Source organism: Saccopteryx bilineata, chromosome 12 (assembly GCF_036850765.1).
Source record: "Saccopteryx bilineata isolate mSacBil1 chromosome 12, mSacBil1_pri_phased_curated, whole genome shotgun sequence".
In the NCBI taxonomy this organism is placed as follows: domain Eukaryota; kingdom Metazoa; phylum Chordata; class Mammalia; order Chiroptera; family Emballonuridae; genus Saccopteryx; species Saccopteryx bilineata.
The window spans coordinates 35246155-35318243 of NC_089501.1; the positions used below are offsets into that span (position 1 = coordinate 35246155).

Below are 72089 nucleotides of genomic sequence, written 5' to 3' on the forward strand. Positions count from 1 at the left end.
CTTTGGATGATATTCATTATGCAAAATTCATTTCGTGCCTACTGTGTGCCAGGCACTATTTTAATTCTTGAGGTACATGAGTGAACAAAACAAAGTGTTCTGCCTTTCTGGGGTTACTTTCTGGTAGTGGTAGTTGGTAGGGAGAGGAAGACAAAAACAATAAGTGTTATCTAAATTATATGATATATTAAAAAACTAATAGCATTTATGGGAAGCAAAAATATAGAACAGGGTAGGCAGGGATAGATGTTGATGTCAGAGTTGGGAAACAGTGGCTGACATGCAGCTCTGCTGGGGGTAAATTTATATATCTATATATATCTATATATATAGATATATTCTTTAATTTTTTAAAATTGAAGAACAAACTCTTTATTCAGAATGAAATATTCTTGTCTTATACAGTGAGTCATAAAAAGGAATAATGTATACACATTATTATATAAATTCTTTAAGAGAGAGTTTGTGAATTTTTTTTCATCCATGTCTTTCTATTGCAGTGCCCAACATGTGGAGGTGGCTAAAAACTGTTAAGTTTTCTGATGCAATTTAGATTACAAAAAGTGATTTGTCAGGTCTTATACATACATAAGTCACATCACCTCAGCACTTTTCTAACTCAAGGACATTCTTCTGCTTCTGGGGAAAAAAACACAAAAAACTTGGCCCATATTCATTTTAAAGAAACCTCATTAAGAAATAATGTTCTATGCCATCACCTTCAATTTAGTTAATGTCTCCATTGATGACTGGGTCACTGGGCTGTTTCTAGCATCTGGCAAAATACAGCATATCTTCTAAGAACAGTTCAACACTCAGAAGTGGAGAATACAACAAACCATCAGGTCTGTATTGCTGTGGATATATTTCTTGTGGACAGAAAAGAGAACAACACAAATTCTATGAAGTATTAGAATGCTTCTTTATGTGCTGGGATAGAAGACTGAATTGTTTGAATTCTGACAATGAAGAGATATTACTGCTGTTGCTAACCTTCACCTTTATGTAACCTGGTACCCTTTTTCTTTATGAATATGTTAACAGACAGCTGATGAGATTTCAGTCAGCTTCTGTGTTAATTAAGGTGCAGGTAGGCTACAGTACCAGAATGACCCAAAATTCAGTGGTTTAAAAATGATAAAAGTCTATTTTGCTTTCTAGTAAAATGTGACAACTTTAAACTGGAGGGGCAGATCTGCCATGTCGGGCATTATCCATGGCTGCAAGGCCAAATCCAAGGTTCTGCCACGTCCTGAGTTCCAGCAAGAGACAGGAGAAAAAGAGTATTAAAAGTCACACCCAGTGCTTTAAAATTCAGAACTGGAAATGGCAGACGTCTCTTTTCTTAAGAATGTATTTGTGAGAAAAATATCTTCTGCCCACTTCAAGCTGTAAGGGAGGCTGGGAAATAAGTTTCAAAGTGCAGTCATGTGCTAATTTATGGAAAATGTAGAGAGTATATTTTGGTGGGCAATTTGCAGTTTCCTCCATAATCTCTGAATCAGTACAATATAAGAATGAGTGCTGTTTGTAATACATTCATGCATGTGGGAAGGCCAGTACAGAGTTATGGCAAGATAAAGCTACATGTTTCATCCCCATCCCCAGTGTGCCCTGGAAGCTCTTATAAAGCAGATGAATACTTTTAATGCTCCAGTACTAATAATATAAGTCAGCTTGTTAAGCGATGCTGATTTTCAGATGCTACCACATGAAGATCACAGGGAGCTCCTGCCTGTGAACCCTTCTAATGGGACTACATTCATTTCATTTTGCAAGGACACCAAACTCTCTCAAAGTCCTTGATGCCATGCTTATCAGTGTTCAGGAAAACGAACATTGTTTTTACCTCTGCAAAGAAACAGGTAGAAATTACTGTCAACTTGATCTGTGTATATTGTTATTTATGTTGGTATTTATAAGATGTTTAGGGATTGAAAGAAAATCTTGAAAAAATATAGCTGGAAATCATTTGGCTCTGAATTGCATTTATGGCAGACAAATTATTTCTTGGCTATAAAAGTAGTCTCTCTTTTTGCTCCCTTAAAGCTGATCTTGAGAAGGAAACATGACTTTCATTGATCTCTAGTGTGGAATACTACAGATAACCAGGTTGAACAGCAAAAATCAAAACCAGTGAAGATTGATTCGGCAGCATAGAGATGGAACACCTTGAAATGGATGGGTCAAGAATTGGACCAGAAAATAATCCCCCAACTCCTTTCAATTTTTTTTTCCATTATAGACTTTATAAGATTTTAACCTGGAACCACCAAATGGAGGTATTTATTCTGAATAATTATACACAGAGAAAAGAAACATCAACTGAAAAGCAAATATATATAATATTAAAAATAGAGATGACACCTAGGTTTATTTACTAATATCTTTTGGCTCAGAATTTCTAGAAAGAGTCACAGATCAGTTTTGACATGCAACTTTATATTAGACAACATGATCTTCAAAGGAGCAAGTAATGTATTTGTGGAGCAGAAGAAATGTAGTGGAAAAGCAGCATCACTAGACTAGTCTCAGCTGATGGACACTGGAGTCACTGATGTTTCTGGTGTACAGTTCCCTCTTTGGTAAAATGGGACAACTATGCTTATTTCCCAAAGACAGCATGACAATCCAATGCAGTAGTTAGTGCAAGTAAATATGTTCCTGTACAGCATAAAATACTGCACACATATGAAGTTTGATATTTGTTATTTTGTGGTGATTCTAGGGCCAATACTTTCTTAATCATATCATTGCTGGTTCCTGCATTGCTGTAACTCTCAAAGTGACTTTTAGGCACTTCTCTTGTTTCAACTATTTTTTCTTTCATCTCACCTGATATTCTTGTTCTGTCTCTATTACCCCCCAAATTCCTATTTCCCTTATTCCCCAAATGCCTATGCTGTCACCATCTCTGTGCCCACCAGATAAAGAACACTGTGTGTTTCCTGGTGAATCTATTGACCTTTAAGCATAGTTGTCTTTCATTAAGAGGGCATGGACTTTGAGGCAAACATTTCCACTGGTTTAATTTTAGCTATAAGAGAGAGAAGGGAGGTGCATCACCAAAACAGGTCACATACACAGAAAGGAGAGAGGAAGACACTCCACAGCACATTCCTCTGGTATCATCTGGTACTTAATTTCCTACAGTGAAGAGCTGTGTTGTACTGATTTTATGGAAAGTACAGAGAGAGGTTAAACAATAGAGTATTTCAGCATTATTCCCAGGAGGGTACACTGCTCAGGCAGTAGGAGCCCAAAGTAGAAATCAGCTTGAATAGTTCTACAAGGTATTTATTAGGATCCCAGTTCTACTAGTTTTTAACTAAGTAACTTTGGACACATACAAAGCTTTCTGAACGTCATTTGTCCTTTTTGTTTGGAAGGGAGAATAGTGACTTTCTCATGGGATTATTATAAGGATTAAATATAGTACTTAGTTCTATGTGTGAAAAGCTCAGGTATAAAGTTGGTGCTTAATAAATATTATTTACTTATACATTTCTAAGCAATAAATATTATTTATTTATGAATCTATAGCTGAGTCTAAGTGGAATTTGGCCATGTGCCTTTACTGAGATACAGAGAACTCAAAGAAGAGGCACACTATTCATTTGATGAAGACTTAGGCTATGAATACATAAAGTCTTAAGTGTACTGGAAATTCAGAGTTCCAGAAAAGCAATATTTCCTTCTATATCATCCATGACTGGCAGATATCCAGTGTCTGAACTCAATACGGGACAGGATGCTCATTAGCCATCAAAGCAGTTCATTCCTTTTAACAACAGTGCTATAAGTTAGAACTTGCCTATAATCCATTGAAATCTACCTTTCCATCAATTCTACCCATAAGTCCTATGTCTTCCTATTACAGTGTTAAAGTGGAATTATCATTACTTCATAAAACGCTTATTAAAAGAATGAAGGCAAGGCAATATTATGTCAGACTTAAGAGTTCTCTTGTTTTAATTCTTAAATTGATCCTCTTATGATAATCTTCAGCTCTTTTCTAGCCTTGGTTACTCTGACTTATCAGTCTTTTTTTTTTTGTAACATATGGGAACCAGGTTTGAACACTGTACTGTATGTGTGGCTCATTGTATTTGTGGCTATTCTCTTCTTAATTGGTATACTATGTATTTATAAGTGTGATCTGAGTTTGCAGCCTATATTTACCTTCCACTTATAAGCATTAAATTCTTTTTATTCAAACCAGGACACTTTGGAGAGTGGAAGATGTGCTATTAGCAATTAAACTTGGAGAACAGACATAAGTTGGGATAATTGAGGCTAACAGGTACAAAGTTTTCCTACATCAAAAAGGTCCTCCTGTTCCATTATATTCTCATTTTGTTTTAATTCTCATTGAAACAAAATCTTCTTTGGTTTACTCTGGTATTTCATCAAATTTTATTTATTTACTTATTTATTTAATTTTAATATGGGGTAAAGGTGTACTGGTGTTTGGGAAAGGGGTATTTTATGAGTGCTAACACCACTTATAATCTCCAGGCGGTCAGTTTGAGGGTTTCTCTTGGCACTTGGCACCCTGACCCACATCTCCTATTCCTGAGGCCCCAAAAGTTCTAATGACATCCATCACTTAACAAGTACCATGTTCCATGGAATTATGTAACTGTGTAAGTCTTATTCTATTTCACTGTACTCTAACCACTTCTGATATGTTTTTGGTAAACACAATGATTATTGTTCTATTTCAGGTCTTATTAATGAACCAGGTATGTGTACTCTCTTGTAAAAGTTTCAGGCTTGCTTTCCTGTAGCATTCTCTATACACTAGAATATAATTATCTAAGACTGTTAATGGTACCCTGGTGCTATTCCTTGCTACTTTTCCTTTGAATCAATGCTTTTCATATATATCTGTTGCTTTTGATTATTCTCAGCCATATTAATTTATCAGAGTAATTATCTCTATTTTTCAAATTTCAAGATAAGACTTTCAAATCAAGCCATCATGTCTATAAATTATTATACCAAACTGGATTTGTTAAAGTTTATATATTGCAAAAATTATTGTTATATTAGCATTTGAGTGTTTCAACAAGTCTTCAGAAAGCGTGAGGAATTATAATTATCAATTCTTTACAGAGAAACAAATAGATGGCTGAAAAGCAAATCTTTTATTTCTGTTCCAGGTGGTCTTCAACTACCCCATAATGATTTTTTTTCTTTATTATAATCTAATATACACACCATCTCTTTGCATATTTTTGCATACTGAGTGATATGTATCTGAAAAACTAACTCATTTATTCAACATTATCTATATATACTATTAAGCCATAAGTCTCAATTTGAAGAAAAATTACAAATGGTATCCGTGGCTCCACATTTTTATTCTTCTGTCCATGGAATTATAATCACCAGATATAAATTCTCATTCCCTATGTATTTTTTGCCTTATTATTTTTCCACCTTATTATTTGGTCCATGTAATTAAGCAAAACTGGTAGAGGTTGATGAGTTCGGGAAGAACAAACAAGTTCTCCACGAGAGGTTGCATTTCCTATTGTCCATTTACATTGCTGTTACATCAGATCAGCACATGAACAACTCTAACCTCCTTTTCTGAGGATTACCAATCACTACTAAACAATGACTCATCTAATCTTATTTCAAGGGAGCTTGTGAAGTGTTCTAATATTCTGTGAAGTCAGCAATGTATTAGAAGATGGCGGTTCACCTAATTTGGAAAGTTCCCCCTGCCCGAAATGTGGATTCAATGGTGTAGGATTTTCTTTTCCCCCTTCTTTTTTGTTACTTCATCTGTTCTCCAATGCCTTAAGGTTAGGTTCACTCCATTCAGCTCATTTTTTTTTTTTTGGTCTTTTTATCTGCTTTCTCAGTAGCAACCTTCATATTTCCTAATACATCAAAAATGGAGAGTTTCTTCTTAAGCTTCCTCATCTATACTCCAGCAGATATTTTATCTATAATGCAATTTACAATGTAACTCTTCCCTTTCCTTCCTGCTGGCCAAGACTAGATATTTGTAATGAGAATCAGTATTGGAGATAGCCCAGATATCCTCAAAGAAGAACTTTAATCTGAATGTTCCATATCCTTTTCTTATACTTTTCCATTACTTTACTGTTCAGTTTTGGTCTCTGGTAAGATTGGAGCCCCAGAGAGAGAAATAATACCACTTTATCTCAGGCATAATTACTGTTTATGGCAACAGAACTAATTCTTATCCATGAAAAGTGAATAGTGTATCCCTGGAGCAAGGGTTCATATCCAAGCTCTCACAAATTAACCATGTGACCTTGGGCTTCCCACTTAATCCTCCAGAATATCAGATTCTTTACTCATTTACAGTGACAGTGTTGAATGAGCAGTTCTTCAATATTTAATTTTCCTATTTTGACATTATCTATTTGCATTTATGAATAGGGTACTTCTGGTGTGGTTTTTACTATCACACAGTAGTCCTCTCCTTGGTTGGGAATGACGGGTTTGTTGGCCAGAAAATGGTACGTAATTTTCAATGGTGTTGCTTATAAGAGAATAACTTACTTTTTTTTCACCTCTTAACAACTGCTCATGGATATCTTTCATTTTATTTTGACATTTGTTTCACGTATTCCTTTCTAATGTACTAAACGCATAGAAAAATCACTTAGCCTTAAGAGATTATTTTCTTTAAATTTTCACGTTTTTAACTAACTGATCGTTGAGATTCTGGAATTTTCAAAGATTTGTGGACTTTAATATTCTATACTGTTCAGAGTTTGTGTGTCTGCATAAATTTGTAGAATATATTTGTCCATGATGAACTCTGGGTACCTACAAGGTAAGAAGTATGCAGATCTCAATGGTAAAAATCTGGATCTAATTTTAGGTGGTTCTGTCTCCTATTTATCACAACTTGTTTGTTTATTTTTCCCCCAAGTGCCCAATATTTCCTAGAGTCCAATATTTCACATGCCCTGCAGCATCGCTGTGAGATAGGTAACAAACCAATTTATATTTTATATAAGACACAGAGAAAGTATGTGATCTACTCCAACACTTCAGCAGCTCAGTAAGGAATGGCAGAATAAAGATGAAGGCAAGAAATACACTAATTCCTCTGTGATTCTATTTTGCTGATGATCAGAGTACCATAGACTTGAAAGATGTTCTGAGAAACTAGCAGCCTCTTTGTAGGGAAGCCTATGTGTGAGTTTATCCTGACTATAATCCATGCCAATGTTTAACATTCTTTATTACTAGAATGTTCTTCCTCAAACTTTGCCATCATCCACATCACATTCTAGCACTCATAATGCCATACTTCAGTCCCCATAACAGCCTTCTGATGAGGCTGTTTACAGTAATTCCTCTCCCATACTTGCTCCATTCTACTCCCCTTCCCCCAACCCCAATTCATTTTACACTCTGTGTCCAGTGATCTTGATGATGTCACTTGATTATGTGAAGTGTGTAAAGACTTCTGGTTTCCCAGAGTATCAACACATCACATATATGATTTTCAGCCTGGTATTTAATGACACCCACAATTAGACCCTGCTCCATTATTCACCTTCATTTCTCCATCTTTCCTTCCGCCCACCTCCATAAATATAGATCTCCTTTTGCTTGCATCAGGATGTAGCCTTGCTTTTGCACTTTCTGTTTTTCCATCCAGAGTTTGATTTTTACTTCTTCATCTATCTCTCTAAATTTTGCTCCTTTCATGCCCTCTTCAAAACCTTTGTTGACTGCTGTAGCAATAGCAATCTCTTTACTGTGTTAGTGCTAATTGTCCTAGTGGTTACTATTACCTACAATCATTCTCTCATTGTATTGTATGTCACTTTAGTTCATCTAAACCATTAAACTTCCTAGAGTGCTGTGATCATGTCTTCTTTTTGTCCTTATCAATAATACAAAGCACAATAAATAAAGGCTATAAAGAAAATAACAGAATCAAGTTCTCAATAAGTACTCATTGATTTTTTTATATTTTCAGTTATGGGAATTGGATTTGTTCATTTTGTGTGTACGTATTTATGAGTAGACTTTTTACTTTGAAGGAAAAACAGTCATCAGTAAGGAGAGGAGATTATTTGGGCTTGGGGATTTTTTAAAATGTAATTTATCCTCAAATATTATCTGAATTTTGAATGCCTCCCAGAATATTTTTTTCCTTAACTGAAAGTTGTTCTACCTAAGAGCAATATCTTCCTTGTTGATATGGTGTGACATTTGGTTTTTACTCTGACTACCTACTCATGCTCTGAGCACCCTAAGCCCTTGTCTTTCATTCTCTACAATACAGGAGAACTAAAGCTTAAATTCAGATATAAATGAATTGAAGGGGCATATGACCAACATTCATATTGTATAAGTGATGGCAATTCATTTGAAAATATTTACATAATAATATAAACATTAAAAAAATTTTAAGGTCGATAAGACGTGAACAGATCTTACCACAGAGGGAAATTAAGCAGTCTTCATTTTGTAAATATTGTTTTGACTAAGAAGTTATTTAAATTTTCTCAATTTAAAAATATGAATGCTTCTTCTGACTCCTCAGGGTTGTGTTTAAAAATTTGAAAATTATATTACATGAAAAATTATAAAAACTCACAAGTAGGACTTTTTGAGCCTGAATGAGAGGCTCCTGTTCATCCAGTGTAGCAATCTACTCAGCAAAAAAACTTTTTTAGCCTGACCAGACGGTGGTGCAGTAGATAGAGCATTGGACTGGAATGCGGAGGACCAGGTTCGAGACCCCGAGGTCACCAGCTTGAGCGCAGGCTCATCTGGTTTGAGCAAAGCTCACCAGCTTGGACCCAAGGTCTCTGGCTAGAGCAAGGGGTCACTCAGTCTGCTGTAGCCCCATGGTCAAGGCACATATGAGAAAGCAATCATTGATTGATACTTCTCATCTCTTTCTGTTCTTGTCTGTCTGTCCTTATCTATCCCTCTCTCTGACTCTTTCTCTGTCTCTGTAAAAAAAAATTTTTTTTGCATCTGCTCAAACCTTTTTTATGCTGTTTGAGAGGATAACTGTTATAAAGCTGTAATTCTTTAATGCTCTTTTTTTTCTGCATTAAATTGAAACTTATTTCACAGTAACTTCCACCCATTGTTTCTGCAGTCTAAACAGCACTGTCCAATAGAATATTTTTATACAAGATGGAAGTGTTTTCTATCTGTACTGCCCAATATGGTAGCCATAGCCATATATGGCTTCACACACCAGTGACTTGAGGACCTGAACTTTAAATTTATTTGATTTTACTTAAAATTTAAATGTAAATCATCACATGGGCTAATGGATATTGTATTGGACAACATGACTTTAGTATCATGCAGATAAACCAGCACCATTTCAAAAGCCAACTCTTTAAAATTTTTAAAAGGAATTAGTATTTGTATTTTCTTTTAAGGAACATTGTTTGTTTCTTTATTAATAGATTTGCATATTATAATTATTTTGTTGTGGCTGCTGTTATTGTTATAATCCTCTTTTTTTTTCTCTAAAGTCACTTCTGACTCTAAGATTCTATGATCATTTTTTAGATGTTCCCTGGAGATGTTTAACAGTCATAGTCTTGATACATATAAGTACTCTGAACTCATGGAAAGAAACAAATTGCTGGATTTAGAGCTGTTTGAAGACAGGGCACACAAGATTAATCAAATAGTTCTCAACTGGAGTCAATTTTTCTCTCTCAGAGTACATTTGGCAATGTTTGAAGACTTGTTTTCATTGTCATGCCTGGGGGAGAGATGCTTCTGGTATCCTGTGGATAATAGGCAGAGGTGTTGTCACACCTGAGCCCCCACAACAAAGAATTTTCCAGCCCCAGATATTAATAGTGCTGAGGTTGAGAAAATTTGATTTCCAAAACCATTGAAGGGAAAAGTATCACTTAGGCATATAAATGCTTCACTCATTTGAAAAGAAGGAAAGAGAATTACACACAATTGCTTGCCTAGATGCACTAAGTTCATAAAGTCTTATAACTTTATAAATGCACATTTACCTTTGACATCTCTCCTCCATGTCAAAGCTCCATGTGGTTGGTGAAAATATTGATAAATTTATTAATCCACAAACATCTGATGAAATTCTTTACTCCTTCCTTCTTTTCCCTTTGAAACTATCATTGTGCATCTTGCTATTATCATTATTAGACATCCATATTTTTTGTGTGTGTGACAGAGACAGAGAGAGAGGGACAGATAGGGACAGACAGACAGGAAGGGAGAGATATGACAAGCTTTAATTAATTCTTTATTGCGGCACCTTAGTTGTTCATTGATTGCTTTCTCATATGTGCTGTGACTAGGAGGCTACAGCAGACCGAGTGACCCCTTGCTCAAGCCAGCAACGTAGGGCTCAAGAGGGTAAGCATTGCTCAAACCAGATGAGCCGGCGCTCAAACCAGCAACCTCAAGGCCTCAAACCTGGGTCCTCTGGGTTCCAGTCTGACGCTCTATCCATTGCACCACTGCCTGGCCAGGCTAGACAACCATAATTTTAATCCCCACTTCTGCTTTCATCTTCCCAGAGCACTATCTGTATTGTAACAAAGCCACTGGTCAAATAGTGAGTCCAGATGAAAATTGTGAAGTCAATTTTTTCAGAAGACATTTTATCAGATTCTCTTTTCCTTGGAAATATTTTATTTGGTAGTGTGAGGCCAGTTAATCTTTCTCCCTCATCTTGAGGCAGGAAATAATTAATACAACCTGGAGGGAGAGCCTGGTGAGCTGGTCAGAATGAAATCTGACACCTAGTGAAATGTGCTTCGTTTCCGGTTTCAGCCCTAGCGTGAAATTTCCCGAGGTTCATAGAAAGGTTCATCAAATCTTGGCAAAGCTCTTAGTAAACTGGGCAGTGTCAGATTCCCAGAGAAATGTGAAAGTTTTACCTGGCTTCAAATTTCAAGTGCTAAAAGTTTCAACAATCCAAGCAAGAAGGCTTCTTGCAATATCAAGAAAAATCCTCCTTTCTTACTTTGGATAACTTATTGGAAGAGACAATTGACTGAGAGTGAACCCTCCAGGGAGACACACTTCAGAGCAACCATCGAGCCTCATTCAGAACATGCAGGACTTTTCAATGGCCCTGGATGCTATCACGGCACCAACAATTTCACATTGTTCATTATCACATCGTATCATAAAGTTCCCACATTCAAAGCCAAGCTAGGGGGAAAATACTCTCTCGGGGGACTTTGCAAAGTTCACATGAGAGAGAAGAATGCATGGGACATTTCCTATCAAGTTCTAAAGAGTGGAAAAGAAAGTACAATGATAAGAATCAAGAGAAAATCCCTGGAATATTGTTCATGAAATGAGTTCTTCTAGCAGGCTGTGAAGGTGAAGAGAGAAGTTGCTTTTCTAAGTTCTAATAGTAGTTCTGGACTTTGAAATGAAAAAGGTAGAAAACCTTGTCCTAATTTGAGCAGATTCAAGGTCTGATATATGGCATGCATTTTAAAAATATCTTTGCTAAACCTTTGTACGTCAACTTAGTACCAAAAGTGCTGCTTTGCTAATTCCAGGGGGTTCTAGCAGGCAGGCAGGCTGATTGTAGCCCTGCTAGGTCTGTGACGGTGAGCTCCTTTCCAGCACTGCTGCTCCTTTTAAAGGAGTTACATTCTACCAGGGCACTAAAATCATTACAGCCCTCATGATAAAATTTCCAATTTAATTAACACAAAGACATGTGAATAGTTTCTAGTGTTTTGTAATCTGTCTGAGTACCACATAATCAAGGATATTCGACTGGAACAGAATTAGTCTACTTTAAGGACACCCCAAACACATTCATACATGCTGAAGTTATTTAATCATTGGTGCTGAGAAATGGATGTGGTTAAGATGATAAACAGAGTTTCTCTATTGTGTTTTTGATTGAAAGGAGTGTTCCTGTAGAGATATTGATCTCTGAGATAAATAAAAACACTGGGGATTGAAATCACATTGATTATTACTAACTACTCCTTTTTCCTTGTAAGCAGTACAGGGATCACCAAATAAGGTCTGCAGCCACAAATCAAAGGCCATTTTTCCACATCCAACATGGAAAAAACTTTGTTACCAAATCTATCTTTTCAATCACTCCCGTATCACAGGTAGCAGCTGCTGCCAGCAGCGACCCAGGCTAACATGAGGAGTACAGATCGCATGTTCTTTCTTGGTCTTTTTGGTAATAAAGCACTCTGAAATTGTAATTGATTACTTGCTCCAAGTGATTTTTTTTTTTCTGGCAGAGACAGAAAGAGCCAGAGAGAGAGGGACAGATAGGGACAGACAGACAGGAAGGGAGAGAGATGAGAAACATCAATTCTTCGTTGCGGTTCCTTAGTTGTTCATTGATTGATTTCTCATATGTGTCTTGACCAGGGGGGCTACAGCAAACCCAATGACCCCTTGCTCGAGCCAGCGACCTTGGGCTCAAGCTGGTGAGCCTTGCTTAAGCCAGTTGAGCCCGCGCTCAAGCTGGCAACCTCAGGGTCTCGAACCCGGGTCCTTGGCATCCCAGTCCGATGCTCTATCCGCTGCACCACCGCCTGGTCAGGCCAAGTGAATTTTTTGAGAGCAATATTCCAAAAAGATTTCCTAAAGCCAAATCTAAAAGAGTACAATGAAATACAAATTCTAAATTTATCCCAATCATTGATGCTAAAAATGAATTTTCAAAATATTTTTTGAGGAAACACTATATTTTAACACAAATTACTGAGAAATGGTCCTAATGGCTTCAAATAGAGGACTGATTTAAAAAATATATAAAATATTCTGTTTTGGTTAGTGGTGAATGGAGTTTAATACCTTGGAAAATTCAAAATTCAATCAGCAGTGCACTGGCCTCAGTATCCTTTGGAATAAAAGAAAGCTAGGATTCAGGGCTTGAACTGATTTTTAACACAATTACTAACATCGGCTCCCAGCAAGCAACGATCATTCCCTCTGTCCTTTTGGCCACATTTAGACAATTGCTGGCCCAGTTGGGGGAAATGATTCTTTGACTCGGGAGAAGAAAGTACACTTATAAGGGCCTAGGAAGAGCTGAGTCATTTCAGCACAGGAATGAGTGATGCGACCAAGTCTTAATCACAACAGGATTGTCTTTAACTCCAGGTCCTTGGCTCAGTAGAGAGAAATACACTTTTTTTTTTCTCTCAAGAAAATCAGAGAGCAGAAAACTCAGTATTTTTTTAAAGGGGACAATTTAGCATCCCGCTAAGCTGAGAGTAAAATGAACATGCCGATTCCATCTGCTTAAACCATCCACTGACACGGGGCTAAAGAATTGCTCAAGGAAATTAATGGCAGACACTTAAAAAAAAAAAAGCGAAAAGAGAATTCTGCAACGAGGGGAGTCAGTCTGAAACTGATGGCAGTAGAAAGTACTTTAATTGAATAGTGTCACTGTCACTTTAAAAGATCAGATGATTTTGTAATCAATAAAATATTTGTAAGTCTGTATGCTAAATGGAGAAAGCAATCTCAGTTCTCAAAGCCTGAGCTAGTTGCTGCAGGTGTCTGGGAAGAATGTTTCCATTACACACATCATTATAAACCAGCCCAGGCAAATGACTGTCTATTTCTGCTTTTACGTGAAGCATGAGAAATTGGTCACTGCAAGTGGCCTAAGACTAAGTTTAATGTCTGACAGGGAGATGGTCTGGGCTCTTTTCCCATTATTTATTCAAGAATAGAGAGGTTACCTCTGTGTGGGGCTGGGTGGGGCTCCATTGGGGGCGGCAGAATGTTTTCAGGAGTTAGTTTCCTCACATTTGAATAATTTGAAGCTGACAACTGAATTTCCATTACCCATTGGTAAGAGGGTGAGAGAAAAAAGGCAAATGCCAACGAATGATGTCAGCTAAATGCCTAAGGTTTAACAAGTGACAGAGAGCCCAGGGGCTCATTCTAGTTTCAGTATGTATTGGGGTGAGCACACCACTCACTAAAATCTCTGTCATTTCAGCATATAATGCCAGTTTTTTTTTTTTGCAGTCGAATTATAGTAAGGAATTTACTTTAAAATTCTCTTATAAAAATGTTGAAGTAAAGATAATGTAAGAAGAAAAAAAAAATACAAATAACAAAAGAAATAGGCATTATCCCTTGAAGACTTCAGTCTAACAAGGTCCATTTGGAGCCCTATTCTAAGAAACTTCATTATTAAAGAGCCCAAAGAGCATTATTATTATAAAGGAGTTCAACTCATTAGACCATATCATCCCAGCTAGCAAGGACCGCACAATGGTGAGGTTGATTGTGATAGAGCTATTGCTTCCCTTATTGTAGCAAAGAGAAGTCTGATTTATAGAAACGTTTGATGAAGTATGGTTGAGTTGCTTTTAAGCAGGCTGATACAATCATCAGAGAACCAAAGGATTCAGCCTTCAAGTGAGAGGGGTTCTAGGCAAACATGTTCTGACTCTTAGCCAATGATTTCTTATTTATTCAAGTTTCTTATCATTTGAAAAACTTCCACTACCAAATGGTGTCCAGTAAGCACCAATGCCAGGCATTTTTAAATTAATCATTAACCTATAGAAGTATAAGTAGAGGCTTCTTATTTGTTTAGCTCAGATCACTGTAGAAGGGAAAACAGAACGGATGCTTTCTTTAGCTAACCTCTGCAGCCAAAGCATGGCTAAATTATGTGTATGTATATATCATATACACACACACATATGATTGCCATTAGGCTTCTTAATATATGAATGTGGTTTCAGTCTCTTGTCACTCTATTGAGACACTTAAGGAATACCATACTGCAACCCACCATTTCCCAGCAGCATTACCCTGTGCCATGCCTTGGTGGAGCACAGTGAAGTAGGCTTTGTCTCTTGCGTGAAGAATGTTTGTAAGTGCTCACATTACAGGTGAACTGCGTGGAAATGCAAAAGTGTTGCCTTAATGTCTCCCACCTGGAAACAGGAAACACTCTGTAGCCATTCCCATTCATCTCTTGCTGAGTTTTACATTAGTAAGGTAATGCCTTTCACTTCTCTGTTCGGGGAGAAAGGCACACTGGGAGAAGGGCTGTTATTATTTCCGAGACCTCCTGTCTCCAGCCAGCTTAAAGGCTGAGGGTCCCGAGGTGGTGCTGTAATAGCAGCACTAATAATGGGCTGTTGCAGTACATCTCACGTGAGGCACTCTGAGGCATTATACACATTTATTCATTAAACTTGAACACACCCCGGAGATAGGTTAACTGCTATGATACCCCTTTATGTCAAAGTAAGTGAAAACAAAGTGGGGGGAGGCAAGTTAGACCATTTGATGAACCTATGATAACAGTGGAGTGAAAATGGTGTCCCATCTAGTGATTCAGGGAAGCCTGGCCTCCTTGGGTGTGATTATATGCCTGTGTGTATATGTTTCTTTAATTTTATACTGACTTGTTCTAGAAATAACTGGAGAACACATATAATTATGTTTAGTACAGTCAGATAACATAAATTGAAAATAAGTGGTTGGAGGGAAAGACCCAAGTAAAATAAGAATGTAAAAATGTGATGAAGCTAACAAAGATGAAGTACAGTTTATGCTTTATATCAGGGGTCCCCAAACTTTTTACACAGGGGGCCAGTTCACTGTCCCTCAGACCGTTGGAGGGCCCGACTATAAAAAAAAACTATGAACAAATCCCTATTCATACTGCACATATCTTATTTTAAAGTAAAAAAACAAAACGGGAACAAATACAATTATTTAAAATAAAGAACAAGTAAATTTAAATCAACCAACTGACCAGTATTTCAATGGGAACTATGCTCCTATCGCTGACCACCAATGAAAGAGGTGCCCCTTCTGGAAGTGTGGTGGGGCCGGATAAATGGCCTCAGGGGGCCGCATGTGGCCCGCAGGCCCGTAGTTTGGGGACCCCTGCTTTATGTGAATGTATGGCAAGTGCTCTCATTGAAAAGAAATTGTGTATAAATGGGGACGCATAGCCTCAATTCTCCCATCTGTGTGCCTAGGAAGAAACTTTTCTGTGCCCTGGGAAAGAAAGGGCTACAGAATACATTAAAGATTTGTAAAAACTAGGCATCAAGCAGGCTGCTGAGTGGTAAATCTGAAGAGTATCTTTAGGACCCGAAAGACTTGAATCTAGTAGCACCACTTCCAAAGAGAAAAATATAAGAAGAGTATGCACAAAAGACAACGAGGTAAACTAAGAGAGACATCAGGAACTTCCAGCAAAGACTTAATGTTCTGTTCCCCACAGAGAGTTTAGAGGTCATAGGTGAACTAATGACAGAAATGGGGCAATGATTCCTGGTCTGCGCAGAGTTTATAGGTGCGGAGAAATTATGCAACTGCATGGACCGCAGCCCATGGACAAACAGTGCCAGCAGCTCAGTGCTGCCTACATGTGTGAGCAGCATTGACACAGGTGAGCAAAAGCAACAACCTGAATGAGCACTGTAGACCTGCAACCATATATAAGATGACTTCCCCCCCCCCCATCCTGTTCATCATCCAAACCCAAGCTTCACCTTGGGCGATCCAAAGAGACAGAATAAAGACAAAGAATGATGTGGGTCCCACTGTTTGATAAATGTGACCATTCTTCTGGTGAAAACAAAAGAATTGACTTGAGGTATCTGAATACAGTGAAACATCCAACTAGAAAAAAAAAACTCTTTTATCTAATGCTTTACAAAGACAAAATGTATTCTCATTGGACTAGAAGGGCAATATATAATGATTTCTTGGGGTAAAAGACTCAAGTCTAATACTTTCTTGGGATAATCAACTTCTAAGCCTTTCCTTTAGTCCAGGAGTTGAGAACCTATGGCTTGTGAGCCAGATGTGGCTCTTTTGATGGTTGCTTCTGGCTCGCAGATAAATTTTTAATAAAAATAATAATGTTAAAAATATAAAAATTCTCATGTATTACAATCCATTCATTTCCTACTGCTCATGTTCATGGTTGCAGGTGGCTGGAGCCAATCACAGCTGTCCTCTGGGACAACACCAAATTTTTATTGGATAATGTGTAACATACACGGGTCGTTGTATGGCTCTCACGGAATTACATTTTAAAATATGTGGCGTTCATGGTTCTCTCAGCCAAAAAGGTTCCTGACCCCTGCTTTAGTCCACTACCATGACTTTATCATGGTGTGTGTTTGTGTGGTATGAGTGTGTGTGTTTTCCTGTTCTTTTCTGAAGGCCTGATGTAGTACATGGATGTAAACTTTTGTATCTGATGGGACATCCATTAATAGAACTTAAATATCAGGTATAATTTTAGGCCCCTTAATGTCTAGAAAAGATAATCTCAAAGCTTTATTCTCTACCCTATAGTAGTTCAAACCTGCCCACACTTGTCCTGTACATGCATTAGAGTTTTATCTCTCACAGTTTCCTTGGACCCAGGGTTCACTAAATTAGTTTGGTTAAAGGATTATCCTCCTTTCCCATAGGTAGTGTCTCTTTTCAGCACCATTTCATTAGATCTAAAAATTCAGTCTCGGTCTCCTCAGAAAATTATGTAAATCATGAAAAACATTGGCATAAAGTAAATTTGACCTTATTTATATATTTATTTTTGATTGAGGAGATATTTACATTTCAATAACAAAAGTACTTCAAGTCAAACAATGAAAAGTCCTATTCATTATTTATTCATTAATTCACCTCTACAACAAACATTTACTAAGTGCCTACATCATGCTGGGCACAGATCAAGGTGCTGGGGGGTTTATCAATGAGAAAAACTGACAAAAATCCCTGCCTTCATGGACATTAAATTACAACAGATATTTGAACCAAGCTACTGTATATTCCCAGAGGGTTTTAGTTTGCCTCACCCACTCCTCTCCAGAACAAAATAGACGAATATCTTCCTTACTGTGTTAATGTATAGTTTTAAACATCGTTTAGAGAGAAATTGCTCATCAATGAAGTTCTCACTTTTTCAGTCTCCTTATTTCCTGAACCCCAACAGGGATGGCAGGCACATTGCCTAAGAGCCACTCCAAAGATTGAAATATGAAGAAAATAAATCTTTTGGTTTTACTTCATGGGTTACCACTCAGCACCACTAGTATTCTCTTTATAAATAAGTTTAATAATTTTAGAAATATTTCCATAAATATATTGGTCTTTAAAAGGTTGTCCATGAAACAGCAATCTGTCCACTTTCCAATGGCCCTAGGGGTTCACTATATGAGCCACCAGCAATCTTGGTGTTCATATCTAAGAATGACTAACTCTACTATAGATACATAGGATAAATGAATGTTAAACAACAATACTGTGTTCACACAGAGTGAGCCTTGACTTGGGAATGTGTATATAAAAATAAACATAAATAGTAAGACAAATCTACCAGAAAAATCAATGACCCAGAAATTGTGTCTGTGATTGATGGATGTTTTAAAATTCAGTTCTCTTTCAAAAAAATATTTTTACCACATATAGAATTCTATAAAATTCCAGGCATTGAATCTCAGGAGAAAACAAAACAAAACAAAACTCCATTTTGCTTCTGAGATAAAAATTCAACAGAATTTTACTAAATCTAAAAAATGTAATTCAATATTCTTAGGTAGATTACCACTATTTAAATCACCATTTTAAGTGAAGAAGGTTCATCTAGACCTGACTGACCACATATACAATGTAGTACCTCCTGGAAATGGGGATTTTGAAACTTTTAAAAAGCAACTCACCTTTATTGAAGGTGGAGTTTATTGGTGAGTCAGCCAAGACAGGATAGTTGCCCAAGAATGTTGGACAATGGTTGAGGAAGATCTGCAGGTTTAATTTTTATGTAGAAAATGTTTTTAGAAATGTCAATTCCTAAAGACTTGGTAAGGATTACCCATTAATAATGTGACAAAATTTCTTGCAGAGAGAGTTTCTTCTGGATGCGGTTACTGCAAGAATATTCAACTGGAGCTCTGATGAGAGAAAGTTTCATGTAGGAGGAATATAATCAGTTCAACCTTCAGGTTATCATCCCTATAAAATATACATGGTCATTAATTCATTCTTCAGATTGTCTAACTTTCCATAGTTACTGGCCTCACCTGTCCCTTAAGGAGATGGGAAGTTTCTTTTAAAAAGTGAGACTCAGGCGCTTATTTATGCCCAGAATAACAAAAATGGAAAAGACAGAAGTATCTGATTTGAACCATATGGGTTCTGAAAAGCTATGAAGCTTGTCCAGAGAAGCCAGATGGCTTCATTCTATTAAAAAAAAATTATAATAACATCAACAGACCTCTTGAGTAACTCTTGCTTTGATTAGCTTTTTCTTAATCCTCACAGTGAGGAAATAGAACTTGGGTTTACTGACCCACAAGAGGATTCAACTTTGATACCAATAAATATGAGAGATCAACCAAGAAATGGACACACTTTAAATTTACTTGACATATAGCAGTTACTGTATGTCTGGTATAGTTCTGTGGATTTGATAAATGTCAATTTATTTAGTCCTCATAAAAGTCTATGAGGTAAACACTATGAAAATAGTAGTGTCTAAGTGCAAGCTGATGTTCAAGCAAAGGCGGAAACTCAACTATGGATCACTGGGTGTCTTTCTATGTGTAGCTATGGAATGGTTCAGTGCTGACTAAATGTTTGTAAGGAGCCCAGGCCAGAGTTTTAGAGCAGTCGATGTCCTTCAGTCATTCCCTCTTGCCTGCCAATGCCTACAAATTGCCAAAACCAACATGACTTCAGATATCAGGAAGTGAAAATATCTCAACTAATGAGCTCTTCTTTTTATCCTGAGAAAATAGTAATTTGGGGGCATTGACTAAGAATTTTTCCAACCTCCTAAATGAGGTTTATTTGTTTTTTGAGGGAGATGGTAGAGATAACCTTGAAAGGGACTTAAGGATTCACTTGGGGAAAATGATAGATTCCTAAAGAGCCATATAGAGGGAAAAAAAGGCTTCATCTTCTTTCCTCTGCTATTATTATTGATGTCATTATCATCAATTTCATTATCATCATCATCAGCACTTTGACACTCATCAACCACTCTAAAAATATTTTTAGAAAGAATAGAAAAGGTAAAGAAGAAAAAGTAAAAACAAATAAGTTCAGGCAGATGTTTACAAAATAAAAAAAGAATAAAATAAAAGTCTGTATGAGAATTAAAATTCTAGTAGAATAAAATATTGAGTTTAAAATTATATTAAACAAGAATTAAAATAAAAAATAAAATGATGGATCATAAAAATTATAAAACTATAGATGATTAAAAAATAAAATATCTAAACTCATAAAATAAAAAGTTTAAATCTAAAGATAGATAAAACTAAAGAATAAGAAAAGAGTGAGGCAACATATTGAAACTAAAAATAAAGAGGCTTGGGGGAGATATGTTGAGAAGGAATTAGAGAGCATTAGAGAGGTATGGAATAAGTTAAAATAAAAGGTTTCTGAGCTGTTAAGAAATGAGTCTTGTTTAAAATGTTCATATACTGAGTCTTTCTTATGCTGATAAAAGGGCCAAAGTCTTTTGAAAGTTGGAGCTGAGAGAGGAAGACAGTACAGGGGTGAGTTGTATTATGGCCGGAAACTCAAATCTTTTAGAGATCTTTCAAGTGGTGCCTGATATTCCAAAAGGCAAGTCTCCTTAACACAAATAGAGAGCTGGGCATTTATGAACTACCCTTGCTTGATTCTAAGACATTTCATTTTGTTGGTTTTTTTTTTTTGGTCTTCCTCATTGAAGGCAAGAATCCTTACTTTTCATGAACAGAGCTCACAGACTACTAGTGTATCCATTGATGAACACCGGGAAAACTAAATCATGAGAAACAACTAAAACCATAACAAATTGTTTTCTATTAAATCTCCTTTCTATAATTTGTATCTTTATCTTAGTGGAAAATATATGGTTTTAATGGTTATATAATTAAGGATTTTCCTCCACCTCAAACAAGAGTAGAGTAGCACGGATGACCGTTATGCACAGTAGGTTTTCCATACTTGCCATTTTTACCATGATATCATCCAAGAAGTTGTTTCCCATCGTCATAAATTTAAAAAATGGCAACAATAGCCTGTTGTTAGGCATGTGGACACTGAGTGGCCTTTTTTCACACCAAGTGATCTCTGTGCTTCCTCCCATTTATCAAGCATGGGGTCCAAATTGAAGTTTAACCACCCTGCCTTCCTAGTGACGCTATTGGTTTTAAGAATATGTGACTTCTGCAGATCACTCTGAAAGCCCCACCTCCTAATTTGTAGATTGGTCTAGAAAATGAAATTGTAACCTCAATTAGCCAATCAGAGGCTTTCCTCTGTTCTAATATATGCCAGAGGGAAAAAGTACCTCAAAGTCTGAAAGGCACTTCAAACCTTGAGGAGTGAAAGTTGGGAAATTAAAACCAAACAAAGATCCATAAACTGAGGTGGCCTGAGATTGGGTGAACCCCTTACTTTGCTTTCCTTTTTCTTGCTATAATTTGGTCATGTGAGTCAATAAATTTACCTTTTCATGCAAGAGGTTTCTCTCACATGTACGGTAAGCAGAAAAGTCTTAAATAATATATGTATCTTACATTAAAAAATCACTTATCTTTCATTGGTCTGTTTTCAGTGCCTTTTTCTTTTTTTCACTCTAAGGTGCAGATTCTTACCCATGGTGCAGCCTCTGAGCTGGACCTCCATCACAAGGCTATGACTGCTCTGTTGTCTTTTGCAATCAATCAAGGCAAGTATTTCCTGCCTCTGGTATTCAACCCAGAGACCGTGTCCAATGGCAGGGTGGCTTTGGCCATCATTTAATGAGAACATTCCTTTAGTTGACTTTTTATTATCTTAGTAAACTAAGGTAAAATAATCTGGGTTGGTGTGGATTAAGTTGGCGTACTAATCTTGCAATTTGCATTCTTCCCCAAACTCCAGGGCCCACTGCAGAAATGAGTTTCTTATGGCAGATTTCTTTCATATAAAATGCTTTCTTTTTTCAGGGCTCCCAGTACAGCCATTTAGGCACTAAAAAAAACCAAAATATTCATTTATGTATGTTTGAATCTCAATTGTTAACTTGGTGTTTTATACTCAGTTATAAAGACTATTCTTGAACCCCCTATATAAACAGTTATTTGGAAGACCTGTCAGGGAAGACAAATTGTTGCCTATTTTCACCCTCCAGAAGTCTAGTTTTAGTTTGACTACAAACTCTGTTGAATACATACAGATGCTCTGAAGTGACTAAATTCTGCCAAGGTAGCAATAAAGTTGCCATGAAACATACGTGAGTGAATGGGCATGACTGCGTTTCAGTTAAACTTTATTTGCGAACACCAAAATTTGAATTTTATAAAACTTTTACATGTTAATAAACTTTATTTTTCTTCTGAAAAATTTTAAATTATTTAAAAATAAAAATATTCTATTTCTAGAGACATACAAAAGTAGTGATAGGCTGAATTAGCTATATTCAGGATATTATGTTTTCTTATTGCATTAATACATGATGCATCTATATTTCAGAAATATTAAATGCAGAAATTCTAGGTATTTTAGATTTTCCTGAGTTTTAACATCAGTACTATATCTCTTTAGAGTTTTGCCATTTAGTGTTTGTCAATCAACAAATACTGATGAACGTAGAGTCTGTCCCTCCTGGGAAATGGTGAGAACTAGATGTGAAATGAAGAAAGAAAAGAAGGAAATTAGTGAAACTTGAGGAGTGTGGGGCAGTCTCTTGGAATCTAAGTGTTCAGGGAAATATGTAGCATTTGTATATTACTTTATAGTTTATAGAGTACTTATACACATATTTGTTTTATTGAATTTTCATTATGAATCTATGAGGCAACCGTAGTGGAAATAAGCTGTCATCAGAAAAACATATATTGAAGTGAATTAGAGTTATGTATTTGGTAAGAAGTAGACCCTGACCTTTCCTTTGGCTATATATTATAATTGTTATGCCTAATGCAAAAGGTCATAATCACTGAATGTTTCTGAGGCTGAAAGCTAAGCAGACATATTTTAATACATTGGGAAAAAAAGATGAGAAAAAGAGGTAAGAGTCAGTGTTCCCTATGCTTTGAATCATCTACCACTTAAGCAAATTGGAGGAAGGAGAGTTTTCTTACTCAAGATGACAGTTTCAGTCTCTTTCTTTTTCCTTGCAATATTGACTTCAGAAGAACTGGCTATTCCTTAGCCAATTTTAGTCATAGCTTTTTCAGGACACTAAATGTGCATAACTAAGCCCAAATGTAGTTGGTTCATTAGTTAAATTAAAACACTTGACAGTTATCTTTGATTTCACTTCCTAGTTCTGTTTTGCTTCTCTTCCTCATTTACGCCAAGTAACCTGATATGATGGAGAAAGCATGGACTCTGGTCTCAGGGAGTTGATTCCCAGATGTACTGTTTATTAAGTTTTTGACTCTGCAAATTACTTAACCCTACTGCCCTCTTTCATTATGCTCATTTTAGAAAGGGAGTAAGTAAGATTACCAATAGTGTTAAAATGTTATCAATGAGTAAATATGCATTAAGCTCATAGAAGCATACATACCTGGTGCATAGTGTTTTGTATTCGATGTAATTATAAGCATTAAGTGAAAGTCATATATAAAATGTCCAAAAAAAAGTGGTACACAATAGATAATCCCTGAACATTCTAAAAGCAAGAGCCTCTCAATATGGATTCTCTAAGGTCACTTCTTTTCCAAATCTAGTTCACATGTTGGACTTCACTCCCCCTGACACAGAAAACATAACTAATTAACACAATTCTGGGCATTCCAGTTGTTCTTTTTTTTTTTTTTAACCCTTATTTTCCCGTGTTTCTACCAAGGGCTGTGCAGTAAAGAAATTACCCAGCTCATATCTGCTTTATCAAATTAATAAATAATTTACTCCCCTCTCCTCTGATAACACCTTTTTTTTTACATATATTATATATTTCTACTTTTCTTAGCCTCCCTCCTAAATATGGAATATTTGATTGATTACTAATTATAGTTTTAAAAATTATTTATTCATTTTAGCAAGAGAAGAAGAAGAAGGGAGAGAAAGAGAGACAAAAACATTGAACTGCTCCTGTATGTGCTCTGACCAGGGATCAAACTGGCAGCCTCTGTGCTTCAGATCAATGCTTTAACCAACTGAGCTATCTGGCCAGGGCTGCCTGGTTAACTACTTACCCCATCACACAGACTTTGACATCTATCAACCCAACGTGCCTTTGTTTCTCTGCTGCTCATTTCCCTGTGTGGCTCTGCAGTTGGACACTGTTGACGTCTTCTTGCTTCTTGAAATAGTCTTTTTCTGTGCTTTCCACAACACTTCCATTCTCATCTGACCTCACAGGCTCTCCTGTCTCGGTTTCTCTTGCAGGTCCCTCCTCCTCTATCAAACTATGAAATGGTAGATGACCTTACGCGTCCTCTTAGATCTTTCTTTTCTCATCAAAGTTATTTTTGCAGGTAATTTGTTTTACATTTTTACTTTTAATATTTCTGTCATTGTTTTCCTTATCCTCTCAGTAGTGCCAACTAAAATTTAACTTGATCTGTCTCCTGTTTACCCCTCTTCTAGTCTTTTGACATTGTGACTTTATTACATATTGGTGGGATGGATAGATGATCTAACTTCTAAAAAAGCAGATTGAATTGCATACTTATAAAATCTGTATAATTTATTTCTTACCAGCTTTTCTACTACCAGGAATGCTATATTCCAAAGTTAATATTGTTCTACTCATTGTTCTCAGAAAAGCCCATAACTATGAGAACAGAGCATCCTCTTTTTCCTTAAATGAAATCTTGGTGAGAATTTCAAAGAACCATTGCTAGTGTGGGCATTGGACAGGCTTTTATGTCAATGTGAAACATTCATTATGTGATAAAATGGTCTTATACTTTATCTGATTTACTCTAAGAGGAAATAAAGAAAAAAATAAAACCTAAAAACTCTTCTATATTATTTTGCTATTGCTGCATTTACAACTGACCACCAAATGCTTGTGGCATATAACAATAGCACTGTTTCTCTGCACCTGTAGCTTGGCCAGCGTCTGGCGTTGCTCTGCAGGGAGTGCTGCATCAAGCTGGGCTTGGCTCCTTGCCTTGGGTTGACCTCTGGTTGGCTGCACATGTGTTCATCCTAGGGCCCATGCTGAGTGGGCAGTAGCTACTCGAGAAAAGCTCTTCTCATGGCATTGGCATTAACACAGGAAGCTAGCGGAAACACATGAGGTCTCTTATAATTGAAACTTAAAACTAGCTCAATGTTGTTTGGCCCCCTATTCTGTGAGCCAAAGCGAGTCACTCAGAGGAGACCAGAATCAAAAGGCAGGCAAGTGCTTACCTGCTTTGGTGGTAGGAACTGCAAATTTACATGGCAGAAGGACACCAGGGAGGGTAAAGAATTGGAGTTGATGGTTCAATCTACTTTACCTGGTCAACAATAATAGGATGCTGAAGTCACTGCCAACCGAGCAGAGAAGTGCTGTCATCTTCAGTGTGGGGTTCACCCTGCTCTTCCATTTCTCCTTCTTCTGGCTCCCCATGTTTATCCTTCAAGGATATTTTTCATGTGATTTTTATGTCAGAAGATAAAGAAACAGAAAATCTTGCCTTAAGTATATACTCCTGGAAATATAACTCAACCATTCAATACAGTGGGCCCTGAAGCAGGAATTACATAGTCCTAGATGCTCAATATTCTTTATCTTACCATATATCTAAGATGGAATTCAAAAGGAATGATAGATGCAGATGGGGAGAAAAGTGAATTGAGAAAGGGGGTTAGATTCCTACAATGGATGAAATTTACCTACAAGTTTTAGGGAGATGGCTTGGGGAGACTGAGGCCAACTTAACTGATTCTGAACTCCAAGGGAAGCTTCTTTTGTCCCCCATAGCACTTCACACGCTACTTCACACATAGATGGCTTACAACATATGATAAAATGTGAATTAATACAATAGAGATCTCTAATTTACCACAGTTAATATGGGGACTAATGAATCTTACTCAAAGTAAATTATAACAATGAAGGGTTAAATATACATAAAGTCTATTTGATGTACAGATTTTGGGGGGACAGAAATACTATTCAAGTAAATCTATATCATTGGCAAGCATAGGCCTTAGTGTAAGATTATAAGTCATTTTATAAACTATTTTTTAAGCATTGTCCATTTAGGAATATCATATTGAGGGGACCATGGTTTGGGGTACAGAGGGAATGTGCCTAGGATCCATGAGCCTTGCTTGGTTTTTCTTCCTGGGCCAGCCCTTGATTTTTGGTGTGACCTTGAGCAGGTCATTCAACCTCTTTATAGCCTCAGTATTTCCATCCGTAAAATGAGTACTTTGAAGCATATGATCACTCTAATTTTTAGATTTTAAATAGATTTCACAGGTAGTTATTATAAGATAAATCTTTTGTGTGAAAGCAAACTAAGTTTAGACAGAAATGGAAGGGAAGAAGTTTTTCGGAGGCCATGGCATATACTTAACAACTCTATCTTTTCGCTTTTATGGCTCACTCTTGGGCACGGGCACTTTATGACTTGTAACAGCTTAATGGTCATGCTGGGTGAAGTCCTCCTGCAGGTTAACTTTCTCTTCCTTAAAACATGACATGCCTACAGTGTGCTGAGAAGGTCAGGTGGAAAAGCAGTGCCCGTGAGAGCAGCTTCGCCATGTATGACGTGCAGGGCCCGGGAGAGCCCGCCTTTTCCAGTCCCTTCCCTCTATCTCCCTCCACGCAGCCTGCTGAAAACTGAGAGACAATTATGTCCCTCGAGCTGTGGAGACAGAAGTACAGAAAGGCAACAGTGACTGATTAAGGAAAATGCCTTTATTACAGGGTTAAAAGAAATTGTATCATCAACAATAGCAAAATGGAGAAAAATGTTAATGAATAATTCAGCATAATAATGCCGTCATGATAATAAAAACCAGTGAATAATGCAACTTTTATTTGCAATAATATGACTGTTCATCTGGATGAAGTGTCCCCGTTTTGACTGTTTCCAGCAGAGGTGTAAGCATAGTGGGGCTTTTCATTTATTTCCCTAAAGAATGTGCCTGAGAGAGCTGTGACTCTGCCCTCTTCCCACTTCCTGAGAATTCTGTCTTCACTCCTTTCCTTTTCAATGATATAAACCACACACTCACTTTGAGTTTTCTCTGATGTTACTAGCGGGGAGGATTAGCACCAACAATGTAACTGAATCCTCAGGAATGTTCTTGTTGTGATAGAAGGTCCAAGCAGTCAGGTGATTTCTCACTGCCTGGCAATCCCTTGGGTGTTCAGGTACCGCCCCGCCCCCTGCAGAAATTTACTGGAGCAATAAATATAGTGCAATTATGGAGAAAAATTAAGGCAGATGCTCTTGAATAGAGAGAGATTGATGAACTACTAGAAACACCAACGCAGCAACCCTCAGACATGAGAGCAAAGCTTATTTCACTGGGCTGTGGTCTTCAGTAATTAGCATGCAGTCTCAGGCACTGAACGGTTTAGCCTGAGAAATCAGTGCCAAGGACTTAACAGCATCTTTGGAGGGTCCAGATTGTGCAACTGGTTAGAAAGCATAAGTAGGTTATCTGATTCTCGAAGAGCTCCGAAGGTGGCAGAGTAAATGATACCTCTTCCCAAGACTCACAATGAGGCACAAATAGAACTGCCAGCAGTGCTCCTCCCAGCACCTTCTTCCAGACAATGTGTGTCACACTGAAACAGAAATTAAAAAAAAAAAAACCGCAGACACCTCTACGCATATCAAAGAGAAGACCTTTGTGTTCTTGTTTCCGACAGATTCTGTGTGCTTGAGTATTATGAACCAACCCACAAGTGCACATGATTGCTAGAAAATAACCTCTGTCTTTGTGTTTCAGCCTGTCTTCCTTATTGGTCGGAAAAGAAAGGTGTGTTTCCGCCTTGCATAGTAATTCGGGGATTGCAAGAGGACCTCAAATTCAAGGGGTGAGTACGTATTTGAGTAGATAAAACGTATTGGATAGACTCATGTGAAGAGCCTCAAAGCTTCTTCTGTTTTCAGGAGAACTTAGTTGGGAACAAAGGAGCCATTTTTCAGTTAAACAGGTTTATATCACACATATATAATTGTGTAAAATGATAGCTTATGTAAAAATCAAATATACAATATAAATAACATTTGTCAAGTCTTACTTTAAGAACACCAAAGTGAGTAGCTGCGATGAATAAAGAGCTTGGGGAATGGCTGGGCCTCAATGTGATATTAACAACCAATATTCCTTAGCTCTCTTCAGGTTAAAAGACTAATTTATGTGCCTTCTCATTTTCTTCTCCCAACAATCATAAGAATCAAGTGGCATTCTCATTTTCATTTTATATATTAAGTACACATTTGTGTTAATGTAATCTAGTCTGAAGAACCTGAGGTTTTCATTCAGAGGGACCTAGGTGTAATCCTGATTTTGTCATTTATTTACTTATTGCGTTCTCTTGACAACTTACTTAAGTATGTGTTTCGCAGGGTAAATTTAAATTTCCTGTTTTTCTCCTGTACGAGTTTCCCTGTTGGTAGCTCCCAAAATCTTCATGCTCCTGCATCCCTATCACCATTACCTCAATTCAATCACTTGTTTGTTTCTGGTTGGACTTTTATAATAGTCCTTTAGTTTCCTTGTCCTGTGTATACTCTTCATAAAATTCTCCGAGATACATTCCCAAAGTGGAAATCTGTCATCTTATTTCCCCGCCCTAACCAGGCTGACCACTCCCTACTGTCTATCACAACAAGGCCAGACTCCATAGTATGGGTTACAAATGCCACCTCCCTCAACCAGAGGCAGATGAACATCAGTTGAGGCCCCGGGGTGCAGAAGAAAATATTAGACCCCTTAAAAAAGGGAGAGAGGGAAAATAAAAATACATGTCAAATACTTACCTGGCAGGGGAGATACCATGATCACGAAGGTGGTTTTCCCAGGGTGAGGCTCACTCATTGCACTCCGAGTGTGCTGACCCCTGCGATTTCCCCAAATGTGGGAAACTTGACTGCATAATTTGTGGTAGTGGGGGACTGCATTCGTGCTCTCCCCTGGTTAAAAAAAGAAAAAAAATACATGTCAACCATATTTTTAAATAAATAAAAAAATATTATGTACTATGAATGTTAAAATTGCACATATAAAACCAAACTTGGTGTCATTAGAGAAAAGTGTAAAGTTGGGTTTTTGCGGGGCCCTTCAGAAGTCGGGGCCCAGGGCGCACGCCAAGGGTGCCCACCATTAAATCTACCTCTGCCCTCATTTTAGGCCACTGTCCCTGGTGCCCCTGTGCTAAGATCAGTTCACATTGCCTGTATGTTCCTGAACATGACCTGCACTTTGTCTCTTTGTACAGGCTGTGTCCTCTGCCAGGTTTCTTAATGATTCTTGGTAAAGCACTTCTCTGTAAGAATTCGACCTAACAATAGTTGCCTGTATAAATTTCTCCAGAGAGATAGTAGCTGGATGCCCCAAACTATGTTACGGCACTTACTTCTTTAGCTCTTCTTTCTTTCCAATTAAAATGAAAGTAGGCCCTGGCCGGTTGGCTCAGTGGTAGAGCGTCGGCCTGGCGTGCGGGAGTCCTGAGTTCAATTCCCGGCCAGGGCACACAGGAGAGGCGCCCATCTGCTTCTCCACCCCTCCCCCTCTCCTTCCTCTCTGTCTCTTCCCCTCCCGCAGCCAAGGCTCCATTGGAGCAAAGTTTGCCCGGGCGCTGGGGATGGCTCTGTGGCCTCTGCCTCAGGCACTAGAATGGCTCTGATTGCGGCAGAGCAACGCCCCAGATGGGCAAAGCATCGCCAGCTGGTGAGCATGCCAGGTGGATCCTGGTCCGGGGCATGCGGGAGTCTGACTGCCTCCCCGTTTCCAACTTAAGAAAAATACAAAAAAAAAAAAAAAAGTAAATTTTTAGTTATACACGCACAAGGTTTCCAAAGCCAAACAGTCCTGTAGAACTAAACAAAAATACAAGTTTCTTGACTCACGCTTCCCACCTTTAGTTCCCACTTCTCAGAAGGGGCCACTTTCATCTTTATAGTGGTTCCATCTAATTAGTTCCATATTTCTAAATGATATGCTTGTGGTATTATTTCTTGAGTTTATTTTTAAGTTTTAGAGCTTAATTTATTGTTCTGGATTCTTCTACAACTCTCTCTGCTTGGTACCACCCTCCCTTCATTGTTTCTCTCCATCCTTCCAATAAAATCAATATTTAGGTTAAACCAGGTGTAGTCAACTTTTTTATAACTACCGCCCACTTTTGTTAGTAGTAACATTTTCTAACCACCCACCGGTTCCACAGTAATGGTGATTTATAAAGTAGGAAAGTAACTTTACTTTATAAAATTTATAAAGCAGAGTTACAGCGAGTTAAAGCATATAATAATAATTACTTACCAAGTACTTTATGTCAGATTTTCACTAAGTTTGGCAGAATAAGTTTTTATAAAACAACTTCCTATGGTTAAATCTATCTTTTTATGTATACTTTGGTTGCTCCACTACCGCCCACCATGAGAGCTGGAACGCCCACTAGTGGGCGGTAGGGACCAGGGTGACTGCCACTGGGTTAAACCAATCTTTGGTATTTAGATTTTCATGCCTGTGCTAAGTGTGATTAACAGACAAACCATGCAGGATGCTATGACAATATTTCTTTTTCATACAGCCTTTTTGTTTACTTAGAAAGTATTAAGTGAAAATGTACCTACTACTAGTTCTCCCCAAAACTCTTTTGAGAAAAGTGCATTCAAACTCACCTGATAAGTTCTCATTTTCCCTTTGTTCTGGGAAGTATTCTTTATGGAATCCTGCATCCTGCTACTTCAATCTGAGCCAGTTCTTTTTTCTTTTTCTTTTTTAGATTTGCACCTTGCCTGTTATACTGGGATGTCCTTTCATCCTCACGATCCTTATTCTCTCTTTGTGTTTGGTTGGTCCCCTATTTGCAGGGTCCCCAGTGCTCCTTTATCATGGTTCACATCCACATTTTGTTGAAGTATCTTTTCTAGTCACTAATAAAGGACACATGAGAGTTAATTTTTTTCAGATTTTGCATATCTTAAAATGCTGCTATCATTCTACTCTTAGAATTATTTGATAGGTTTCTGGGTATAGAATTATAGATTATAAAATACTAGTGCTAGCCAGTTGGCTCAATGGTAGAACGTCGGCCTGGCATGTGGACTCCCCGGGTATTTTTCCCGGTCAGGGACACAGGAGAAGCAACCATGTGCTTTTCCACCCCTGCCCCTCCCACTTCTCTTTCTTTCTTCTCCTTCTGCAACCATGGCTCTATTGGTTCAAGCTCATTGGTGAGGCACTGATGATGGCTCCTCTGGGCCTCTGCCTCAGGTGCTAAAAATAGCTCAGTGGTGAGCATGACCCTAGGTAGGCAGACGGGGTTTGCCAGGTAGATCCAGTTGAGGCACATGCGGGAGTCTGTCTATCTCCCCTCCCCTCACTTGGAAAAGAAAAAGAAGAAGAAAAAAGAAATTAGTTTCATTCAGAATTTTTAAGGCATTTTATCTTCCAGTGGTATAGATGAAAAAACTGATGGAGCTCTCTTTTCTTATTGTTTGTATTCCTTAATCTGTGTTTTTGTTTAGACCTAAACACTTTTTGAACATATGAAAGTTTTTAGAGTTTTCACTACATCTCTGTTGATTCAAAATTTCACAATAGGCTCTGGCCAGTTGGCTCAGTGGTCGGCCTGGCATGCAGGAGTCCCAGGTTTGATTCCCAGCCAGGGCACACAGGAGAATTGCCATCTGCTTCTCCACCCCTCCCCCTCTCTTTCCTCTCTGTCTCTCTCTTCCTCTCCCGCAGCCAAGGCTCCAGTGGAGCAAAGTTGGCCCGGGCGCTGAGGATGGCTCCATGGCCTCTGCCTAGGTGCTAGAATGGCCCTGGTTGTAACAGAGCAATGCCCCAGATGGGCAGAGCATTGCCCCCTGGTGGGCATGCCAGGTGGATCCCAGTTGGGCACATGTGGGAGTCTGTCTGACTGCCTCCCGTTTCCAACTTCAGAAAAATACAAAAAAAAAAAAAAAATCACAATAATGTGACTTGATGTAGGTCATTTGACCTTTAGTGGAACCTTTTAATCTAGAAGTCTATTATTTTGAATTATATATGTTTTCAGAAATGGTCCTTTAATTCTAAAAAATCTGCATAATTTCTTGGGTGATTTTCTTCTCCATTTTCTCTTTCAAGAATTTCTATTATTCAGATGTTGTTTCTCTACCATCATTTTATCTCCTATTCTCCATCTCCTTTCCTTCTCTCCTTTTCCCTCCCTCTCCTACTCCTTCCTTCCTTCCTTCCTTCCTTCCTTCCTTCCTTCCTTCCTTCCTTCCTTCCTCTCTCTCTCTCTCTCTCCCCATCCCTTTTCTTTCTTTCTTTCTTTCTTTCTTTCTTTCTTTCTTTCTTTCTTTCTTTCTTTCTTTCTTTCCTTTTCTATTTTATGGAACTTTCTCAAATTGTCTTCTAGCCCTTCTAACAAATTTATATTTTTTGTATTATATGATTTTATTTTAAATGGCTCTTTTTGTTTCAATCTTTTAAATTTTTTTATTGCATTAATGTAATATTTTCTTAATATCAAGATACTGATGATAGGTTTTATAGATTTTTTTCTTGTTTGCTTTCATGTCTTTCAAATTTCTTTCTTCTATTTATTTTTGTCCATGTTTTTCATCAGATAACTTTGAATATTTTGTGGACTATTTATATTTATTAATGAAGTGTTAAGAAGTTGACTGAAATCTCTGCATTCACAGATGGAACGTGTTAAATGCTAGGATTTCCAGGAGGGTGACATGGTTGAAATTCTTCATGGTTGGGGCAATGGGCACATGAAGCAGTATGCAGATAATGTTTTATTGAGCTGCATACCTGAAACCTATACCCCAATAAATTGAATAAAAAATAAAATTAAAAGAAAGGAATTCTTCATTGGAGGTCCCCACTGGCTGTATTTATAGGACTTCTTTCCCCAGAGTAATTGTTTTATCTTTGCTTTCCAGGTAAACGCCTGAGAGCATTCTTTCTAGAATTTTGCCAAGCAAAGAGACTGGCATCATGTTTAGAACATAGCTATTCATTTAATCCTCCTCTTTTACTAAATGAATCTCAGAACACATCTGGGACTGGTTTTCTTGCATTCAGGGCTTCTGCTATTCAGTGTCACTAGAAAGTAAAATTCTAGCCTTCTTGAGATGGGGAAGGGCTATCTTTGAGCAGGCTAGGGTAATGTTTTCTATTCATTTTTCAAACAGAATTTTAGCTCGTTTCTATAGGCTTTTAGTTGTATGCTTTACTTACATAGGTTCTTGATGCATCTGTATCCTGAAGCTCTCCAGAATTCTAGTTTATCTGGTTCACTTCTAGGGTTCCCTTAAAATGGGCTGAGCTTTGTGCTGTGTCAGTTATTATTATCTTTCCTTTCTGGCTTCTTTTTTTAAAAAAAAATAATATCCTTCCCTTTTCTGTTTACCTCGTGAGTATGTGCCTTTTTCTTTTTTAGTCTTTTTTACTGTGATCTTGGGAAGATCATATAGTACACAATATGTGTTCAATGCTCCCTGTCTATCCTGAGTTCCCTTTATGTCTCATTTTGATTTAGTCTGCATCCACTTTCGGCTAGGCTGAAAGATAAAATCCATTATTTCTATCAGTTTTTGTTCAACAATTTTGTGTCAGTGTTTTCCTGACATAAGCAGTTATCATATAAATCAGGTTGGTTGAACATTGCGATTTGCTGTGATTATAATAATTTTTGGATCCTATCACTGAATAAGAAGAATTAGTTATAAGTCTGGCATCTATCTATACAAGTTTAGAGAGAAAAACAAACAAACAAACAGAGTACTTTTAGGTGGCGGTAGTAAAAACAGTTTATATGAAATTTTATCATCTCCTTTTCTAACTTGCCTGTAGGCTAATAACAGTCACGCCCAAGGACACACATTCCTCTGCATTTACAACCTTTTGACCAGCAAAACCCGACTACTAAACAGAGGCAGCCTCATGAGACTGCAGTTTTATGATGGGCTTGGGAGCAACTGTCTCACATTCTGGTTGTACTTACTTTCTGTGGAGCTCATTCTCGACTATTCCATGATTTGAAGAGACACACTGCTGATTTTATTGTTCAGTGCCTTTCTTCTCCTTCTTCTTGTGGCATGAGTGATGTTCCACACTGAGGATTAAGATATATAATAACAAAACAGAAACCCTCACGTTTAGCTGTAGCTAGATTTATTGCTAAGTTTATGGAGATTACTGAGGGCTGGGAACACAAGTCCAAGAAGGTCTCTGCAGTTACAACTGCGTGTGGAGTGAGATGCTATTACAGATTGAGGACAGTAAACACCTCTGAGGTTGTGTGTCACTTCCTGCAGGCGCCATGAGTCTTTGTGATTTAAGTCAAAAGGTGTCTGTTAGTAATGCAAACAAAACGTTGTTTAACCTCTGAATTCCAACATCTGGAATACTTATCCCTGTGGCAACTTGGCGGTTCACTGAGCACTCACTATTCCAGTGGTCCACCAAAGCACAGTTTTGGCTTGAAAAAGGATTGCGTTGGAGAAAAGTTTGATTCACTATGAATACCAAAGGGATTCGTGATAATGGTGTCACCACTAACTCCACAGCCTGGCCTCTGGGAATTGTGATCCAGAGTGAGGCTGCTTTCTGATGCCATGAGAAAAGATGCCAGGAAAGCCTTCTGTGGGACCTAGTTGCAAACGCAAGACTTTTCTTGTTCCCTTTAAAGACTCTCTAATCCATATACTTAGTTTCACCATTATATTTCTCTGTCTGCTTCTGAATGGAGTCCAAGTAATTCAACTTTGGTTCTTTTTGGAAATGGTTGAGGGGCTCAAGTAAACTTTGTTGATATCCTGTACTTCATTTATTTTTGTTTTTATATGCATTGATTAAACATAAAACAAAGTGCCACTAGAATAATCAGGCTACTCGTTAATGGCAACAGGTAACTGGAGCTTCCTCCAAAGTTCTGAAGACACTATTTTTCCAATGCCTAAGTAGAACACAAAGTGTAGTTACCACAGACTGGAAACCGGGCAAGTGGAGCAGTTTCCTGGTGGTGTCAGGGACCCTGGGCAGGGAAGTGGCAAGACCTTTACCCAGCAGAGTTAACTATAAGCCGTAAAAACACCCAGGAGCAGAGCTGAGTGAAGCATGGATCCAGTTAGTCATTGAAACAAAAGTATGTGGCTTGCTACAAGTTCCTGGTAATGACTTCAGGCCTGATTGGCTTGGTATTTCTTGGTATTGCTCTGTGTGGGTGATTGCTTTTCTTTATTAAAGATAAATTACAAGGAACAGATACCATCCCGTTTCTGGATGTTTATTCCTTCTAACCAGTGGCAAGTTTGGCCTTTTTCAGAGGAATGAAACCCTTGAGCAGGTTTCAAAATACTGCCTTGGGAAAGGATCATGAGTGTGTTTTGAAGCTCTAGGACCCTAACTCAGTCCTCCTAGCCTGAGATTTCTTTTCCACACATCTTCCTCCTGTCTGGGCATCCTGGAAGTTTTTTCCCATTCAATGGATAATGGTAATTAGTACCAGTTGTTTAACAGCTTACAAACAATAAAATATTTTCTCCCATTGGTCCTTATTCTGGGAAGCAGATGTCATTTTATTGTTTTACAAATAGAGTGACCAAAGAGGTGCTGAGGAAAATTGAGTTGGTCATGGCCACACAGTAAATGAGTAGTAGAGGTGAATTCAAATAAGACTTTAGAATCCAAAACATTTCTCTTATTCTTTAAGCACAGTGCTATAATCGTCTAGTTTCTTCCTTATCAGAGAATAAGAGTCAGAGAGAAAAATAGCTTATTTATAATTACAGAGCTAAACAATTGCAGAGACCTAAGGAGTTAACTACTGAGTATTACCTGTATTATGGCCATTGCTGTGTTAAGAATTACACAGCAGCTGTTGGCGAAATTTTGCTTTTTCTTATGTCAGTTTATAAGAAAGTTTTTAGCTGTCTTCAGCAAAATGGGGTCAGAACTCTCTTCACACATACACCCCATCTTCCCTGACAGACATCTTCACTGTGATATTTTTCATTTCCTTACTCTTTTTTATCTTAGGACTATCACCACCTGACACTTTATATTTTAACTTATTTATGTTGTTTATTGTCTGCGACTACCAATAAAATGTACACTCCGATTAGAGCAGGGCTTTTTGTCTGTTACCTTTACTCCCGTAAACCCAGTTGACGGGGCTCTACCTGGTCCATAGTGGGCGCTCAATAAATGCTTGTGGAACGAATGGAGGAATGACAAGGCTAACGTACAGAATTCAGAATGATCAGTTTCTAAGTAGGACAGTACAATCTAGCTGCAAAAGTGATTCAAAGATGAGAGACAACTCACAGCTGTCATTTTCAAAGATCTCTGAAGAAACGAAAAGGGTGGCACTAATGCAGGATTGTGAAATCAGCACTGGGTTTACGTAGTTGGAACAGGGCAGGGAGACATTGCAGCTGAAGAAAACAAGGCAGCAATAGGAAGCAGATGTAAGTGGATAACAGGGAAGACGCAACCAATCTTGGAATAAACCAAGGCATTCTCTGTCTCCTAGTTCCCGTTTCACGCCCTGTATGTTTAGCCCATAATTTATTTTTTAAAGTGACATTTCCAAGTGCACATGTTTCCACACTTGGGGGAGGAAATTTTATTTGAGTGTATTTTTCTTTGGTTCTGAACACCGGAGTCAAAACAGAGAGCAGAAATCAATGATTTCATTGAGTAGGAAGAAGAATGCCTTTTGCGAGTGGGTCCAAGAAATAGATCTGAAGGTAGAAAGGAACTGAAAGTGAATGACATGCTCTAGTATTTACTGTTGTGCCGCTGACAAGTGAACAAACACCTTCGTAAATTAATAGTCCCTAATTGTAGCTTGAAAGGCAACTAAACGGATGGTTTGGATTTTTGTCTCACTTCATTTCTAATGTTATGAAATATGACCCTTAGTGAGTTTTTCTGGCTTGGAAACACTGAGCTAAAATTCAATTGTTTCTTTAATGACTGGCGAGGTTAGTCTCTTACTTCCAACTCCTCATGAATTCATAGAAATACCATTTCATGTTCATTAATCATTTGTGTGTATTTGTTATGTTAGATATAGTGACCTGATTTTGGTAGGTCACATACTTTTTGATATGTGACATGCTTCGGAATTGCAAAACATTTTAGTGTGACTTTTCCCTGCATTTTTGTGAAGCGATGCTGGTTATTACTAGAATGTTCTTTTTTTTATTTTAAGTTATTTTGTCATTACTTTATTTTCAGATTTTATAGAGCATCTTACTCTAAAGAGCTCAAGGCAAATTCTGCAAATGTGAATGATTTTTTTATTTTATCAAAATATATTGGTTTGGAGGAAAAAAATGTAATACTGATTTTTTGCTTCTGTCTGTCCCACCAAAAATCAAACTGAACACCCTTCTCACATCTCCTTTTTTTCTAGGGTAAGGGATTTTATCTTACATAGAGTCTTAAGAGGAAGAGCTTCAACCTTGAATCACCAGTGAGGAGGCTGAACCATTAAAACAAAATGTAGCCGAGAGAGCCTTCCGAAAAGACAGTGCTTAGCACAAGGCGGGTTCTCAAAAAATGCTGTAGGTGGTGGCGAAAAACCTCTGTGAGGCCCTTTAGTCAACACAAGTGGGTCACTTAATTTTTCCAAGTGAATACCCTTTATAGGGGACTTCAGTTGCTGTCTCACTAGCCAGAGATGTCTCATTATACATGTGGCCCAGTCTGTGAAATGTTTATTTTGTAACTAATCCCTTAGGCAGTGAAGGAAACTGTTTGCTATTCCTTCTTGTTCTCTCCTTTTTTTTCTCTCTCTCTTAATTAAAGGAATCACTGTTGAACTTCAGAAACCTTTCCAGGAAAAAAATTAGAAAGAAAAAAAACAAAACGAAAGGAAGAAAGTAAGGGAAGAGAGAGGGAAGGAAGAAAGAAGGAAGAAAGGAAGGAAGGAAGAAAGAAGGAGAAAACAAGGAAAAGTAAGATTCACAAATTCTTTTACTTATTTTTAATGATTATTTCCGGAAGAACGATTGTAATCTTCAGCGACCTGTTTACGAATGTATATTCGTGCATATGGGTCTGAATGCATGTGTGTAAGCTAGATTAGAAATTCGTACTGCACTCATGGGTATCCTTGTGTAAGCAGTGTCAACAAATCTCACTGTTCACTTTCTTAATTTACTCCCCAGGATAGCCAAGGGTGGAAGTTGACATCTGGGAATGGTAGTACAAAGGGAGAGAAGTGGAGAAGGTATTGATTTTAAACAATGTTTTGCTGAAGGGCAATAAAAGATAGAATCATCCACAGAAAACTGAATCATTTATAAGCTATGAAAAATTTCTAAATTCTGAATTTGGTTTGGATTTCATTTTAATTTCAAAATGATTCGTGAATAAAACCATACCACTTGTAGGGAGAGTTTTATTGACTTTTAATTCCAGTCAGCAGCAAATTTGTCCAAAAGCGATAAATACCTCAAAGAAAAAGAAATCTCTGATCTTAAAACATACACACATGTCACATTTAAAACACATAACTCATACCTATTTCCATCTACCCCAGAGCTACCAGCTGTCTTAAATATTCAAAATTGATGGATAGTGAAAGCAAATTCTTCATTGTACAGAGAGTTTAGAATGATGGGAATGTGAAATGCATCCAAAAACTGAAGATTTAATTTAGAAAATACCAGGTATTATGTCTTGGAAGTAGATGGCAGATAGAAACAAGCATAGCCCTTGCTTTATGTCACGACTGTATTCCTCAGTAGTTCTACCAAAATAAAATGAGGTCTTCTGTATAGAACTGTGTTAGGCACCCTTAAGGTAGTAGATGATTTGCCCTCTTAGACTGAAGATTTGTCGTTTCACATATATTCAGAGAGCCTTGATAATTTGTCCTGGAATCATTTACTCGATCCCAATGTACTAAAAACAGGCTTTCTCTGTGAGTTTTTAGTCAACACAAGTCAGGACTGTCTTGTGTGGCTGGGCAGGCTGGATGGGGCACAACTTTGTGAGTCACTATTCACTCAGACCGCAGTGCAAATAGTGACCCCTAGGATCGTCCAGTGCTTGGGACACACAATCACTCTGAGAGGACACTCAGATGTCCTTTGGTGAAACTCAGTGTTGTAAAATTCATGTTGATAATAAATTGAGAGTTGCTTCCTAATATGATCTAAATAATTCAAAGAAAGACTTCTACTAAGCATTTTATCCTAGGAACCAAGAAATTGAGTAATAACTTATCCCCAGAGATATCCAGAACTTTCTGTCTTTTCCTTTTTTCTCCTTTATACTTCCCTTACATGAAAATATTAACCCTCTGGCAAATTTGTTTATAAAGCAAATAATCATTTTGCAATGCCAATAATGATGTACTCCTAATTGAGTCTCTCTTTGATGAGCATTGTGTATCACAGTTCAAATTGGGTTTTAAGGGCCCTGGCCGGTTGGCTCAGCGGTAGAGCGTCGGCCTAGTGTGCGGAGGACCCGGGTTCGATTCCCAGCCAGGGCACATAGGAGAAGCACCCATTTTCTTCTCCACCCCTCCGCCGCGCCTTCCTCTCTGTCTCTCTCTTCCCCTCCCGCAGCCAAGGCTCCATTGGAGCAAAGATGGCCCGGGCGCTGGGGATGGCTCTGTGGCCTCTGCCCCAGGCGCTAGAGTGGCTCTGGTCGCAACATGGCGACGCCCAGGAGGGTCGCAACATGGCGACGCCCAGGATGGGCAGAGCATCGCCCCCTGGTGGGCAGAGCATCGCCCCCTGGTGGGCGTGCCAGGTGGATCCCGGTCGGGCGCATGCGGGAGTCTGTCTGACTGTCTCTCCCTGTTTCCAGCTTTAGAAAAATGCAAAAAAAAAAAAATTGGGTTTTAATTAAATTAACATTTCACTATAGAATTCTTCATACTTTAAATGTATTTGATATAATTGTTCTGTGTGGTTTGTACAACAATGACATGAAAGAGGAGATGTGAGCACCATCATTCCCACTTTATGGAGGCGAAAATTATTGCTCCTGAGCAATAATTTTCGCCTCCAGAGAGAAAGGGCAGAGCTAGGAAGAAATCCAGCTGTCCTAATTTCTACATTCAGCCTAATTATTTAAATTTTATATTAAACAATAAAAATGTGATATGTTTATATGTGTCTATGATTAGCCTGTAATCTCTATATATAATTTTTAAATATTTTTACTGTCTGTGGAATGGTAAAATTAAAAATATAACTATCCAATACTGAAGAGCAAGAAAATATATCTTTCTGGGTTAAAAAAAGAATATTGAATAGTCTAAAAATATTATGTACTTGAGAAATAATGACATACTTATCAATGGTCTTGCTCATTTTTCTCAATACTATCACAGATTTTCTAGGATCGTGTATATAACTGTTAAATGAAATCAATAAATCCCCAACCCCACAACCCTGTCCCAATTCAATGGATAATAGTAAAGCAAATCTGGTTGACTTTTACTTGTTAACAGGTTTTTCTAATGACTGAGTACAACAGAGGTTTTCTGATGTCTGGAAACCTTAAAAGATCTTGTCTCTACTCAGCAATTGAAGTGTAGCAACCCTAACTGAATCATTTTGTCATCTTCATGTCTGGTATCGACACCTGTAAGTTAAAATTGCATGTATTGGTAATAAATTATCTTTAAAATTAGTCAAAATGAACTATTTGCCAGTATCAGAACCAGTTATTCCGGCTCTACAGGACTGACCTACATTGCTTCTTAATGCATCTCTTTGTAAAAAGGAAATTCTAATATTACCACTGACCTACCTATCACTTAACCTGATTTATTGAATACCTTCTATGTGCAGGATATTTTACTAGATAAAGAAACTAAAAACTAAGAGCATAGAGTAGAAAGGAAAGGGCACTTTATATGAACATTAAACTTATATTACAGAAATAATTGACTCATTTATGACTAGATGCATATTACCTGCTCTTTAGAACTATATATAAGTACCTTTCTAAAGTAAATGCATTTATTGTACATTATAATAAAAATGTTGCTAAATAACACATCAATGATTACCAAAATCCTGTTTAAAAGGTTAATGTGAACAACTTATTTTATGGAAGTAATTGGTATAAATGATCTTATAACATTTGTGTCAGTAAAGGATTTGAGCATTTCTTTACATCAACTTTGTATAGCATGGGCCAGAATAAAATTGAAAAGTAAAAAGTATATGCAACCACCATCTATCTCAGAGTAAATAGTGGACTATGAGGAAGTGGTAAATTTAAATTTTTATTACACCAATAATGAAGATTATTTATTGACATATTGACATGATTGCCTCTCCAGATTTTATTCATAAATGTCTCACTGTAGGAGCCTGCATGGATAAAGCTTGGGTCTCAAAAGTCAGACACACTGGATTTGGAATACTGTCCACATTCAAATTCCAATCTGTGCTTCAATCTGAACCACTCCGCTCTGCATGTTTGCTGGAATCCTCCTAAGACTGGAATTTCCTGGGAGATATCCAGTACTTTTTAGGCTATAAACAGCAAAACAAACTGTCTTTCTTGTAATATGTTGTTATGTCTAGTGCTAACTGAAATCAAAGTTTATAGGTGTGGGGAAAGTAACTCAAATTTTTTTTTTTTTTGACAAATTTGATCTAATTTAAATTTTGGCCAAAAATTCAGCTCAGTAATACAAGTTTTTGGAATAATTCATTTTTACGATTAGTTTTAAGTGTAGTAAATGTTGCCTAAATAAGGAAATATTGGTCTATACAACAAATTATGGCAAACAGATTTCCAGTGGTAGTAGAGTTCTTATCACAGTGGGGCTGTTTTTCTCAGATAGGTTCTTTGTGTAATTGTGTGTGCGTGTGTGTATGTGTGTGTGTGTATTTCAACTTAATTTCAAAAACGGATTTTAAATTTGCAGATGTATCTGTAGTGTGTATAACTGAAAAACATAAGGGAAACATAATTTGTTATTGCTTTGATAACATATTTGATGACAAATCTAGACAAATAAAATTAGTTTAATCTTTTATTAGAAATTCCTGAGACATCTATGAGAAACAATATATGAGGAACATCTCATAATACTGACTTTCTTCCTTATGCTCTATTTTAAAATCCTGCCATTTTTAGGTAAGCACAAGCCACCCAGCTAAAAAAAGATGACATTTCTCAGCCTCTTTTGCATCGAGTGTGGCCATATGACTAGTTTGTGCACAATGAGAATTAAGTAGTAGTGCTGTGTATAATATTTCTGAAAAGTTGTTTTTATAAAGTGTGCCTCTTTGTCCCTTTCTTTTTCTTGCTGTTTAAAATGGGATATTATGCTTGTTGCTTGAGCAGCCGCCTTCAGTTAGCATATGATGGGCTTGAGAGTGTAAGCCATGTGCCGAAGATGGCAAAATCATGGCAAAATGATAGCTTTGATTGTGTGTGTAGGAATATGTAGGTGTATGTGTAGGAATCTGTTATATACAGTTGAACCAAGTCATAAAGAACAGTACCAGGAAGTGAGTCTTGCAAAACAGGTCCTGAAATCTGCCATTGGCCAAATGAAATACTGAATGTTGAATAACTGGTGACCATGATATTCAGTTGCAAACATTTGGTCAAGTTGTTGCCTGCTACATCTTGGAGACCAGATGCTATCATAAAGTAGAGTTATTGGAGGAATGGTTCTTAGTACTTTTACCAAGAAAGACAGTCTCAGGCTAGAACCAACCCATCAGAAAGCTGACATGAAAGAGATGAAGGGGAGTAGTTTCGACCTTCAGGCAGCTATCTAAGTTTGATTTAGAGTCCTATAATTTGGATCCTAGTGGGGTTGACAAAACAAACCACATTTATACACCAAATTGAGTCAATCTCCTTTAAGGTTTCTCTACCAGAAGATGGGGTCCAGCCCATTGGCAAAACTTCCATTCAAGTTGAGGGACTTTACCCAAGTTGTTTCAAAAGTTTTCAGAGTAAATGTCAATATTTGTGCAGATATGATCTGTATCTGGTTATTACATTATAGAACTGACCACTCTACAAAATCCAGAGTCTTTTCTGGGTGAGCCACAGTGGCACCTTCTAAGGTCTGGAATCAGAAAAAAAAATTAGGATTCTTCAAAAAAGAGCTTCTATCTAAAGGAAAGGGGGGATTAGGTACTAGTTTTGGGGGAGCCACATAAAATCAAAGAAGGCTGGAATCTTAGCAGACAGCCAATTGACATGGTGCGGTACTTTGGGTAACAATGGCTGAACATATGAGTGTGAACCTTGATTCTTCATACCTTTAATGTCCTGGTAGAACTCACTAGTGTGGGCCTTGCAGGGCCTGTAATCACTGTGGCTTCACATATCACCAGTTTCTGATATTATACAGACCAAGTCTTTGATATCAACACATTGGAGAAGTAGCAGAAAACATCAGTAATGTCAGCTAGTGATTCACTTCTCACTGCACTAAAGATTTGGGGGGGGGGGGAGAAAGAAAGCTAATTTGGGATAAGTAAGATCTGGTATTCATAGAAAAAATGTAGTTTGGGAGCCATACAGGATTTTCTTCTAGTACGGATGTTGTAGTTCAAGAAGTTACTTGGAAATGTTTTTGAAATCATTTTCTATTTTCATCTCATGTTGATGAAGTTGTTATCCTGAGTACATTAAAAAACGGCTTCTACCACCAAGAAAGCTTGAAAATTACTACTATACAAATAGGTCTTTCAAATGGAAATACATGGGTTCTTATGTAAGAAAAATAAATGATGAAAGTGATATTTTAATAAACCAGTCTGATGCAGTGTATGGGTTAGAACAGTGCTTCCATGCTTCCTAAATTTTTTTTTTTTTTTCATTTTTCTGAAGCTGGGAACAGGGAGAGACAGTCAGACAGACTCATGCATGCGCCCGACCGGGATCCAACCGACACGCCCACCATGGGGCGATGCTCTGCCCACCAGGGGGCGATGTTCTGCTCATCCTGGGCGTCGCCATGTTGCAACCAGAGCCACTCTAGCGCCTGAGGCAGAGGCCACAGAGCCATCCCCAGCGCCCGGGCCATCTTTGCTCCAATGGAGCCTTGGCTGCAGGAGGGGAAGAGAGAGACAGAGAGGAAAGCGTGGCGGAGGGGTGGAGAAGCAAATGGGCGCTTCTCCTGTGTGCCCTGGCCGGGAATTGAACCCGGGTCCTCTGCACGCTAGGCCGACGCTCTACCGCTGAGCCAACCGGCCAGGGCCACTTCCTAAATTTTTAAGACTGCATTTAGGCATTGGCCAGTTGGCTCAGTGGTGGAGCATCAGCCCGATGTGTGTAAGTCCTACATTCGATTCCCAGTCAGGGCACACAGGAGAAGTGACCATCTCCTTCTCCACCCCTTCCCCTCCTCCTTCTCTCTCTCTTTCACTCTCTCTCTCTCTCTTCCACTCCTGTAGCCATGGCTTGAATGGTTCAAGCAAGTTGGGCCCAGGCACTGAGGATGGCTCCATGGCCTCTCTTCAGGTGCTGAAATAGCTCAGTTGCCAAGCAACAGCCCTAGATGGGCAGAGCATCACCCTGTAGGGGACTTGCCAGGTGGATCTCATTTGGGGAAAATGCGGGAGTCTGTCACTCAGCCTCCCTGCATCCTGCCTATCACCAAATTTAAAAAAAAGAAAAAGAAAGGATTGCATTTTCAACACAAAAACTAATAGCCCACTGTGTAAACAGATGTGGGACTACTGTTTCTTGAGTTATGACTACCAGCCCGAGGGCTTGATTGGACCAATATTTTGAACACATTTGAAGTCTTGGAGCATGGGCCAGGACATGCTGGGTGGAGAAAATTAATTTAACAGTTGGCCTAATGTAGGGACAGATTTGGTGAGAAACAATATAAAAGTAATATGGAAAAGATTTCAGCTGCTACCCTCAAAAAGCAGGCGAGATAAGTCTGAAACAAGGTGCATATTCAGTTCTAAATAAGGTAATTTGAAGGCACTGGGGAACACACAAGGAGAAAAATCACATAGCAGTTGGGAGAATTGTGAGCCATAAGAAACTTCCCAAGGAAATATTTCTTTAATGTTTACTGCACTTACTAATGAAATAATGCAGTGATGATACAAGGACACCATTGTGAACACTGTCTTCAATAATCTGGACTTGAAAATCTAAATGATCTACATTTAAATCCCAGGCTTTTTACTTGCTACTTGTAACCTAAAGCACATTACAATACTACAGTGTCCCTATCTAAAAAAATTTTATAATAGTAGCACCTACATCCTAAGGCTATTGTGGGTTTTAATGGGATAGATAATGTAAGGATTTGGCAGAGACTTTGGCACTGAAAAAGACTATCAATAGATGCTAGTTATCTCCAACTATTATACAAAGATTCTCTAAAACTTTTAAACAAATTTATTTTGTAACAGATCAATAGAACTGTTGTCATAGACTAGCTATAAAATGAGGGATTGCAAGAAAAAAAAATGCAGTAATCAACAATCTTTCTCCATTGGCTTTCTTTTCTCTTTGTTTCCATCTCTGGCTTAGTCTCTTGCCATTCCCTCTCATTCTCTATCCCCCTCTTCCTCGTCCCTTATTCAAAATTAAGGACTCTGGAAAGTATTTAATTGCCATAAAATTATGCTGGTAACTACAAAGTATTTGCCTGTTTGAAAAACAATTTGCTACCTATTTCATTCCTTAGTTATTTAATTTCTCTTAACTTTCAATTTTTTATTCTTATCCCAAATAGGAACATGAATTTATGGTCTTTTATCTCCTTGACTGACCTCAAGTAGTGCCATCCATATTTTTAATCTTGTATCTAGTCTAGTTCCTGAAGGAAAAGATTATAATTCAACTAGTTTCATCGGGACAGGTGACTCCGGTCATTCAAACATATCAGAGTGTGTGTATATTCACGCGCAGGCGCGTGCGCGCGCACACACACGAATGCATCCCTCACACAATTACTTTGGTGTTGATTGTTTTTTCCAATAACTTCTGACCAAACTTTATTTATTTATGGCAAGTGTATATGTCACCTAACCTTGGAGTAACCCCAAGTCAAAGATCTTTCTAAGCTATTATAGTCCCATAAACCTCATTCCAAAACTCTCATAGCTTGCTGCTGTTCTTTTCTATCCATCTGTCCTTCTTTATTTAAGTTTTGGCTGAAACAAACTCATTTTTCTAAGAGCAATGAACACTTAGTGAGAAGCATTTTTCAAGTCCAAGGACTTTCTCTGCTTTACTTGTCAATATGTTACATATGTTTTAGAGTTTCTCCTGCAGCAGGATTTTCTTTAGTCATTTTACATTAAATTTCTCTTAAGTGAAGGGTATTGTAGTCTTCTTTCAGGTAAGTGATTTACTATCTATGTTTTGTGACTCCCAAGTGCCAAGAATCGTCTCAGAGTGTCATGAAGTCCTTTAAAAATTTCAGCACGTAAACATATGTCTACTTTGATGTCAAGAAATGTTTGCTGGGAAGATTTTTAGAAAGTACTATAAAATTAAAAAATGTATTTTTCTTCATCATAAGAAAACATTTAAAAATAACAACATGCAGCCTGATGTGCACTGGCACAGTGAATAGAGAGTCAATCTGGAACGCTGAGGTCACCTGTCTGAAACCCCAGGCTTGCCAGGTCAAGGCACACAGGGGAAGCAGCTACCATGAGTTGATGCTTCCTGCTCCTCCCATTCCTCTTTCTCTTTCTCTTACTCTCTCTCTTTCCTCTCTCTAAAATCAATAAATAAAATCTTTAAAAAATAATATGTAACTTTGATGTAGATACTTTTGTAATCACTTTGAAATATCCTTCAAATAAAATTTATTTCACATTCATCAGGTCATGTTAATTAAAATCTTATACTAGTTTACAATGTTAAAATCATCACATTTCCTTGGAATTATTAAGTCTTAATGGGACCACATTTAAATGAAGAGATTTAAATCTTTAAACTATTTCCCCAAATTTATTTTTAGTGAAAATCTGATTTTCACACATCCAGATGGGATTTGTTTTCACATTTGTCTGTTATGATTTGACTTTGCCCTAATTTGAATCCTATGTACTAATTTCCCTTCAAAGTCTGTCCACAAATTAAATTCTGATTCCTGGGTGTAAGTCTCTCGTGTGTAAATCTCATGGAATGAATGTCTCTCCTTTGGAAATTAAAGAAGGTAAAACAGTTCTCCAAGGATTTTAATAGGGCAGAAAACAAAGACAATAACTGCCTATCGAGTCCCTTATTTTTCTCTTTTAATTTTATTTTAATTGATGCAGAACTTTGCACTTTATCCATTATGAAATATTCATTTTTTACTTCTGTTAACAGAAATTTATTCAGAAGTTGTGGCTAGGTTTAATTATTAATATTTACAGTCTACATATATCCAGTTTTATGTGCCATGGTAGACATCTGTTTATTGAAAATATAGCTTTTTATAGAGAATGCTTTAAGGTGCTGACATAAGATACACTTGAAAAAAATGTTTACATTAACATTCTTTAATTTCTTTGTAACTCTTAAGTACCTATTAATTTATTGTGGCTTTTTCCCCAAGTGTTTCTGTTATCTCCACTTTGATACTTGCATTTCTGAATTTTCTTCACTGCCACTATTTGTAGAAAGTTGCCACAGGGAAGGTACCTGTATTCCTTGTGAGATTGAATAAATAAATCATTTGCCTTTTTGAGGAGGAGAAGAGCAAATAATTTCCTCACCTTCTGTGCGTCCCCTCTTTTTCCTGCTGCTTTGATATATCTAACAGCTCCTCCAGACTTCCTCCTTCTGTAGTGCTAAAATAATTTCTCATTAGCCAGGCAGTCAACACAAAATTAATGCCACGGAAGCATTAGCTTGAGCTGGGGGCGGGGGGGTCTAGGGGACTGAGGAAACCAGATGAAAAGAACTAGAAAGCAAAATTTTTACTCTCAACAACTTGAAATATTAGGGCAACAAGGCACATAGGAAGTAATGAAACATCAATGTGTCACCAAGTGCAAATTGACATAGGACAGACTGGGAGAACAGTGCTCTGAGGGGAGGATGCCTGCAGGAGGAGAGGCTGATCCCGAGGACGACTCCCCTCATTCTCACCAAGACAAATATCCTCACAGGTGACTGGAGAGGAAGGCGGTAAGCATGCAACTGAGGGGCACACATGTGAGCCCCTCATAAACTCAGTGAAAATGCTAGCAATACAACGGCGAGTGATGCAATGATGCAAAGGGTGCCTTTTTTGGAGGGGGGAGGCTAATGAGGGGAAAGAATTCAAGCGAGGAATGTGCCACAGCCTCTTAGTGCATCAGACTCTTTCCATGTCACTCCATCAATTATGTCTTCATGACACAACCTGGGAGGCAGATGTTATTCTCACTTTGTAGATGATCAAACTGAAGATCTGAGAGATTAAATAATTTGACCAGTGCTCACACAGTGCCATATGGTGGGACCAGAAGTCAGTCTTATTCTCTAATGGGCTGTGGCTTCTAAATGCATCACCTTTAATGTGATTATATAAAATTGTTCTTATCTACATATCATGTTACCAATGGGTATATATTTTATACTTGTATTTCAAGTGTACCCCCACCCCTCATCTTATAGTAAAACACTGACATCGACAAATTAGTAGATCGAAACAGAGAAACACAAAATCACTTAACATAAGTTGTACTCAGATCACCAATATTTGACTATATATCTTGAAAGTGTTGGTGTAGCTAAAGAATAATGTGATAATCAGAATATTGGTCTGTTATAAGGAGGTAGACATGGGCCATCACTGCCAGTGTCCATTCTAGCACCGGTCTGAGAAGTTGGCCTTCCCAGACTCAAAATTGTACATAGTGGTATCATTACAGGAGGAATTTAAATATTTATTATCTGTGTAAGGAGGGCATCAGTAAAATATTACATGAACTATATATTAGTCCAAAATTTAACATAAAGCACTTTATGTGTAAAATCTTTAGATGCTGACATATATACTGAAATCTCTTTCCTATAGTTTTTTTTGTTAAATCTGGATAAATGCCAAATAATGATAAATATGCATGTGCCCTAGATATAGTTCTAAATAGCATGGTATTTTGCTCATGGTTCTTTTTGTATTGTAGTTAACTCATTTCAAAATGTGAGTGACTTCACCAACTGTGATTCTATCAGGATGTACTTTTCTGTGAAAAGGTTATTTCTATTTTTGAAGAATAGATTCTATAGAATGGAGAGAGACCTGGGGGAGGGGAGGACATTTTCAAGGTTGGAAACATGAGGAGACCTCAGAGTTTGTACGTAATTTATAGGGGCCTTTTTGGGGGAGAGGAAACACGGAGAAGGGAGGGAGAGACATTTGCTAAGTGAAAAGGAGAAAAGGGAAAGGAAAAGAATGTTTTTTCTGATACCTGTATCATACATGGCAAATATCTTTTAGGTATTTGGATACTTATTAAAATAACTGATTAATTCATTTTGCTTTCTAGTTTTCCTGCTTCTCTCCCCTATCCTTACTTGCTAAAACACTGAGTGTCCTACATTTGTGAAGTACATCTGGCCAAAAAAATGTTTATGATTTATTCACTCGTATTCGAAGTAGAAATTCTTAACCTGCTAGTCAGCTGTTTTTGGAGGTGGACTATTTTATTAAAGGGCCTTGTTGGTGCCATTTGGAATTGTCTTTAGGGCCATAATTCCCCAGAGAAAACAGTAGTCTGTTTAAGCATTCCCTTGATTATAGTTTATTCGTGTACATTTTTATTATCATTTCAGCCATTTTATGTGGTCATTAATTACCACAAAATTGAACTTTAATTCATTTTGAAATCCTGTAGCTATGTCTGTCCTTGTATCTCTTTGAAGTATAAATGTTTCTTGTCCAATATTATATTCATTTCACCAGAGGCTGGGAATTCTATTCTCAAATTAATGATCTGTTTATTTAAATGATGACTGTGGTCCTCAGAAGCAGAGGAAAAACATTTGTTGAATGTGACAGCCTGATATATTATTTGTGAGTGCCCCTTTTTCCTGGCTCTGCAGAGACTCTGAGCCACACAGTTGGAGGGAATTCGTGAGTCCTGGAGGGCAGTGCTCTCTCAGCAAACACTTCTCCTACAACATCCAGAGAGCTCGAGAATCCAGGCTTTTCACGATCACATGAAGAGGCAAGATTCTCATTACTTGAGGAAACAGTAAAGGTCATTGTTGGACAGTTTTTACTGCTAGGCAATTCTTCACGACAGTGACCTAAAATCTGTCTTGCACCATTTGTCCTGTCCCTGTCACCTGGAGCAAGATAAGACTGAGCTTTTCAGCATCCATATACTATTTCTGAAGGTAGATGGGGCCCATTCAAACTACCCTTCAACCCTTACTGAGGTAGAAGAGACTTGACATTTTGGATCTTTTGCCAACTTTTGGACTTCTATTGTATGCCAGGCACTATTAGAATCTTTAATCCATCTTTTATTTAATTTTATTTAATTTTAATTTTATTTTATTTAAGTAAGAGTAGAGGAGATACAGAGACAAATTCCCATATGCACCCTGACCAGGATCCAGTCAGCAACCCCCATCTGGGGCCGATGCTATGCCCATCTGCGGCCATGCTTGCAACCAAGCTGTTTTTCACACCTGAGGCAGAGGCTCCACAGACCCATCCTTACAGCCTGGGGTGATGTGCTCAAATCAACTGAGCCATGACTGTGGGAGAGGAAGAGAGAGAGAGAGGGAGAAGGAGAGGAGTCGGGGAGGGGGAAGGGGAGAGGAGCAGATGTTTACCTCTCCTGTGTGCCCTGACTGGGAATTGAACCCAGGACTTCCACACACAGTTGATACTTCCACACACAGTTGAGCCAACCAGCCAGGGCAATACATATTTTTCTAATATTTATTTCAACTCTGTACTGGGTGCACTGTCTTTGAGATAGACACACCAAAATGCAGAATCAGAATGTTGAATAACCATCTAAGATGAGTGGTGTAGGTGGGAGATGCTGGTAGTTTTGTCTAACTCAAAGCATATATTCTTTTTTCCCACATCATGGTTTCTCTCTAATGTCTTACACTAATTATCATTTGCTTCTAGAGAAATTATTTGCATCATTATATAATTTCTAGACTTCCATCTCCCTGGTCATGGCTCTCTGCACCTCTTGAATGTATGCATTACAATTGCCAATATCTGAGTGTTAAGTGCAGATCCAAGCATGTCTTGTGAATGTGAGAGCTACAGTATCCCAATTAAAAAAAGTAAAATGAAAACTAATTTATATAATTGTTTCTTAGTGATTCATGCCAGCTCTTAGTTTTCACTGTACTATTTCCCAAGAGGCTATCCTAGTTAGTGTCTAACAAATCATTCTAGAAAATGACCGGGGATCAACTTCAGGCTTATCGCTTTGAAAATTCTGGAACACAACTCATTCTCTTTTCTAAGAATTATGGCAACTTTCTTTAAAGTAAAATATATTTTACTTGATTCTAAGTATTTTAACTCATCTACAAAAATAAATTGAGCTTATTATCTCATGATCTAGTGTTCTTTCTTCCTTACATTTCCCCTTCTCCCTCAGTGTTTTTCTTCCTCCTCTTTTCTTTCTTTATTTTCTTCCTTCTTTCCTGTTTGTTTTTACTCCTCCCTTCTACACATTGCAAGGACTTTTTGGTATTGCAATATTCTTACTTCTTTCCTTCCTTTTTTTCTTCCTAGTCCTTCCCTCCTTTTGTTTCCCCTTCCCTCTACTTTTCCCTCCCTTTTTTACTTCCTTCTTTCTTTTCTCAGTTTCTTCCATATTTATTTAATGTGGGATCATGCCAGCTACTGGGGTCATATAAATGAGTAAAACATTTCCCTTGAAGTCAGAGGACTCATATGCTGGCTTCCATAGAAACATTGACCTCTTTAGACTTGATATTTTAACAGCTGGTTCATCTTGGAGAGACCAATCCTCTTAATAAGGATGAATTTTGTATTAGGATACATCCTGATTAGTTTTCAGCAGACTCTACATTCCTCCCAGCTTGAAACTTCTAGCATACTTGAGAACTGGGTTTGAGTTCTTTTTGATAGTGATCTAATATTTACATTAAAGTATTTTCTTAGCAATCCATTTTTATTTTATATCTTTTAGATTTTCTGTTAGGAAGCTTCAACTAGTTGTGGTTTTAGCTTTCCAGAATCATACTGTTTTCCTGATTGTATATCCTTCATCTTATATCTTTAGTATACATATATTTTATGTATGAGTTATTTCAAAGTTTTCAATATAGTTATATTTTCATTAGCTTCCCACTGACTTTAATATTTAAAGAAACTAAAATAATGCATCTAGTGTGCTAAGAATTTCCTAATAAAGACAGTAATATATCTGTTAAATCAAATCATAAGAGAAAATGATCAAACTTGTATTATATATAAATTTACTAATTATTAGGGAAAATTTACTTTATAAACAATAAATGCATGTATCTTTAGACAAATATTTAATAAGCAAACAAAATTGTTCATTTCAACCTTTATTTCTCTTTTGCAGTGTAAAATATTGGTAAATTTGGTCAAATAGCATATTTATTCCTTTCTTTTCCTTGTTTATTTAGTAGGAAAAGTAGCCTGATAACATGTTAGGAAGAAGATAAACTATATTAGCAAAATTAATTTAAAGAAGTGTATTTTTTGCTATTTCCATTTGCGATACATTTTTGTTCATCTTGAGTACTTAAGATAGCTTTCAAGTTAAAGCATTGCAGTTCATAAATACATAAAGCAAAGCAGTACTTTCATCCATCCATTAGTATTCTTACTCTTTTGGTACCAATGCGTGTAAGCTGAACTATTCCATGAACTAAGAACTCTTTTGACCATATGCAGCATTTCTGGAAGACCCTGGTATGCTAAGGAATACTCACCCAATGAGGAGCTCAACCTGATCGGTTCTGCGTCTCTCTGTGAGCCAAGTAATTTCAGATATCATAACCAGGTCACTGTCACATCTCTGTGTGTGTATGTTATAGGAAGCATTTATTCAGACCTATGTAAACACACTTAGTCCCCCACAGCCAACAGCTGACACTTCTCTTTGTCTTTATTCGTCTTCTTGCTCCCTTTTGTTATGCATGGTCTCCAGGGAATTGCCAGGGCAGAAGAATTAAAACCTAGATGCAGTACATTAAATGTTCTCTAAAAGTACTTGCAGTGTTTATATAGCATGACCACCCTGGGGGAATTTTCAACAACTATCTCGAATCACAGTCTACTAAGTATTCCCTTGTTGTGTCCACAAGATGAAGTGAAATGAAGCGATAAACATTTATTGGATTAATTAAAAGATAGTTGATTTTTATTTTCAAGTATTTCATCATCTTTTATTCAAATTATAGGAATAGTTTTAGGTATAAGAGCTAAGTTAACCTGAATCATTATGTATTTTGTTTCTATAATTTGAACATTGTGTTAGTTCCTGGGGCATTATTTTTATTTTCCTCTGTAACAATTCCATAGTAAGTTATTTGCTCCAGTAACCAAAAGAGCAGAATTGGATTCTGTTTTCCTTGTTAGGGTAATTGTCTATTGTAGAGCTACATTTGGAATCTTAAACAACTCTTTACCTATTTTTATGGTCAAAACTTATGAGAGAGGATGGTGGTCATGCACATTGCAGTATTTGAGAGGCTCCAAGAAAAACCATCCAAATCATCAATAGCCTTTGGCAAATGTCTCAATATCACTGGTAGTGCCATCCTTCTGTAAATTCTTGTGTGGAAGATCACATTAAAATATAAATGATCTAGTAGGAATTAATTTTATTAAATTAGATTTTTTTCTCTGCAGCAGAGATGTTGGGTCAGAGATTATTAGGTCTCGGGCACCTGGGAGGTAAAAGAACATTCTGAGGAAGTATAAAGAAGAAAGGACAGGGATGCAGAATAAAGACAATTTTGGACTTTGTAATGATTTCACTATCTCACAGCTTCTTACACAATTCCTGTGAATCAGCATTTCTGAGTCTTCAAAGAAGGGGAAACTCATAATGCAAGCATGTTGAAGTGAGGCCCCATGGCATAGTAGAATAACCATTTTTATAAACCATGTAAGTGCAGTGACATAAAGTTAGATATGTCTTGACATATCTATAACTGCATTTTAGAAGAAACCTAGATAGCATACCTCTGAATTATTATCACCTTCTCGAACATACAGGTGAGGTTTGAGAGGAGAATGTGTGGGTAAGCTAAGTCACAGACTAACTTCTCTGTCTACATAAGTACTTATTTAGCATCACTGTATGTCAAGTCCAAGGAAAGTTCATTTAGTGTCCACAGCACTACTTTGTCATTAAGTCTCTCCTTTGGGTCAAATCTTTGTCTCAGGTTTGCAGCCACTGCTTCTCTTCATCTCCATCAGCAGGAAATATCCATGGCTGCTGAGTTTTCAGTATCCTGCTGCCTATAGCAGCCAAATGAGACGATTGCTCAGCCTTAAGTGTTGGTCTCAGAGATGGTTAGCACATACATACTCTGAACCAGAAAGAAAAAAGAACACACACAGCCATATGAGATGTCAGATGCCAGTTTCTCTTTGGAGAAATATAAGATAGAATTCTGACTTTAAAGTAAAGTCTTTTGAAGAAGGTCTCTTCCACATAATTTTAGGAGACACTGTTTCTTAGACTACTTGGAATCATATCCCTGGCAAATTCAAAGTTTTACACTCTAGCAATAAAGGATGCATATTAAATTGCACTAAGTTCTTTTCCCCTTGTTTAAAACCATTTCAAAATATATTTGATTTGTAGAGATTGTTTAAAAATAACCTTATAATATTTGTTTCAAATTATGGTAAGGATGTTTTACAACACCTAGAGGTTTGTTCATCACTGAATTGATTACCTTTTTTCATTTTGCTTTTGTTGTTTTCATCTATAAGAAAAACCGTATAATTTGGGAATCCTTCTGGGCCTCAGATATTGTATCTACAAATTATAAAGTACAGTGGAGAGTTAGTTGTTTGTCTAATTTGTTCGATCAAGCTTAGTAGCTAACTTAGAGAATTGGCATTCTCAAGTGATCCTGTTTACATGACCTGTGTGGTGTGATTTTTTGCACATAATAGGTTCTCAGTGGTTGTTTTAAATACATTGACCAATTTAACAAAAAAGTTGCAACATCACGTTGTCTGTGGCATGTTTCAGCTAATTCTATGCTTTTCCAACTGAAATAGGATGGGTGATTATTCTTTTGATGATTAGAATTGTCAACTTTATAATGTTTGAAGATCTGCTGGATTGAATTGGAAGACTCCAGGAATCTTTAAAGAAGCTGGATACGATACGTCCCTGGACACAGAGAGTCATCCCTTAGACAAGTTATAGGATGACTGCTCTCTGCTAGTTTTTTTTCTTTCTCTTCTCCAGGAAAATGTAAAGAGTGCCTTTCTCACACCATTGGACAAATTACCTCAGAATAAATTGAATCCTCTTTACAGTCCAGTGGTTTTATGTAATCAATTTTTTTAAACCTGAGTTTCAAACTGGAACACTTCAATAATATAAGAAATCTGAGTAGTTCTACAATTCCTTCTCTCAAATGACATGGCTAAAAAGCAGTGTTACTAAAACTGGAAGTTTTGGTTCAAGTTCAGGCTCTGCCTTTTTTCCAACAATGTGGCCTTGAACAAGTCACTCATATTATCAATATCCATACTTTCATCAAGCATAATAATATTACCTTGGTTTGCTTTTTTTTGTGAATGTCAATGACACATTTGAATGTACTTTGTATATAAATTCTAAAGTGTTAACAAATGTCAAGTTATGACTTTGATGACTCGTTCTCTTTTCCATAAATTGGTCAATGTCTCACCAATGAACAATCCTCTTTGTAAGCTTTATTGTATCTACAATAGCTGGATGATGGGAAACGTTGGACAAAGGGCAGCTGTCAAATGAGACAAAGGGAACAGTGATGGCACAGGAGAAAGACTGGCATATGGTGAGGTGGGGGAAGGGCAAGGCAAGAAGATACTGGTCAAAAGAAGCAACACACACATACACACTCTCACACACTTTCTCACTCTCTTTCTCAACCATGGTTGTAAAGAAGTAGCTCTTACATGCAAATGATGGATGGTAGGCTTGAAATGTATCTGACTGATTTCTTTTGCCAAATCTTTCTCTGTAAAACTAATTGTCAATTTTAAGTTGGCAGCTACAGCCATGACTATTTAAACAAATTTAAGCTGTCTCATTTGTGGATGAACAAAGGCCTTTAAATGATATATTCTAGATGTGTTCTGAGGTCTTGATGTGTAATTAGCCATTAAATAGGCAGGTGCTCATGTCCATCAAATGCAGGGTTTAAGGTGGGTGCTCTGGATTCCTGAATATGTAAACAATTCTGGAAACACCCTCCAGATGGCATTATCAATAAATTTCTTACCCTCCAGGTGTGGTCCTGGGATGATTTGAGGTTATAGTGTATATCCTGGGATCTTCAAACACTGCATCAATTCCATTTGGTTAGAGCCTGGGAATCTGTATGCTGAACAAGAATTTTCAGCGATTGCTGCCCACACACCAGAGTGAGACCCCATGATCTGGTCAATGTGGGCACTGCCGGTAGGGTCCTGGGAGCAGGCCACCCGGAGGAGGAGCAGCCACAGGCTGGCTGGGATGCTCAGGGCTCCCTAGCAGTTGACTCAGAGGCTTCCCATGGAAGAAAGGTAAAGGGGTCACCATCCCTCATTCCTCTTGATTCCCTTCTAAGTTAGAAGTTTGAAGATGTTCAAAGAACAGTCTCCTATTGGTTTCTTTGTCTTTTATTGTTAATCTGGAATCTCAATCAGTGCTCTCTGTTTCAGTTTGCTGGTTTAGTTTTGGTTACGGTTGGTAAGCCACAGCAAACACGAGGCATTTTTATCTGGCACTTTTGGTGTGCTCCAGGACTATTATCTGAATCCCTTTTCATGATTTGGGAGGAATGCAGGAGAAAAAGAAAACTTGATATTTAGCACAGGGGCTACTGTCATGCATCAATCTACATCAAAAGAACCGGTGGCTTCCGGCCCGCCCCCCTGCGCACTGTTGAAGCCTTCACAAGCCTCAGACCCCTCTCAGCCTAAGGAAATGTAGGAAGTGTACTTTTCACAGGAATTAACTCTTGCAGCCAAACAGGCACATCAGGTTGTTTTATATCCCTTTCCCTTCCACACTGCTGTTCTGTTTTGTTACAACTTTGCAAACTCAAGCAATGTTTCCCAGATGAAGGGAAAAATGCAAGGAATTTTTGTTGCTTTATTTATTTATTTATTTATTAAAAAAAAAATCCTGCGGAGCAAGAAAGAATGTGACTGCATTTTTATTTATGGTCAATAAGCCCAGATGAATATGTGGTAAACGTTGTTGAGACCGTCACCAAGCAAATCACCATGTCACAAGAAATATTATTAAATTCTGTAATTTCCTTTTCTGAAAGTAGTTTCTCTGTATGGAGTTGGAGGAAGAAAATTACATTCAATATTCACCTTAACTGAAAAGCAGCTGAGTGTGGTGGCTGATAGCCTATAAATAGCAGATCTGTGACCTCATTCTCTCCCTTGCCGGTTGTTTGCCGTCTCAAGTTGAATAGAAAATTGTCAATCATCCGGAGATTCTGGGCATGTTGGCCAGCTTATTTGGGTAATTCTGGCCTAGCCCTTGTTTTTCTGTCGTTGTTCAGGTACGGTCGCTCAGTTTCAGAGAAAGCAGCCTGCGGTCTGTGTCTGCCGCTCTTTGCCTGCATTGCCCAGGTAATTGCAGTTGTGTGGAAACGGCCTAATGTGACCTTGGAAAAGTGCTTAACCTTTTGGAGCCTCAGGTGATCCATCTATAAAGTGAATATTGTAGCTGCCTCTCCCTCCTTTCAATGGCATGCTTTGAGAATTGATTAGATAGTGTGCATAAAGCAAGTTGACCTCCTGAAGAAAAAAAATACAATGTATGATTTTATTTCTGGTCTCAGGCTCTGAGTCCAGGCCTCTCCAGTACAACGTGGTCATTATCTGTGCTTTTGGACTGCCTAGAGAGGAAATTCACACCATTCAGGGCAAAACAATCCACTCCAGTTTCTAAATGGTGGGGATTGTCTATCTATGGAGCACAAATTCAACAGATGTTTGCCAACCTTCCACTTGATTTTGTGGCTCTTTAAACTGTGTTCATTAAAACTTCAACTAGCAGACAGCTTTGCAGAGTCTTGGAGCAATGTGTGAATGACAGTTTGTGATATAATGGATACAACCCATATGAAATATGAGGGTCTTATGTCTTGGATTCTTAGAAGCAGTTGTTAAATGAACACGTAAAATAACAGGATCACTCTATAAGTAATTAGAAGTGCTTAAGTTGTTTTCCACATGTTTGTGAATCTCTTACTGATGCCAACATGTTAGAACTTGAGTAATAATAAGTATATTTTGCAGAATTTGAGCACAAACATGTTTCATGTTTTAACTGTTAGATATATGTTGACTCTATTTATTAAAATAACAACAATAATGAATAAATCCTTAGTACATGGAAAACTTTCAGAAGATGCAACATAATCCTGAACCGATGTTTTGAGCAAACGGAGACCAAGTCTGTGTCTGTTTATGTTTTATAATCTTTACAGAGACATGTAATGGCATGTGCTTTTATCTTAAGGTTGCCATAACTTATTTATTTCTTTCTCTCTTCTGTGGGCATGCATGCATTCATGTATTCACTATTTAGCTTGTGGATTTTTCATTTATTTAGCAAATGCTTTGCTTTGCGGAATGTTTTCACTATTTCCTTGGACCATTTTGTTGCAAGAAATAAATGTGTTCTTTAAATGATTTATTTCTTTTTCTATCAACTTGGGAAACAAAATAAAATTGACATTCTCAGAAAACAGAGGTGCTTTAGAACTTGAAAACATTTACTATGAAATAAAAAATTTGTGTTTACTTAGAGCTCAGTTTCTGTTGAAAAAACAAACATCCCAGAGCCTCAGAAAAAGAAGAGAAGCCCCCTGCTGACACATTCTCTCCCTGATTGATGATGTTATCTGGGCCCAGCAGCTCCAGAAATGGCAATCCGGGAACAAATGGATTGGGTTTTATTCAATGAAATACCTTTTGGAGGAGGCAAGATGGAGATAAAGTAGGTGAACGTACCAAATACCACCTCTCCAAACCAAAGTGGATTACAACTTACTTTTAAAAACCACCATCTGGAAAAACCAACTTTGGACTAAACTAAGAGCACTCTTTAAACAAGGAACACTGAAGAAGCCAGAGTGAGACTGATAGGAAAAGTGGAAACGTGGAGAGGGTTTCCCAGCTCCTGGGAGTGAACGGCAGTTCAGAGAGACTCGCAAGGGGGGAAGTGAGTTTAGTGGAGAGGGGAGGGTCCTGGGCCCCAGGAACAAAGCCCCATCCTGCAGCCCCAGAGCCTAGAAGAAGTGTATGGACGGTGTTTAGCTGCAAAACAAGTCAGATTACTGTTTGTGAGAAAGAGACAGATTTCTCAGACCCATGATTCTTCTTAAAGGGACCGTGCAGAAAACCTCTTCACAACCACTAAACTGGGACTCTGAGATACTGGGAGAGATGAGAGGACTGGAGTAGCAGGAAGAGAGTGTAATCTAGGAGGAACAGGAAGGAAGAAACACTTTTAGGGACAGTAATCCTAACCCCTGGGCTGAGTCACCCCCCAAATCTAAAGTGAATATTTCCCCTGGAACCAGCAATACTAGCAAAGTGAAGCAGGAAACCAGCCAAACAAGCTCTCCTGCAGCACTCAGAGCAGTCACTTAGAAAGAGGGAGCCTTCAAAAGTACAGTATTGAGTGCTGAGATCTGAGATGCAATGCCACCACTCACACTGCTGAGGGGCTCGCCAGAGGGTGGGTGGTGGGATACAGAAGTGTGGTCCTATTGGTGGGGTGGAAGCCGGGCGGCCACAACTGAGGCCTGGCGTGAGCTCAGTCTTGCCTGGCAAGGGTGGAAGGGGTGCACCAAAGCAGTATAACCCGTCTGCTGGCCAGGTGAGCAAGAGCAATCCTGCCTACAGGGGAAAGGCAAAAGCTGGGGAACTGCAGAGACCCACAGCTGAGCGTGGGCATGCAGCCCCACCAGGCACACAAGTGCAGCTTCGTGAGGGGGAGCAAAGCCAGAGAATAGGTAGAGACCTGTGGCTGAGCATAGGTGTGCAGCCCCACCTGCAGTGCCGAAGCTTGCGGCCTGGCATGGCGCACAGCCCCACCCATGGAGGCCGAAGCCAGCTGAGGCTTGTAGATCAGGCACATGAACACAGCCCCTCCTGTGGAGGAGAGGTGGAAACCACAGTGACTGCTGCAGCAGGCCAGCACTGGAAACACACATATCCAAACACCCAAGGCAGCGGCAGAAGGGCTGGCATGCCTGCAGACAGAGCACACCTAGGGAACACAGAGGCCACACCCATTGGACTCCAGTGGCCACATCCTTCTTATACACAGACAAAATGGGAAGGCAGAGAAATGCAACACAAATGAATGAGGAGAAATCCCCAGAAAAGGACTTAAAGGAGTCAGATATAACCAAATTACTGGATGCAGAGTTTAAAATAATGATTGTTAGGATGCTCAAAGATCTTAGAACAACAATAGATGGACATAACAAACACCTAAATAAAGAGATAGCAAGTATAAAAAAGAACATTGAAATAATAAAAAAGGATCAGTCAGAAATGAAATATACAATATCAAAAATGAAGACCGCAATGGAAAGAACTAAAAGCAGGATGGATGAAGCTGAGGATCAAATCAGTGAGTTAGAAGACAAGATAAACAAAGGCAAGAAAGCAGAGCAGCAAAAAGAAAAGAGACTCAAAAAGTCTGAGGAAACCCTAAGAGAGCTCTGTGACAACATGAAGAGAAATAACATCTGCATCATAGGGGTTCCTGAAGAAGAAGAGAAAGAACAAGGGATAGAGACTTTGTTCAATCAAATTAGCTGAAAACTTCCCTAAATTGATGCAGGAGAAAGTCACACAAGTTCAAGAAGCACAGAGAATTCCAAAAAAGAGAAACCCAAAGAATCTACACTAAGACACATTATAATTAAAATACTAAAGCTAAGAGATAAAGAGAAAATATTAAAAGCTGCTAGAGAAAAAAAAGGCTATCTACAAAACAGCCCTCTAATGATGACATCCAACTTCTCATTAGAAACACTGGCGCTAGAAGAGAATGGCAAGAAATATTCAAAGTAATGCAGAATAAGAGCTTACAACAAAGACTACTTTATCCAGCAAAGGCTATCGTTTAAAACTGAAGGAGAAATAAAAAGCTTCCCAGACAAAAAAATACTCAAGGAATTCATTACAACCAAACCAATGCTGCAGGAAATGTTAAGGGGCCTGTTGTAAAAAGACCAAAGGAGCAAAAGAATATAGCAAAAGAGGAATACAGCTTTAAAGAATAAAATGGCAAGAAACAACTATATGTCAACAATAATAACCTTAAATGTAAATAAATTAAATGATCCAATCAAAAGACATAGGGTTGCTGCATGGATGAGAAAATAGGACCCATATATATGCTATCTACAAGAGACACACATCAAAACAAAAGATGCACACAGACTAAAGGTAAAAGGATAGAAAAAATATTTCATGCACACGGAAATGAAAGAAAAGCTTGGGTAGCAATACTTATAGACAAAATGGACTTTAAAACAAAGGCTATAGTAAGAGATAAAGGAGATCACTACATAATGATAAAGGGAGCAATCCAACAGGAAGATATGATATAACCATTATAAATATCTATGCACCTAATATAGAAGCACCTAAATATATAAAGCAGACTTTGATGGATATAAAGGGTGAGATCAATGGCAATACTATATATAATAGTAGGGGATTTTAATACCCCACTAACATCACTAGATAGATGCTCAAGAAAGAAAATTAACAAAAAAACAGCAGACTTAAAAGACACACTAGATCAACTTGATTAAATAGATATCTTCAGAACCTTTCACCTAAAGAAGCAGAATATACATTCTTTTCAAGTGCTCATGGGACATTCTCTAGGATAGACCACATGTTAGGGCACAAAAGCAGTCTCAACAAATTATAGAAGATTGAAATCATATCAATCATTTGCACTGATCACAATGGCATGAAACTAGAAATCAACCACAACAGAAAAACTGAAAAATACTCAAACACTTGGAAATGAAATAGCAAGTTATTAAATAACAAATGGGTTAACAATGAGATCAAAGAAGAAATAAAATAATTTCAAGAAATGAATGATAATGAGCATACAACAACTCAAAATTTATGAGACACAGCAAAAGCAGTCCTGAAAGGGAAGTTTATAGCATTACAGGCATACCTTAAGAAGCTAGAAAAAGCTAAAATAAACAACTTAACCCTGCATCAAAAAGAACTAGAAAAAGAACAGCAAGTAAAGCCCAGAGGTAGTAGAAGGGAGGAAATAATAAAGATCAGAGTGGAAATAAATGACATAGAGGCTAAAGAAACAATACAGAGGATCAATGAAATCAGGAGCAGGTTCTTTGTAAAGGTAAACAAGATTGATGAACCTTTAGCCAGACTCACCAAGAAAAAAAGAGAGAAGACTCAATTAATAAAATTAGAAATGAGAGTGGAGAAATAACAACTGACACAACAGAAATACAAAGGATTGTAAGAAAATACTATGAAGAACTGTATGCCAAAAAATTGTAAAACTTAGATAAAATGGAAAATTTCTTGATACATATAATCTTTTAAAAGTGAATCTGGAAGAATCAGAAAACCTAAACAGACAGATTACAACAAAAGAGATGGAAACAGTTATCAAAAAACTCTCAATAAACAAAAGCCCAGGGCCCGATGGTTTCACAAATGAATTCTACCAAATATTCAAAGAAGAACTAACTCCTATTCTTCTCAAGCTATTTCAAAAAATTCAAGAGGAAGGAAGACTTCCAAGCTCCTTTTTTGAGGGGAGCATAATTCTGATTCCAAAACCAGGCAAAGACAACACAAAGAAAGAAAATTATAGGCAAATATCCCTGATGAATTTAGATGCTAAAATCCTCAACAAAATATTAGCAAACCAGATCCAGCAATATATGAAAAAAATCATACATGATGATCAAGTGGGATTTATTCTGGGGAGGCAAGGCTGGTACAATATTCACAAATCAATCAATGTGATTTCTCACATAAACAAAAGGAAGGAGAAAAACCACATGATAATTTCAATAGATGCAGAAAAAGCATTTGATAAAATCTAGCACCCATTCATGATCAAAACTCTCAGCAAAGTGGGAATACAGGGAACATACCTCAACATGATAAAGGCCTTCTATGACAAACCCACAGCCATCATCATACTTAATGGGCAAAAATTAAAAGCAATCCCCTTAAGATCAGGAACAAGGCAGGGATGCCCCCTTTCACCACTCTTATTCAACATAGTCCTGGAAGTTTTAGCCACAGCAATCAGATAAGAAGAAATAAAAAGCATTCAAATTGGAAAAGAAGTAAAACTATCATTATTTGCAGATGATATGATATTGTATATAGATAAGCCTAAAGTCTCAATCAAAAACTACTGGACCTTATAAATGAATTCAGCAAGTTGGCATGATATAAATTTAATACTCAGATATGAGAGACATTTTTTTCTTTTTTTAAATTTTATTTATTCATTTTAGAGAGGAGAGAGAAAGGGAGAGAGAGAGACAGAGAGGGAGAGAGAGAGGAGAGAGAGACAGAGAGAGAAGGTGGGGAGGAGCTGGAAGCATCAACTCCCATATGTGCCTTGACCAGGCAAGCCCAGGGTTTCGAACCGGTGACCTCAGGATTTCCAGGTCGATGCTTTATCCACTGCGCCACAACAGGTCAGGCCAGAGGCATTTTTATACACCAACAATGAACTTTCATAAAGAGAAATTAAGAAAACAATCCCCTTCACTATTGCAAACAAAAAAATAAAGTACCTAGGAGTAAATTTAACCAAGAAGATTAAAGACTTGTACTCTGAAAATTATAAAACATTGATAAAAGAAATCAAGGAAGATACAAACAAGTGGAAGCATATACCATGCTCATGGTTAGGAAGAATAAACATCATTAAAATGTCTATATTACCCAAAGCAATTTATAAATTCAATGCAATACCAATTAAAATACCAATAACATACTTCAAAGATATAGAACACATATTCAAAAATTTATATGGAACCATAAAAGAACATGAATAGCCTCAGCAATCTTGAAAAGGAAGAATAAAGTGGGAGGCATCACACTTCTGGATATCAAGTTATACTACAAAACCATTGTACTCAAAAGAGCTTGGTACTGGCAGAAGAACAGGCATATAGATCAATGGAATAGAACAGAGAACCCAGAAATAAACCCACACCTTTATGGACAACTGATATTTGACAAAGGGAGGTAAGAACATACAGTGGAGTAAAGACAGCCTCTTCAACAAATGGTGTTGGGAAAATTAGACAGCTACCTGCAAAAAAAATGAAACTTGACCACCTACACCATTCACAAAAGTAAACTCAAAATGGAATGGATAAAAGACTTAAATGTAAGCCGTAAAACCAGAAGGATCGTAGAAGAAAACATAGGCAGTAAGCTTTTCGACATCTCTCGCAGCAATATATAATATATTTGCTGATTTATCTCCACGAACAAGTGAAATAAAAGACAAGATATACAAATGGGACTATATCAAACTAAAAAGCTTCTGCACAGCTAAAAACAATAAGAACAGAATAAAAAGACAAACTACACAATGGGAGACCATATTTGACAATATGTCTGATAAGGGGTTAATAACCAAAATTTTTAAAGAATTTGTAAAACAACACCAGGAAAACAAACAATACAATCAAAAAATGGGCAAAAGAAATGAATAGATACTTCTCCAAAGAGGACATACAGATGGCCCATAGGCATATGAAAAAATGCTCAACATCACTAATCATTAGAGAAATGCAAATTAAAACCACAATGAGGTATTACCTCACACCTGTCAGAATGGCGCTCATCAACAAAACAACACAGAATAAGTGCTGGCGAGGATGTGGAGAAAAGGGAACCCTCCTGGACTGCTGGTGGGAATGCAAACTGGTGCAGCCACTGTGGAAAATAGTATGGAGATTCCTCAAAAAATTAAAAATTGAACTGCCTTTTGACCCAGCTATCCCACTTTTAGGAATATACCCCAAGAACACCATAGCACTGTTCCGAAGGAGAAATGCACCCCCATGTTTATGGCAGCATTGTTGACAATAGCAAAGATCTGGAAACAACCCAAGTGTCCGCCAGTGGACAAGTGGATTAAAAAGCTATGGTAAATATATACAATGGAATACTATGTGGCCATGAGAAAGAAGGAAATCTTACCTTTTGCGACAATATGAATGGACCTGGAAACTATTATGTTAAGTGAAATAAGCCAGACCAAGAAAGAAAAATATCATATGACCTCACTCATTTGAGGAATCAATGAACAATGTGAACCGAGGAATGGAATTGAGACAGAGGAGGGATCAAAGGGACCAGAGGAAAAGAGGACAGAGAGAAAGAGGATGATAGGATGGGATAAATCTAAAGGGAAGGGGGGAGGGTGCAGTTAGGTGGGAGTTAAAGGTGATGTTGTGGGGAATGTGGGGTGGGGGGATGCATTCGGAGCAACACTAGAATCTATGTAAACACAATAAATTAAAATCAATAAAAAATACCTTTTAAAAGAGAAGAGTGAGTTCAAATGTCAAGTAATTGCATTTGAAACAGGTGAAACATAATTGTGTGAGTTTATTCTCTGGAATACAAAGAAAATAGATGGGGTTCTGCTTCGCTCATACCTTTGACATCATTCTGATTTGAAGGACACTAGGACACATGGTAATGTGAGACATTATGTATTGAGAGCTGCACACAAATGGGAGCATGGCTTCTCTGTTTTCTACTGGATCATATAGGCCTGATAGTGACCTCAGCCAAGAACTGTATACTACTGAGGGGCACTGAGGTGGGAATGTGCAGCTAAATATAGATAAGTTTTATGAAATATTTGCTGTGGAAAAGATACAGTACATTACACATATTGACCCAATATATCCTCAGGTTGGTCCTAGAATGGTCTCTATTATACAGATGATGAACTGGTACAGAGTGGTTAAATCATTAGCCAAAATTCACCCAGTTCTAAAGAGCAGAGCTGGGATTTGAATGTAGGTAGTTTGATTCCAGAATTCATCTCTTAACTCCTAGATTTATGTTGACTCTATTTATTAAAAATAACATCAGCAATAATAAACAAATCCTTATTACATTGAAACTTAGCACAAAGATAATTTCTGAATTGTCACATTGTTTGTATATTTTTATTCTCTCCTTTAAGGCATCTTTTTTTTTTTTTTGTTACAGAGACAGAGAGAGAGTCAGAGAGAGGGACAGATAAGGACAGACAGACAAGGAGGGAGAGAGAAGAGAAGCATTAATTCTTCATTACGGCACCTTAGTTGTTTATTAATTGCTTTCTCATATATGCCTTGACCAGAGGACTACAGCAGACTACTACCCCTTGCTCGAGCCAGCGACCTTGGGCTCAAGCTGTGAGCCTTGCTAGAACCGGATGAACCCACGCTTAAGCTGGCGACCTTGGCGTTTCGAACCTGGGTCTTCTGCATCCCAGTCTGATGCTCTATCCACTGTTCCACTGCCTGGTAAGGCTACTTTCAGGCATTCTTAAATGATTTTTTCTGCTTTCCATTTCTACCTGGGTTCTTTTATTTTATTGTCATATCTTTCAGCCCATATGAGATACAATTTTGTTTCTGTGTTTTTGTATTTTTCTGAAGCTGGAAACGGGGAGAGACAGTCAGACAAACTCCTGCATGTGCCCGACCGGGATCCACCCGGCACACCCACCAGGGGCGACGCTCTGCCCACCAGGACCAGAGTCACTCTAGCGCCTGGGGCAGAGGCCAAGGAGCCATCCCCAGCACCCGGGCCATCTTTGCTCCAATGGAGCCTTGGCTGCGGGAGGGGAAGAGAGAGACAGAGAGGAAGGAGGGAGGGGGTGGAGAAGCAAATGGGCGCTTCTCCTATGTGCCCTTGCCGGGAATCGAACCTGGGTCCCCCGCATGCCAGGCCGACGCTCTACCGCTGAGCCAACCGGCCAGGGCCTGAGATACGATTTAACTTAGTTCATGAGCACTTTCTTTTTGGTTGCTCTAGAAATGTATAAACTTACTTCAAGCAGTTGTAAATCTCTCTTCCATTTACTTTTAACTATTTTTTTTTTGCCATGAATGAAAATAGATGTCTTAAATACTGTTTATAAAGTCAGAATTATATTTACTTGTATCTGTGTTCTTCTCTCAGGCCCAGTATTTCTCAAAATGCTGGTGGGACACAGTGATTGATGTGTCTTTTCAATACGGTGTCTCTTTTCGTAGTTCCTCCCTTATTTGGGTGTTTCTGTTTATTTTTTTACCTTTCCATTCACACATTAGCAGAATTGTTTGTGATGATAAAAGGAAGTCACATAAAAGCTTCCTAACCATTTATAAAACACTAGCATTAGAGCTTTGATATATAAAAGAGCATGTGTTTGGAAATTAAGTTTATGAGGATCTTTCTTTTAGGCCTTGACAGGATTTCATATATGCACAAAATCTTATTGATCTTGATCTTATTCTCAACCAAAACAAATTAGGAATATTGTCTTTCCTCTAACTCTTAAAGATTTCTAATTCAATACTAAAACAATCTAAAGACCAGCACATTAGTGACCTTGAAAAGCAACAGTAGCAAAACTACAGGGCAGTGGGTCTGAAGCTCTTATGTTACTGCAACTCTTTTATTTTCCAGTGACCTCACTTATAGTCTTTCCTAGCTCTATTCTGTTGAAATGGAATCTTCCCTTAAATTTTGTCTACCAATCTGAACCAAGTACTTAAACCTACCCTTGCAAGATGGCACTTGACTTTGATAGCGTCAGCACTTATTATTTTTTTTTATCATTATTACATGAGAGGTGGGGAGACAGAGAGATAGATTCCCACATGCACCCTGACTGGGATCCATCCGGCAAGCCCCCCTACCAGGCAATGCTCTGCCTTTCTGTGGCCACTGCTCTGTTGCTAGGCAACCAAGGTATTTTTTTTAGTTCCTGAAGCTAGACCAGGGAGACATCCTCAGTGCCTGGGGCGGATTTGCTCAAAATGTTTGAGCCATGACGGCAAGAGGGGAAGACAGAGAAAGAGAAACAGAAGGGGGGAGAGAGAGAGAGAGAGAGAGAGAGAGAGAGGGAGAGAGAGAGAGAGAGAGAGAGGAGAAGAAGGAGGAGTGGAGAAGCAGATGGTCACTTCTCCTGTGTGCCCTGACCTGGAATTGTACCCGGACTTCCACACGCCGGGCTAACACTCCACTGCCGAGCCCACCGGCCAGGGCCAACACTTCCATAGTAAAAGCCCATAAACAAGAAGAGTAACAAAACCTTATTAAATGAGAAAATAAAATTGAGTTGCCCTGGGTTTCTTCATTTGAAACTCAATAAACCCATCCGCCAGGTATAGAACTTTTCCTGAGTGCTGGGATGTGAGTCTGGTGACTTCAGTAACCATGCCCTGAATTATACATACTTCACTTTTCTGGAGCAAAGTCTTTTAGTGCTTTTATACAAAAGGATTGAATTTATTTTTGAAATTCTGATAAAGATTAGAGGGTGAAAACTTTTAGAAATGAGTCATGCCATGTACCGTGATGATTGAAGAGTGAGTCCTCAAAGCATTTTCTTCAGAGATTGAGGTGCACTTTATAACACTTTATAAATCATCATTAGGAAGCTATACTGGTACTAGAATTTGTTAGAAAGCCAGAATAAAAATTTAAAATACCATAAAACTCTCAATGAGGATTTCTGCAAACTTAACTCTTCTGTAGATGGCTTTTAAGTTTTCTAATTTTTCTTATTTCTTTAAATAAAATATTAATGATTTATGACTAAATTAGTCTTGAAGGCAGTAAATGTAGATGTTTCTTGCAAAGTTGTTTGGCAGAAAAATAAAAAAGGAGGTAGTAACTTGAAAGAGAATTATGGTCATAGGAGGGATAAATTTCAAAATGAGGTTGAAATAAAAGATCTGGTCTCCTTTATATTTTTTTTCACAATTTAGTTCTTATAATCAGATGAGTTGATTATCTAATGTATATGTATCAGGCATTGTACTAGGCTCTTGGGATCAAAGAAAATGTTTAATTATTTATATTCACATATATTTATAATTTGCCTCATTGCACAACTTTATTTAAAGGAAGAAAAATAAAAACTACCTAAGCTACCCTGCAATGGATCAAAGTTTACCAGAAGATAGATTCAGCTATAGAAAAATTACAATACAATATGAGTAAATGCTGTTACAAAGAGATTAGCAAAGCACCATCGGAGCATAATACATATAGTAACTTTATCAATAATCTGTTGATTTTCATCTTTTTTTCATTGATTTCTTAAAATTTATGTGCCTCCTTGACATGCCCCAGGAGAGTCCTTGGTTATTGACTGAGCACAAAATTTAAAGTATTCATAGCCCTATCTTAGATATATATCCCACCTAATAGAGGGGTCCTGATGCATTTACTCAATCCAGGGCAATTTCTAGTCTGTCTGAATGCCCAGAAGACAAAAGCACAGATGCTCTAGAATCAATCTCTAAAGATTTTGAGTCTATGTATGAGAAGCAACAATGCCCCCAAATCTTGTGTGTTTAAACAATGACTGTTCTCATTAGATTCTGATATTATTAGCAGGGGAAGTGTATTTATCTTTGAAATGTTTCAGCTCCAATGGTGATACTTGGGTGTTTATTTTCTTTAGAGAAATAAAGAAAAAGAAGGAAGATGGAAAGGGATTTGAGATCCAGTAAGTACAAATATTCCTTTGTGGTATGTGTTTTTCTGCCAAGACAGAACTTTAATTTCTCTATTTTGTATTTATTTGTAGTTAAATGTATATATAACTGGTTATATGTGGTTGAGTTATATGTGGTTATAGTTATATGTGGTTATAACCAGAGGATGAGGCAAAACAGAAATACAGGTAATTATCTGATTTCCTTTCTGATTTTGTCCCTAGCAAATGAGTATGTTAGCTTGAGGTTGAGTGTGAGCAGCTTTACATGAACAGGTAAAGTCAAATTTTGTAGTCTCAGGCAATAATATTTTGTGTTGTACTGGTAGCTTTAAAAATTATAATTAAGTATATTTTATGTTACAGCTTCTCCTACTCCGTCTGTTAAAAGTAAATTCATGGTGAGTCTTAACAAATTGTTTCTTCTATTTTACTCCTGCAGTAGTATAAAAAACAAAAAATTTTCAAATAAGAAATACAGAGATTTTCTGTATTTTCTTCCTCGGGGTCTATTACAAAGGGATCCTTGGCAAATTCCTATATTATCACAGGGGGTCAGTATCTTCCAGACTGACTGCTCTATGTCCTAATACAGAGAGCTAATCAGAAGTTTTCCCTGGATAAAATGATGACATACGTTACCAAAATGTCCCTATTAGTTATAAATGAATTCTTTTACACACACAGATCTGAAAGATAGCAGAAACACGTCTCTTGTTTGGGAGGGAGCTCAAGGTGGCTGAAATTCAGTAATTATCCAAGAACAAGCTAAGAATTGGACAGCATTTTTCAAATTCCAGAAGGCATCACTGAGAGGAGGGAGTGGAGAACTGGCCAGCAGAGTGAGAATTGAAACTTGGGGGAGGGGAAAAGAAAGATCGGCTTTTCATACCCCCTTCTTTTATAGGAAAAAAGAGCAGCCAGCAGAAACTAGATGAGGATCAACATGGGGTGAGGGTGGAGGGGCTAGCCACTGCTGAGATGGTCAATAGACAGATTGTTCATCACACATTGCCAGAAGATTAGCTGAGCAAATGCACAGACAATGCTGATTAGCGACTTGAAATGCATCAGTTCTTACTGGGGAGAACAAAGACGGTCCAGATCACTGCCCTACAGCCTAAGTGCAATAATGGAACCCAGCTACGCGCAACATAATGTTTAGAGCTGAGAAATGTGAGCAATGTGTCCATCTGTTTGTATTCACTAAATTTCTCTCATCTCTGGAATGCCCTCCAGAGATACATATCTTATTTCTACCAGGTTCTCAAGAGACAGTAGTTTTATAATCACACCCCTGCATATTTCAGCCCCTTGTGGGTTATGTATTTCTTTCCACTTAACCTGAGAAGGAAGATATATTTGAATTGTCACAATTTGTAAAAAGAGTTTTTTTGCACTGACCTTGAAAACACAGGTGATCCTATTCAGAAAGTATTTTTAATTAGCCTCAAATTTATTATTTACTTATACAAAAAGACCTGGTATCGAGGGTTGTAAATACATATGAATATTTTAACCTTATGAAATAAAGTGGAAAACACTTGCCTTTCATCCTTCCTATAAATATTTTTCAGACAAAATCTGTGTGTGACTTGTTTTCTCTTCATCTTTTTTCTTCTTACGAGTCCAGAGACCTCTATCACTTTTATTCCATCCCCGTCCTTGCAAGTTTTGGTTTAGGTGCCTAGAAAATATACTATGACCCTGTGTTGACACTAAATCTAAGATGCTAGAAATTTTCATAGGAAAATTTTTTCTTTATACAATATTACTATGCCAATCAATTGCAGCCTTTGTACTTGACTGATATTATAATGAAACTTAATAATAGCATCTCCCTATTCAATTTCTTTACATTTGTAAAAATAACCTTAGTGTTATTTATAGATTTGTGTTACTCCTTATTAGAAAGCTTTTCTCTTCCCTGGATAAAACAGCTTTACTTTAGTCATAATGCTCTTAACAGGATTCATCTAGGAGAAAAGCACTGTAAGCTGATGTTTCTTTCACACTCCTCATTGACATTTTATACCTATTGAGTTTGCAGTTTTTCTCTCTTTTGTTCTTTCTTTATATTTTTAA

The 72089-nt window shown here is 37.7% G+C and overlaps 1 non-coding gene across 1 annotated transcript; it reads left to right on the forward strand.

Annotated features, from left to right (window-relative positions):
- The first annotated feature begins 28890 nt into the window (after window positions 1-28890).
- Window positions 28891-29054, forward strand: LOC136316546 (U1 spliceosomal RNA). Its single transcript, XR_010727774.1, has one exon. It is a non-coding gene; the product is annotated as a U1 spliceosomal RNA (small nuclear RNA).
- Window positions 29055-72089: the final 43035 nt, after the last annotated feature.